Raw genomic sequence first — 72,089 nt, forward strand, 5'->3', positions numbered from 1 at the left:
CTGGTTTTTGCCTTGGTGTACCAGAAGAATCAGATCCCATGTGGGCTTCGAGAATGAATGCAAAGTTTTATTGAGTGGAAGTAGTTCTCAGCAGATGGCAGAGCCAGAAGGGAGATGCTTTTCCCCCTGGAGTTGGGTCACATGGTGGCCCCAGCTTTCCTCCGACCCTTGGGCAAACTCTGCCTTATCCTGCTGGTCAGTGACCTGATGGTGTGCTGGCATCTGCCGGTGTGCTCTTCCGCCAGTGTGCTCCCCTCGACATCCTCTCAACATTCAGCCACTTGTGTCTTCTTCCACTGATCTGCTCCTCTCAATGTCTAGCTACCTGTGTGTCAGCCTGCTAGGGTCTCAGGTTCTTACAGTCATAGGATCGGCCAGGGTGATCTTGGAAAATGCAACATTTGGGTGCAAAAGCGGAAGTGTCTGTCCTCACCTAGGTCTGTGGGGGTGCAGCCCTAGCCAGGAACCCCCTTTTCTCTACCCAGCACTTCCCTGTCCCCATTTCTGTATGACTGAAAGGGACCCACACTCTTCCCTTCCCAGCACTCTCATATCAGTTTCACTTATGTACAAATATGGTAAAATACTGGGCCAGGAATAAACATGGATTAAGTAGAATAGGGTTAAGTTTTTTTGTCTTTCATTTTTAAGGGTCTTCTCTTCCACAGGATGGGTAAGACACCTCTGAAACATCCTAGTAACGATAAAAATTATTTTACTAAACCTCTGCAACAAGTCTCTGAGACAGAAACATTTTTAACTCTAATTTATCGAATGTTTAGTGAGGCCTAGAGAAAATAATTACAACTTTCCCAAGAACACTGCATTAGTCCATTTACACACTGCTATAAAGGACTGCCTGAGACTGGGTAATTTATAAAAGAAAGAGGTGTAATTGACTTACAGTTCAGCATGGCTGAGGAGGCCTCAGGAAACTTACATTCATGGCAGAAGGCAAAGGGAGAGCAAGGAACCTTCTACAAAAAGCAGCAGGAAGGAGAATGAATGTAGAAGGAACTACCAAATACTTATAAAATGATCAGATCTTGTGAGAACTCACTCATTATGACAAGAACAGCATGAGGAAAACCACCCCCATGATTCAGTTACCTCCACCTAATCTCTCCCTTGACAGTTGGGGATTACAGGGATTATAATTCAAGATGAGATTTGAGTGGGGATGTGAAGCCTGACCATATTAAACACAAAATTAGGAAATGTATACCTGAGGGCCTAGCCTGGGTCTGAGGCCCCCATGGTGGCCAAGTCCTCCCCTCTGTCCTGTCCATCCTCCTCCTAATGGGCAGGCTATGATGCAAACACACACAGGTTTCAGTGAGGAAAAACATGCTGAGTTCCATGGTGATTGCTGGACCCAAAGCTCTTCGCTTAGGAAATGCATAGTTGGGAGATTCATGGTCCCTCCTGCAGACTAATCATCTCACAGATAAAATGCACAGGTGCATTGGTGCTGGCTCATGTCTGCATTGATTTCCCAGAGGGGCTCATGCTCAAAAGTTGAGTAGAAAACGAGGACTTTAAGAGAGCTTAAAATTTAAAGTACCCAAAGAAGCATTTCTGAAGCACATTAAGCTAAACAGCTCATTAGTTAGGACTCTGTCCTCTCAAAACACTGCAGAGATCCACACAGTGTTACCTTGGACAGCAACTGCTTCCTGGAATCTTTATACTCTCACCACAACTCCTAAGCAGGAGGAAGAGACTTTTGGAATATTAGGGTAGAAAATGCAAGTGGAGATAATTAGTCAATTATTGTCCTGTGATGTGGTTTGGCTGCGTCCCTACCCAAATCTCATCTTGAATTGTAGCTCCTGTAATTCCCACATGTTAAGGCAGGGACCCAGTGGGAGGTAATTGAATCATGGGGGTGGGTCTTTCCTAGGCTGTTCTCACAATAGTAAATAAGTCTCACGAGATCTGATGGTTTTATAAAGGGCAGTTGCCCTGCACACGCTCTCTTGCCTGCCACCGTGTAAGATGTGCCTTTGCTCTTCCTTTGCCTTCTGCCGGGATTGTGAGGCCTCCCCAGCCATGTGAAACTGTGAGTCCATTAAACCTCTTCCTTTATACATTACTCAACCTTGGGTATGTCTTTATTAGCAGCATGAGAACAGATTAATAATCCCATTTTTAAAATTTCATTATAAAAATAAGCTAACTGACTGTTTAAGACCTGAGAATTACAAGGCTGACTCAGTTTGGCCACACAGCCAGTTAGTGCAGGGCCAAGAACACAGAGGACCCTTGAACCCCTGCCCAGCTCTTTTTTGCCATCAGAATGCTTCCTTGTCATTTTACTGATGGACTTACCATTCCCCACATTAAACACTAGATTTCTCTTTTTCTGTGCAAAGTGTTCTCCGTTTGTCAGCTACATGCTAGTAAGTACCATGTTCCCTGTGTTTTTCCTCACCACCAGGAAGGGCCCCAGGAAGTTGTCCACCTTGAGCCCACATAACCTTGTGAGTAACTTAGACACACTCCACGTCAAGCTGCCTCAAGGGCACTTGGAGAGCTCTGGGAAGGCTGCGATGTGCACACCACGGGGAAGCTCTCAGAGGATATTGGCAGCAATTCAGTTGCCAACCAGCTGCAAAAAGCTTTAAAGGACAGTGTTGCATAAAAAATGAAAAATGTTGATTGAGGACATATTGCCCTTGATTGAATGCTGAAGGAAACCTGCTGGCAGAAAAATAGATGAGAATGGGAGAGGGGAAGGGAAAAGGGGGGCAGGGAAAAATAGGTCTGCCCACTTTAGCAGCTGTGGAGAAAGCTGTTTGTCCACCCACAGTGCGCATCACATGGAGTGAGATGTCGTGCTGTCTACCAGAAATCCAGGCCCCCAAATTGCTAGGGATCTTACCATAGTTTGCCTTGGAACTTTCCAATGCTAAGAACTGTTCAAACCTTTGCTTTCCTAACTGGTTCCCATTCTATCCCATCGTTTCCAACTTTGCCAGAAGGCCTGAAGGGTAAGGCCTATTTACAGCCTTTGAATGCAGACTTGGGGCTTTATAATCCAGTGACCATCGAAGATGTAACTTGGGTATCTTCTCGGAGATACTAGCAGCGATTCGATTTTATCATTTATTCCTGTGGGAGATCTGGCTGCCTACCAGCCAAGGATGGAGCTTTCTCTTACTTCCCAGGGTTGTAGAGCCAGTGGTTTTAAATGTGACTGTTCTGAGGATTCCTCTTTGCAGAGTTCAGTTACTCACCAATCATCACTGCCCAGGGAGGATGCGTTTCTGAGAAATATTCTAGATGTCTTGATTGAAAGAGGCTCCACTGTGATCTGAGCCAGATATAATGTTTCCCCTAAGAGGACTCATGCTAATCATCCAGCACAATGGTGTCCTCTAACTAGAATTAGCATCTGCTGGATCACTGACTGCATTTCCATAGAACACAGAACACAGCGGTCAAGATCCATGAAACATTGTCCACCTTCTAACTCCAAGCAGACACCAAGAAGGAGGCAACAGCAGGAATCCTGAGAAACAAAGGGAGTCCAAGGAGCTATGGGGGGAATTTTCCGTCTTTGGGGATGAGGATGTAAAGCATCAATTTATGTGAAACCTACTGCTTGATTGAAGACTAGATTTTTGAAAGGCATCCTGTAAATCACCCTGCCACACACATTGTTGGAAGGTAAGAGAGTTAGACACAATGCTGACACTGCAAACAATTGAGTATTTCAGAGTCTTCATCTCATAATTAGTATGGTAGTAATCAATATGACTGATATAAAAAGAATTAGATATAGGTCTGTTTTTCTGACGTCTTGTGGAGTTTCTGTAAGGCAATATTAATTAGAAATGTGTAAGGTATTGATATTGTACGATCCTTTGTTGGTAAATGTGAGAAATTCCATAGATAACGCTTGATGATCGAGCCCCCTCATTGTACACTATAGGAACATAGAACCAAATAATACTACAGATAAATGTTCGTTGTATTAATAACTTCACAAAAGGATACAACTTTTCTGGAGGGATATCAACAGGGCAAAGGCCTGTAATCTATCAATTCTACTTTTAGGAATATATCATAAGGTAAATGTGTGGTTGGTTATTCAATTTAAGTAAAATTATGCTCAACAAACCTTCTTTTACCAAAAAAAATTTGTTTCTTTTTTGTTGTTGTTTTTTGTTTTTTGAGATAGGTTCTTGCTCTGTTGCCAGGCCGGAGTGCAGGGGCTCTATCTCAGCTCACTGCAACCTCTACCTCCCAGGTTCAAGCAATTCTCCTGCCTCATCCTCCCAAGTTGCTGGGACTATAGGCATGTGCCACCATGCCAAGCTAATTTTTGTATTTTTAGTAGGGGCAGGATTTCAGCATACTGGCCAGAATGGTTTTGATCTCTTGACCTCATGATCCACCCGCCTCAGCCTCCCAAAGTGCTAAAATAAGAGAAAACTTTAAACAACCCAGAATGTTTAGTAACAGAGGTCTAGTTCAATAAAACTGATCAACCATGTAGTACAACACCATGTGGACTTCAAAATGATATTGTAGAAGAACGTTTATCCACATGAAAATACATTTTTAAAAGTTTGGTGAAAAAAGTAAGACAAATATCTAAATGGCATGTTCAGCATAGAATATTTTTGATAATTGAAACTTAAGCATACACAAATATTCTGCAAGTATATTAATATTTTTTAAATGTTAACATCAGTTTTTTGAATAAAGCAAGAGATGTTTTTAAAATATTTATTTGTATTTAAATTTTGCACTTATTCTAAAATGAATGCTCACTACTCATGTAATAAGAAAGTAATGACAAAAATAGTAAAAAAAAAAAAAAAAAAAAAAGGCCTCCATAAATTACATGTAATTTAATAATGAAAACCTAGTTAGCTACTACCTACCAGGCCCTATATGGGCAGGCAGAGTGGAAGGTTCAAAGGAGAATTGATCAGTTCTGCTCTCCAAGCACTCATGATTCTGAGAACTAGAACAAAACAAGGAAGCAAAGGATGAGAAACCAAATTTTCTAAGAGCATCAGTTTCTTAAAGTCGATATCATGGGGATATCTTTGAGCCCGTGTTCCATTTCCTTATGTCTAATACTTTCAGATTGGAGAAAAGCCTGGCCAACATGGTGAAACCTTGTCTTTATGAAAAATACAAAAATTACTGGGCATGGTGGCAGGTGCCTGTAATCCCAGATGCTTGGGAGGCTGAGGCAGAAGAATCACTTGAACCCAGGAGGTGGAGGTTGCAGGGAGCCAAGATTGTGCAACTGCACTCCAGCCTAAGAGACATAGTGAGACTCTGTCTCAAAAGAAAAAAAAAGTTTCAGAATATATCTAGGCAAAGATTCACCAGCTGTCACCTATATAGTGACCAGGACAGCATTAGATGTCCCAGTTTACCTGTAATGAACTGAGGTTCTTCCAGGCAATTATTTCAGAGCCTTAAGATTCCTGTATCATTCTTCCCGGCCTACCCTTTCTCCTCTAAATATTCCACAGCTTACTCCCATGCCTTCCCGTAGGTCTCTGATCAAATATCAATTATCGGAGAGGCCCTCTCTGACCTCTCTCTAAAATAGCTTCAACTCACCCCAGCCACACCACACCCCATCATCTGATGTATGTGTGAGTGTGTGTGTGTGTGTGTGTGTGTGTGTAAAGGCTTTGTCTGTTTTGTTTATTGCTTTAGCTCAGGCATCCGGAATGTGGCAGGCACTCACATCAATTTTTGGTAAATTAATGAATAATTCCAATGCTCCTAAGCTAAAGTGAAATACATATTCTAACACCAAGATTAGTTTTAAGTTCATATCTCTAGTGTTCAGAAGGGGTATGGAGAGGAAAAAAAAAACCCTGAAGAACTCTAACCCTATTCCTAATAAACATGACATCTTTTTTTTTTTTTTTTTTTTTTTACTTTAAACAGTGTGATTCTCTAGGTAGTTTGGAGCACTGTGTTCCCTGGGCTAGTGGCATTAGTATAATTCCCATTTGGGACAGTTGCATTCAACTTAAGGCTGGTGTCAATCGATGATGGGTGCCGCAGCTCCAGAACCTCTACAAACGGTGCGTGGAAGCCCAGAGGGGACTATCGCCATCATCATCTAAGTGAATGCACCTCCAATCCCTTAGATCAGCATTGGGGATGTTTATCACTCGGTCCAGTGGTAAATATAAACACATGGGAGAGTTTGAATGGCAAAAAAAAAAAAAAAGAAAGAAAAAAAAAGTAGCACTTTGGGAGGCCGAGGCAGGCAGATCACCTGAGGTCAGGAGTTCGAGACCAACCTGACCAACATGGTGAAACCCCGTCTCTACAAAAAATACAAAATTAGCAAGGTGTGGTGACACATACCTGTAATCCCAGCTACTCGGGAGGCTGAGGCAGGAGAATCGCTTTAACCCGGGAGACAGAGGTTACAGTGAGTCGTGATTGCGCCATTGCACTCCAGCCTGGGTAACAAGAATGAAACGCTGTCTAAAAAAATAAGAGAGGGAGAGAGAGAAAAGTCACCCATACAACAACCAAGTCGTTTAAATTCATGGTTTTTCTTGGATCAGAGTTATCATCTTCACACACGGGGAGACAGGCCTGTATAAGACAATTGGTTTCAGCTCTCCAGCACCCTTGGAGTTGATGGAGCTCTCTCCAATCCTAAGACATCCATCTTACCAATGTACCCTATCATTGTGGAAACCTTCCAGATTATGGGGGTCTTCTCTATGTTGAAGCTGAGGCACTCACTTTGCAACAAGTAATCCTCAAGTGACTCCCCAAAGATGCAATGGTATTATTGGTTTGCTATAAAGTCACTCTGGTGACTTTAAGTGGTATGACTGCTTAGAGCATTTACAGAATTTACAGTCAGGGTTATTTCCCCTGGAAGAACAATATAAGGTGAGATGTTTGAGAGCAGAGACTGTTTTGTTAATGTCTGTGTCACCTGTAAGCAGCAAAATACTTGCCGCGTAGAATTCTTCTCAATGATACTGGTGTGTTTGCTAAAAAAAACTGAATCGCTGATTGAAGGTTCCAGTCATGAAGTTTGCATTTTAAATCTGCAGTGCTGTGATGTTGTCCAGCCTCCTACATGGAGCGGCACTTCTCATTTAATGATTCTGTAAATTCTTTATTTAATGACTCTTAAATTCTTTACTGTTGTAACCTACAATAAGTAACATGGAATGAGCCCCTAGAATACAGCCTGGCACATAGGCTCCTGATTTGAGGATGCCCAGTGCTGCCCAGGTCCTGTGGGCTGGACAAGGGAAGGGGATGTGAGGGCTGCACTCTCAGCCCCTCCAGTCTGGCGGGAGAAATAGTGAAACTGTGCTGCCATGTCACTGCTATCCATACTCTAAGACAACTTCAAGTACTTCAGCTGAGATGAGGTAAAGGGTGAAGGTTGAGGTCAAAATACAGCTAAGTAACAACGCAGAACAGAAATACAAAGGCAGGGAGACAAAAGCATGGATTGATCCAGTTGGCTGCTCAGTTCCATGCCAAGGGATGAACAGGTGTCTATCTAGAAGCAAACTCTTAAATAAGAAAAGACCTACCTTAGAAACATAGTCACATCTCCTCCACTTGCTAAATGATGTGGACTGTGGCATGTCACTGAGCCTCCATTTCTGACTATATCATTAGGGCTATGAATATCAAATGAATTAATACATATGAATGGATTTTGTTGGCAGTAAAACAATATTCAAATCTATTATGCCCTCAATATGTGGAAGGAGGACCACTTTCACCTACATAACAAAAACTGGTGTTACCAATTTGTGACATATGAAGCATGCAGGAATAAAATCAGAGGTGTGTCAAAGTCAGCTCCTACCAGTTCCGGAGAGCTGACTGTATCCATCTACTCCCAAATCAGCCTTCAGTGATCTAATGAGGGTAGTTTGCCCTTGGCCACAGTGAGAGTGTTTACACCATAAAATTTGGAAAATGCTACAAATCAGGACCTCTTTATTCTCCTCTGAGAGAGGCTGTTAAACCTTTACCAACACAAGACTGGACAAAATGTCTGTTTTTTCCAGTTAATCTTTCTCGTATCTGATAAGGATAAGATTTTTTTCTATTTGTTTCACACTGGCCCTTTCAGACACCAGCATTTCCCTGGATTAGCAAAACAATCAGCATTCACAAGAGGAGAGAGACTGAGGGGAAAAAAAAAAAAGGTTCTAAATCTGAAGCCTCTGTCCATCTTTCTTAGAGGAATTTAAATTCCAAGGCCTATATATTCTTCAATTCCATATGGTACCACGAGGTCTCAGTAAATATCACTCAATGGCTCCGATTTAGTAACACTGTCACACACACACACACACACACACACACACACACGAGTCATCTGCCATCTGCTGGACTTCATGTGAGAGTCGGTAGTTTCAGTCAATGGAATGGTGCTCATAGACACGAACCTCTAACCTGATTGAGATAGTTTGGGTCAATAACTTCTTCCTGATTGTTGAAAGATTAATAACACATTTATATTCTTAAAAGTGGCATCAACTATAAGCTGATGTTAAAAATCAAGTTTTCTGTGTGTTGGTTCCTCTCAAAGATGCATTCCATTGCGGAAGGGGTTTATGTACCCCCTAAGAGTACAGGGCGAGAGCAGGTGCAAGCCAAAGGGAAGTGTCAGAAATGTGTTCCCTACTCGTCGTGCCCTCAAACAGGGCCAGTGACAGTAACATACACTATCTGTTTCATGCACTTACTCCCATTTCTAGATCTGGTACCTGAAACCACAGTCCTGAAAGTAGTCAAGTACAGCTATGCCTGAAGCCAGGAAGTGTGGTTTTCCACAGTGAGGAAGATTTGCGTTGTGAAGCAGATGTCAGATAGAAAAAGGAAAACAGAAATAGGAAGACATTGTAAGAATTTTTGGGTGATTTCTGACCTGCTCACTTTCCATCAGGGCATCCCAGGGATTTTGCCTTCTCAATTTTGAACAGCATAGCATTTAAATGATCATTTTTGTTTCTCCCCGCTGCTCCCCAATCTAAACAACAAAAGAAGGAATTTAACCTCATATCCTCGCTCTGAAATTAGCTCTATTGTCAAAAGATGACAGCTGTATCCTGATTTCAAGAATTTCATGTTGGAATAAAACAGCATTTTTGAAACCATTGTGTTATTTCAAACAGATCTGTAATGGTCCCTCAGCAAACCATTTTCAGAAGACTTGGGTAAGTAAGATAAAAAGACACCATTTCTGAAGAGTTGCTTTTATGGGCTAGGTCAGAGTGCTCTCTTTCCATGTTGTTCATTCCCAGTTGAATTTCCTAATAGTCTATCTCCTCAGCTAACAGATGCCCAGCCTCATGTCGGAACCAGATCGCGCCACTGCTGAGATTCCATCCAGTTCCTTTCTTATTGAGCCGTTTCCCTAGCAGATGGTGCAATGCTGCAGGCATACTCCTTCCTGTTAATTACCAGCCTTCGCTACAGATGGAAATGTCAGTCAGCCTCACAGGTCCTGGTTCCTGCCATTGCCTCAGTCCCTAGCCCTCTACCTAGGCAAGATGCTGCCAACACACACCATGTGTTTTGTGACTGCTGACTAGGCAGGCAACAAAAAACAACTTACTTCATGAATATTCATGGCGGAATGTTTAAAGTTCTGTTCATCTGTGATGCTTATAGATCCGCTTAAAGGGGATGGCACCTTCCTAAGAACACTCTGCCCCTTGTTTTCCTAAACTGAGGATACACGAGTTACCAAGTGAGTTGCCATGGCAACGTAGAGAGGACCATTAAACGTCGGCCATTTGGAGCCTTCTGTAGACACATCAATTTCTGACTAACGTTCTTCTCTTACCTCTAAGTGTCACTTAATTTTTCTTGTCCTGCCATAACAGACCAATACTCACCAAGCTGAACTGATTAGCTAATAACTGTTGGTTTTCATTAAACCCTGATTATCTCATTAGTGAATATGTAACTAATATGAATTCCTTGATCTTTCTTGGTATTTAAATATACCGAATCAAGATAAATGAATTTCAGTAGCCATCCTCTATCCATTAAGTCGAATTATTTTGCTTCCTGTGGGAAACATTTTAGCAATCAAAACTGGGTATCTTTTTAGGTTTAGAGGAAAAAATTAGGGCTCAGGTTTTGAGAGTAGAGAAGAGGAAGTGAGACCTTGAGGAAGCCTTTGATTGAAGGTCATTCAGATAAGCTTTTTTTTTTTTTTTTTTAATTGGTCATCTTCTTTGGGATGCTGTGTTTATAGGTGAGATCACGTGATGATGGAGAAGGTCACCAGAGCTAGGCACCTTGTCCACACACAGGGTTTCCTTCCTCCATGACTTAACCCAGAGATGGAGACAGCGGGGTCAACATTAAATACCACAAACAGGCAAAAGAGTTTCAGACAGAAAGATGATCTTCCTGAAGACAAAATCATCATCATCCTTTGAGGGCAAAATGGGCAACCATATGGGTATGTAAAATTGAGAAGGAGCTTTCATGAGTCCTGATTTATTTATTTACAAAATCTACATTTATTTTCTTCCTTAGGTATCTTTGGTTTTGGAATGGGGCTCTACACGAGGGGACTTCTAGTGGAGAAGAGAGTTACCAGAGTCATCCCTGGAGGTATGGGAATTTCTAAGCTAGAGAACTACAGCAGGGAAAATTGAAATATGCTATTCTGGGGATCTCACTGATAGTTATGAAGCTTAAGTCTTTTGTCCTGATGTCTTTTTAAGAAGCATATGTTAGTTGTATGCTTTTTGATATTAAAAAAAAGATAAAGCATGTGTAGGTATTTTACAGGCAGAGCAGAGATGGGGATATTCTGAATGCCCTTACCCCCCAGAAAACAAAAGGTAAGCGACATATATTTTATAAGGTATTAAGAGAGGATACATCTCTAGGAAGAGTTGGGAGATAATGCCCATAATGTAGCCAGAGCTCTACATTCTCTTGTTCAAAATCAACTATGATTGAATTTTACAATGAAGAACACATACAGTGATTTGCAGGTAAATGTTTAACAACAAGCTCACCAAAAAAAAATTGTTAGAATATATATACATATATATAATGTCATTATAAACTTTATTCATATAAAGGATGTATATCACACACTTTACAAATAATAAAATACACAATAATCTTTATTGCAAATTTTACATAAGCAATTAATTCTTACAGAATGCTTTCATTGATTTTTGCCAAGCTGCAGTATCTGTAGCCAACCTATAGTTACGATTCAGTTATGATTTGATGATTGAAACTGAATCCCTTTCTGCTAACTCTTTCCTCACTAAATTTGTTATCATTAAGTCCGATATGTGATCTATTGTTAAACTAGTTCTCATTCTCATACAAACTATTATACATTTAGTAAATCAAAGCCTGTTTCTGCTTCGTCGCTACGTAGGTCAGAATTTCACTCTTTGTTCAATGATGTGAGGAACTTTTTTTTTGTCTAATCAGATAATGGTATTCAAATACAGGAAGAATGTTTCTTCAATATCTTTTGCTATACACAATGTAGTAGCTACCTGCACAGCACACCATTAGGTTTAATCTACATTACTGACATTTTCTGCAATACTTTCTTAAGTCTAGTCAGTCAACAGAGCATTAAATCAAGTTTTGTTTTATAGTGTTTGCCAATTTCTGTTTTATAAATATTTATACCATGCCCAATTTCAAGCTATCAACATGATGTCACTGAAGGCAAAGTTGGGCAGAGAAGTTATAATAGTACACTTGATTTTTAATAATGACTGTGTTTAACAACCAAATTACAAAATTGCTGAAAATTTGACCATAGGCTTTTGCAGGCTGGTACAAGTCAGCTCTAACACACCACTTGGGCACCCAGTCTCCCCATTTCCTTCACTTTTTGGAACAAGTATATCATATGTGTATGTTTACCAGTATGTAAAAATTACATAATTTTACAAAGTCTTACTTAAGTGAAGCTTAATAAAGCGTTCAATAAATTGAATTGAATGGATGCACACTTAATGAAGCTAGTTGAAAAAATAAAATATACACACATGGAAAGTTTAAAAATGTTTGGAGTGATTTTTGCTTTGTGCCGAGGGAGATTTAACAGGACAACATGGCTTCTAAGGCGGGTGAGGACTTTCTGTATAGCCTAGTGTGGGTGGGCAAGGGGCTTAGCCTGAGCCTTGAAAAGTGGTTAAGATTTGGGTAGATGAAGAGGGAAAAAAAGAATAGTTCAGGCATTAACGCAAAGAATATGTATTGATTGATTACTAGTAACCATAAATATTAAATTTTATATCATTAATTATCTTTAAAAGGATACACAGTTTCTCCAAAGAATGTTTTAATCTTCCAAGCAACTGGAGGGATACAAATTTCAAAAATCAGTTATTTAAGGAGTTTTAAATGTCTAAATTTTAAAAATTAACCACTGTGTGTAAAAGCAAACACAAATTGTTTTCCTTATATACTGTATCTTTAAAAATTCCATGGAAAATAACAGCAACAGAAACTTAGGAGGAAACCAAAAATTGCTTGTAAGATTTAGGAGATATACAAAAACCAAGTGTTTTGTTTTGTTTTGCTTTTTTTAATTTGGTCTTCAAAGGAGGGAGAAGAAGGACACATGTAATTAAAGGTCAAAATGATAATAACTTGGCTAGAATTCATTTTCATTTGCAGACTGGCACTTGTAGGAATTCCCTATTAGCCCAAAGACTACCCTGAATGAAGTTACTTAAGCATTATTTTCCAGAGTAAGAGTTAGCTTTCGTTTCTAAAACCAGGAAGAATTATAGATCCATATAAAACAACTATAGATTTGTTTGCCATAAAATGAGGTCTGTAATTCTGAAAAAAGAAATATCTAACCTCTAACAGAGAAAATATAAAAAATTTACTTTTTATTGAAAAGTAAATATGGAAATAAATACTAAAAATGACCAAATTGAAAGTTGTTCAATCTAGTTAGTAATGTAATTAAAGTAATAGGATGTCAATTTCTCTTAAAAACCAAGGCCATAGAAGTTACTACATTATGGTCTCTTCTGATATGAAATAGATATACTCATATACTGCTATGAATTGCTACTAATTTATTTCTAGAAGTCAGTTTGACATATGTAACTAGAACCACAATAGAGAAATGGTTAAAGATACTATGGGCCATCTGTCTGTCTGTCTGTCTCATCCGTCTAATTAGTTATCTAGAAAAACTAGTACAGAAGAAAAAAAATAAGAAAATGTTAATGAATTAAAAGTGATTTGAGGTCTCTGTTTACATTTTTATGTATTTTTCCTTTTTTTTTTTACATTAGCAACTTTTGCTTTTATAATCAGAAAAAAGAAATCAAAGTTAATTTAGAAAGAAATTACACTGCTTTTGAGGAGCACAAGCTTTGAATACAGAAAGACCTTGAATTACAGCCTGCTTTGAGTCTCTATGATCTGTGTAGCACTGGCTAAACATTTCTTAGACCTTGAATTACAGCCTGCTTTGAATCCCTATGATCTGTATAGTACCGGCTAAACATTTCTTAGACTGGGGTCTTCAGTTTCACATCTTTAAAAAGGGACAATAGCAGAATGCTTACAGGGTTACCTGGAGAATAGCTGAGCCTACCTTACAGAGTGCTGGATGTGTGGTATGTGTTTAGTACAGGCCAGCTTCACTCCCCAGTTCAACACATTCTGAGTGGTATCCACTGACACTGAAAGACCAAAATCAGATCTTTTTCAGTCTCATCAATTCTATCAAAAAAACCCTCTGCCATGTGCTCTCAACCTAGGAGGGTCAAGCCGGTGGAATGGTAATCATCTCGTGTGAGTTATCAGTGCTCTCCTAAGCATCTGGTATGCAGGATCACGCTCCTAAGTTTGCCAAAAATTATATCTTTGATAATGTCTGCTGGAGGTACTTAGGCAAAACTCGAAATAGAAAGATAATACTTTGGAAGACAATTCCCCACAAGTGTAACCCCAAAGAATGTTGGTTTGGGGACATGGAACTGCTGGAAAAGTAAGACCACATCGTTCAAAAGCACGACAGCACCTCTGCAAATGAGATGGGAGCTAAATATGTGTCCCGGAGATAGGAAGCTAAATCAGAACACAGCAAGAAGACAGCACACATTTGAGAGAGGAAAAAGCGTGAAATCTGCTTCTGGCCATCAGAGGAGCTGATGCAATCCAGGCTGACTCGGGGGACAGCCACGGTGCCAGCTACAGAGGCCACATGGCTTCTAATGAGGCCAGGCCCAGTTGTAGCTCCGAAGAGTGGGTGAGCCAGCCAAATTTCACCCAAGGACAGAAGCAGCCTTAACAGCTGGTGAGTGAATTAACTTCAGGCAAACCGGTTGGACCCAGGTGGAGGGACATTTTGAATCATTCCCTTATGGGTAGAAAAAGAACAAAACATCTTAGGACACAGAGCTACCAAAGCCTCTTTATTTAAGTTTAGTTTCTTCTGCCAGGTTTCTTTGGGGCAGGGAGAAGCTTGAGGGCTTGAGGGACTGTGGAGCAATGACACGTCAGTGTGAGGCTGCGTGAAAGGAGGATGGGGAAGTCAGGGCCCAGGGTGCGTTTGCATTGCAGGGCTGGGAAGCAGGCTGCACTTTATCAAGGCAGTATTCCACCTGAGTTAAAGGAAAACATTTTCGGTGATGTGAGCTCTTAAAAAGAGATTTCCTCTTAAGAGAACCTCTTCAGCATCTTTGATATCTGCAGCTCTTATGAAACGGTGGGTCCCTGGCATTTGCACAGGAAATACTGTTGACCTGCTCCAGAGTGTCTCTACTCCCAAGATTTACCTGTTTATGGAGTGGGCTGTCCTCATGAGGTCTTGTCCCTGGAAGCGCCCTGCGGAGAGCAGGCTGATCTTGAATGGACGGAAGAAGGGCTTCTTGTATGGACTGGAAAGCTGAATCCCGAAGAATTCAGGAAAAGCCCGCACCCTGCAGTTTGAGCACCATCCTGCCACCTGGTGGCTGCATCCCTAAATTGCAAGGGCAGGTCTTTTGTTTTAACAAGCCTCTAAATAAGTGAATTTGCAAAATAAAGTCATGAGGTGAAGCCATTTTGACAAATGTTAAAGAGAGATGCGAGCATCTTAGAAGGATGGGTAGAATAAAAAAAATATGTTGTGAGAGAATATAGCTTTTCCGGTGAGAAAGAGGTCAAATCAAATGTGAGTGGGCAGACAGGAAACAGAGGAGGCTAACGCAGCACCCGGGCGTGGGTAGGATACCACACACCGCCCTGACATGCAGGTTATTACAGGAAGATCTCTCTCTCTGTGAAGGCTGAGGTTACCACTGTTCCTACACAGCCCAGGGAGGAGAGGGGTCTGGTAACATTGTGTGCCTCTCCTTTTTTGACATTCTAATATTCCACCCATGTTTAAGTGTGCAAAAACCTTCTCAAGGTAGCACAACATCGTTTGATTCTTTAACATCAGCACTGAGTTTACCGTTTTTTCCTTTGGTCATTTTGTCTTCTTCCTTTCCCATTCTCTTCTTTAGTTGACAAGCACTGGCTACCATCTATGTGTCAACAGTTGTGTCATGAGTTTGGGATGGGCCGACAGCACATGGAATTCAAAGGTGACTAAGGGAGAAAGGAAAGTAAATCAACAATCAGAGTCCAGAGAGCTACATGCAGTGCAACCCATGGTTTTTTTTTTTTTTTTTTTTTTTTTTTTGAGACGGAGTCTCGCTCTGTCGCCCAGGCTGGAGTGCAGTGGCCGGGCAACCCATGGTTTTATGGGAGAACCGAAAGGGGCACTTCACTCTGGAAGGAACAATGCCAGGAGAGGCTTCTAGGTGCCAATAATGTCCAGGTGATGTGCACATGTGTAGGAGCTAGCAAGACAGAAAAGCAGCTATTAATGGAGAAGTGATGTGGGTGACATTTCAAAGAGAAGGAATAGCAGGCAAAAGAAGACTAAAAAGATATGTTTAAAGAAATGTTGGAATGACTATTTCACATGGCCGTGCTGCCAGAGATAAGTTTAGAAGACATGCACAGGATCAGACCAGGAAAGGTGAGCCAGTGGCTCTGCATTTCACCCTGGCAACTCTGAAGTCCTGCTGGAGAATTTTAAGCAGGGGAGGAATGGCCACCTGACAGATATAGAGAAACATCCTGGAAAGATCACTCCCGCTGCGGTAAGAAAGGAGCAATGCTGGAGGCTGGGGTTGCACAGGCCGAGGAGGCCTTCTGAAAAAGTCCATCCGGATGAAAGTGAATTCAAGAGCAGTTTAGCTGGCAGAACTGACAGACTGTGGTGCTCTTAGTGATCACGTGGATGATGGGAAGGGTCGCGAGGAAATGCACAGAGGGTGTGAAAAGTTCCAGGTTGAAATCCTAGGTGCAGTCTATGCAATGGCCATTTTAGCATTTATGAATGGAAAATCCAGGGTGCACAATGCTTTGAGGAGAGAGTCACTTTGGATTTGCCTCTGGAGTCTACAGGCGCAGTGTCCTTGGGTGCCCGGCCATGCAAGTCTGGGATCTGCGCTGGTGGTCAGATCTCAGCCTCCTTCAGTTCCCTTTTTCCTCTTTTTATTTTGTTGTGTGTGTGTGTTTGTTCTTTTCCCTCTTCCACATCTCGGTTCTAACCTTTCTGCCTCAATATGCTCTTCTTCATCTGTTCTTTAAAGAGCAACTTGTTTGGAATCGATTCTGAAAAGAAAGTATCGGAGGGCAGCATTTGAACTGGCATTTAAAGTGTCAATTGGGGAAATCTTGGTGCTGACCAGTAAAAGGGGAAAATCCCAAACAGAAGCTCCATCACCAGGGACAGGGCCAGACTCCTGACTAGAAACTCAGGGGATGTGCTGAATCATTCGGATACTTTCCAGAAAATTATTTTACCTACACAGAAGGCTGGGCATCAGCCAAAACAGGCTGGAAAACCACAAGGAAAGACATTTCCATGAAGTAACTAGAGTTTCTGGCTTCTACTCTAGAGGAATATAAGAGGAACTTTCTTTAAAGAGTGTGCAGGTGGTTCCTTTTAAGCTCACCTAGATTTAGAAACTGTCTGGTTTTTCAAACAGATCAAGGGGTGATGGCAGGGAAATGTCTCCCCTGGGAATCTCACCCCTACATTTGTTAAAGAGGAGAAGGAGCTTCAATCCCTTGACAGTATGATGAAGAAGCAATCATAAGCTGCTGTGACAAAGTCTCATGCCAGCAGTCCTACCTGTGGTCCACCCTTCTCATGGCCAACAATGACTTTTCTTAAAAAAATAAAAATCAAGATTTGTAACTCTCTTGCTGTAAGCTCTTCAGTGGCTCATGGATGAATGAACAGGATCACCGTTGGCACACAAGTCCCCCCACAGGTCACCTACTCATCTTTCCACCCCAGCTTTTGCCATTCTCTCCCCATCCCACAAACTCATGACCATCCAAAGATAAGAAAGATCTCAGGTAGGGCTTCCCGGTTGCAGCAGAGAGTGGACTGTCTTTACATTCTTCCACAAAGAAGTCTTCTCGCCCATGAGAAGGGATTGGAGGACTTCTCCTAGGTACTATGTGAGGAGATGGTTGAGAAATGAGCTAGCCCTTGAGTCTTTGCAGCAAGGAAGAGTTCTTCCTTTTAAGAGTCCCATCATGAGAGCAGGTGGCATAGGAAATGCACTGGTTTGGAATAGGGAGAAACAAGTTTCAGGCCTGACTCAGATACAGATACTTGCCATCATCAGTGTGCCCTTGAATGAGTTATAAAGTGTCTCTGAACCTCTGTCGTCTCCTTTGCGGTCCTGAGCCAAGATTATATACCACCCAGGGATTGAGGAAGAGGAATTAAGGCAGTGTACGTGGAAGTGGCTGGCTCATAGTCATCACTGGCTAAACACTACTTGAATTCTATTCTAAAACTCCACATAGAAAGGCAATTACTCTGACCAAATTTGATCAACCCTTCACCCCAATTCTCACCCCATGAACTTTTCTTCCATTTTTCACCCTTGGATTTAGTAGCTTGGCACACACAGTCCTTCTCCCTCTCTCGCTTCTTTCTTTCTCTCTTTTTTCCTTCTTCCATTACACCTAAGAAATTCTGATGCTGAAGAGGGTTTTCTTAAGGTGATTCTCCTGGAAAAGATGACTCTTTAAGTAAAAATTCAGACTTTCTCTAGAGTGACCGAGACACATAGGTGACAGTAGCAATACAGGCTGACCATCCAGCACGGCCCTGGGAACCACACATCAGCTCTGCTGCAGATGCCCAGGCAGCGTGTCTCTTCCTGAAAGAAATCGACTTCCACACAGCTCTTCTGAAGGCTAAGATGGCCACATCTATCTAATGAACCCATCCTGCCACCTTCATTTGGGTCTTGGAAAAGGACTGAGCTCTTTTGTGGTTCCCTGTACATTTCAGCATGCATCTTCAGCTATGAGAGGTCATTTGCTGCCAGTTCTGTTGGCTTTAATGAGTCTCCTGCTTTGGACTTGGAGAGGGAAGTGGGAAAATGTGATTCTCATGCCCAGGCCTGGCCTCCCTGCACTCACTTTTCCCATTAAGCTTTGACACTGGACCATGCCTTTGTTGGCAGAGGAGGTTTTTATGGATCTTATGGGGAATGCACAATGGAAACTGGAATTAAACTTGTGTTTCTCTTTTCTCTCTCTCTTTTCCTTGATTGGGTTTTGACTGAAATCATTTGACTATTTCCTTTTTACACGGACAGAACCGAATATGTTCTTTCAACGTTATCCAAACCATCATGCTCAAATAGAAAGGAAAGTTCTGCGAGGTTATGAAAAATGGCAGAGACATGGTGTCTACAGTAGGAACAAAGCTGCTTAGATCCTTCCAGCCACTGTAAATTCCCCTAACATAAAAGACAAGAGTACAGACTCTGAGGTCAGAGGGACTCATGCCCAAATCCCATCTCCCCCTCTCTCAAGTTACTTACTCTCTTTGAGTCCTGATTTTCTCACTGGTCAAATGGGAATAAAAATCCCCACCTGGGCCGGGCACGGCGGCTCACGCCTGTAATCACAGCATTTTGGGAGGCTGAGGTGGGTGGATCACAAGGTCAGGAGTTCAAGACCAGCCTTACCAAAATGGTGAAACCCTGTCTCTACCAAAAAGACAAAAAATTAACCAGGTATGGTGGTGTACACCTGTAATCCCAGCTACTCAGGAGGCTGAGGCAGGAGAATTGCTTGAACCCAGAAGATGGAGGTTGCAGTGAGCTGATATTACACCACTGCACTCCAGCCTGGGCAACAGAGCAAAACTCTGTCTCAAAAAAAAAAAAAAAAAAAAAAAAAATCCCACCGCATAGGATTTCTGTGAGGGGGCGAGGTGAGGGGGTAAGAACTTGGAGAATCACCTGCTAGGAATCCTCCCCTCCCTCTCTTGCTCCTGCTATGTGGCTCTCTGTTCTCAATGTGTCATGTCCTAATTTTTCTAACCCTAGGACTTCCATATACGTTGTAACCTTTGCCTGGCATGTTCTCAGGTCTCTACCCTCCCATAGGATCTCTGAACCTTTTCCAGGTGTCAAACACTATAACCTCTTAGAAGTCTTCTTTGCCTTTTCAGAATGAGAAGTGACCTTCAGCCATCCAACCACACGGTTCTCCCAGCCTCACGCTCTGCTACAGGATAAACCCAAAGGCCTTGGTATGGCCACAAGGCCCTTGAAGGGATTTCCCCTGACTCTTACTGGCTCATCTCTCATCACTCCTAGTTCCACAAATAGTGAATGTCCTTCAGAGGATGACTCAGCACACACTGATCCCTAAATGTCACCCTTCCCTCGGGACTCACTTCAGCTGTCCTTTTCACTGAGATGTCACCACTCCCCTGCTGTGGTCATCCACAGCCTCTGTGTGCATTTCCTTCCACTGGAGGGCTTGCTGAGGAATCATCAGCTCCTCACACTCCCATCTCACCCAGCTGTGAGCTCCCGGAGGGCAGAGATATGTCTTGTTCATCTCCATAGTATTATTTGGTATTGCAATGTTTAATACACAACAGTGTTGATGTTGAAATCAACAAATACGGAATACTCAACTAGATTGACTCATGGCTTTACAATCTCCCTTGTTTATTCTTTTTGTTTGTTTTTTGTTTTTTCTGAGAGGGTGTCTGGCTCTGTCACCCAGGCTGGAGTGCAGTGGCACAATCTGAACTCACTGCAACCTCCTCGTCCCAGGTTAAAGCAATTCTCCTACCTCAGCCTCCTGAGTAGCTGGGACTACAAGCATGCGCCACCATGCCTGGCTAATTTTTGTATTTTTAGTAGAGATGGGGGGGTTTCATCATTTTGGTCAAGCTGGTCTCGAACTCCTGACCTCATGATCTGCCCATCTTGGCCTTCCAAAGGGCTGAGATTACAGGCATGAGCCACCGGGCCCGGCCACAATCTCCCTTGTTAATCTTCTTCTGTGGCGACTGATTATTGCCTTTATACCTTGACACTGCCTCACTTTCTCCATCTCAGTTTGGAGGCTACATTTCTTTTATTTGTTGCATCAGCCTCTGCACTTGAGGGAAATTCAAACCAAGGAAAGTTTTATTAAAAGAGGAAACACCTGGTTTAGTTAGATTAGCCACAAAGAGGAATTTTGGATTGCCTGTTTCTGACGGGCTTGTTAAGATGGTATTTTGATTTTTAAATAACTATATAACTTTAATGTCGTCATAATTAAATATTGAATCCACTTTCTTGTGCTTTTTGGATCCATTTTTCTTGCTATGCAGTGTGATTTTTCTTTTTCTTAAGGTATAAATGCATTGTTTAACATGTATTTCCAATATGTTATGAGACTACTGTGTAATAGACTCTTTCCCCAACAAGACAGCATTTAAGTTGAGTTAATCACCTACATAATGGTCATGTTAAGTTATTGTGAAAGTGCAGATTCCTAGGCCCATGTCCAAACCTAGAGCATCCCAGCTCTGGACGTGTCATCATTTGCACTCCCTTCAGAATTCCTACCAATCTTCACTTCCACCGGTGAGCAGAATGCACTGGACAGATACACTGAAAATGCAAATTATCTGACCTTTCTGGGGTGGTCTGAGAATCAATAGATGGTCTTTTGCAAGCAAGACATGCAAATTGCTTTAATGTGTGTTGATGAGATTTCAAGGGGGCCCAGTGAAAAGAGCATAGATTTTGGAGTTAGATATACTTATCTTTGAATCCTGGCTCTGGGACCAACTGGTCATGTGACTTCGGACAAAGTACTCCACCTCTCTGAGCCTACGTTTTTGTTAATAAAATATCAAATTTAGAGCATTTATGAGAGTTCACTGAAACTATATATATATTTATATGCATACACATGTGTACCTGTATTCCTTGAATCTTAGGCAAATAACTCAGAAACTTACACATCAACACAAAAGTCAAGAAAATTTATGTCACTGGCCAAGTAGGGTTAGACTAGAGAAGTTCACTCTTCCCTCCCCTAACAGTCAGTGGTATGGAGGAAAAACACATGCAGGTTTATAATTCAAACTTGGAGACAACTTCTAAAGAATAAATGTTGAATGTTAGTATTTGCCATGTGACCTTCCTAGAACTACTCTGACTTCCTCAATGATTTGTACACATGCTTCTAAGCTTATTTAGTATCAATATCTGAATGAAGAGCAGAGGATATGAAATGCAACTCAATAAATTCAAAAAGATGTAGATAAAATAGTAGAGCTATTGAACGTGGACCCAGAGACTGTAATCCCTTTTTCTGATCATCACTCATGCTTTGTCACCATTTTTGAGGCATCTTCACATGGTCTTCTCCCTTTAGCTTACCACATCTCACCTCATAAAACATTCTTATATTAGCTTTCTTAATTCTATGAAGTGTAGTGGGATTCACAGCCCAAAGAAAGAAAAGACGGAAAGAAGGAAAAAAATAAAGCAAGAAATTCCTTGTTGTCTCTTGTGATCGCTGTTTCTAAATTCAATTCAAAAACTCTAAAGTTTAGGAGTTTTTAACGTTTCATTTTAGATATTTTTTCGACAGAAATACTGGTCCACTTCTATTCTCAAATCATCACTCTCATCCACTTATTAATTCATTCACTCGCTCATTCATTCAACAAATATCTATTGAATGCCAACCAAATGCCAGGCACTGTCTTGGATTCTGGGTACAAAACAGTGAACGAAAACAAGACCCTACCTTTGTGGAACTTACTTTTCAGACAAGGGGAGACAGACAATAAACTTAATAAAAAGTAATTAAAATGACCTTCCATGGTTTGACAAAATGGGTCACTCAGGGAAAGGTCTAGGCAGAGTGAATAGCAAAACACAGTGAGGTGAGTGCACATTTGGCATGTCCCAGGGCAGGCAGGGAGACAGAAATGACTGGAGTTGAGGAAGCATCGGGGAGGTTAGCAAGAAAGAAAGTCAACTATGCAACGCCATGGACCATTGAAAGAATGTTGGGTTTTACTCTGAATAAGCTGGGAAGCTATTGGAGTGACTTAAATAGCAGATGATATCACTTGAATTAGCATATTTAAAAAGGATCAAGGCTGGGAGTGGTGGCTCACACCTGTAATCCCAGCACTTTGGCAGGCCGAGGTTAGTGGATCACCTGAGGTCAGGAGTTCGAGGCCAGCCTGGCCAACATGACAAAATACCATCTCTACTAAACAAAAATAATAAAATAAATACAAAAATTAGCCAGGTGTGGTGGTGCACGTTTGTAATCCCAGCTACTTGGGAGGCTGAGGCAGGAGAATGGCTTGAACCTGGGAGATGGAGGTTGCAGTGAGCCGAGATTATGCCACTGCACTCCAGCCTGGGTGACAGAGCAAGACTCCATCTCACAACAAAAACAAACAAACAAACAAAGTAAATAAATAAATAAAAATATAAAGGATCATTCTGGCTGCTGGTGAGCATAGATGGTAGGAAATCAGAAATGTACAGAGGGAAACTGTGTAAGATGCTATTTCAATAATCAGGTTAGTGATGACAGTGACTCAAACCATAGGAGTATCAGGGGAGCAGAGACAAACGATCCAAGATTGGACTTTTTTTGAGACAGAATCTGACTCCATCATGCAGGCTGGAGTGCGTGGTGCGATCTCGGCCCACTGCAGTCTCCGCCTCCAGGGTTCAAGTGATTCTCGTCCCTCAGCCTCTGGAGTAGCTGATATTACAGGCACGTGCCACCACGCACAGCTAGCTTTTTTGTATTTTTAGGAGAGACAGGGTTTCCCCATGTTGGCCAGGCTGATCTCAAACTCCTGACTTCAAATGATCTGCCTGCCTCGGCCTCCCAAAGTGTTGGGATTACAGGCGTGAGCCACTGCACCCAGACTTGGATGTGTTTTGAAAGCCAAATCCACTAGATTTGCTAGGGAGTGAACGTGGGGCATTAGAGAGAGCAGAGTAAACCATGCTGCCAGATACTAAACGAATGGTAGGATGAGGCTGCCATTGACTGAGATAACTGAACAGTGAGACACACAAGTTTGGAGAGTGGGGCCAAGGAGGAGTTCACTTCAGACATGCAGGGTTTGATATGCTTGAGGTGCCTATTACACATCAGAGAGGTGATGTCAAGAAGTAGCTGAATATATGAGCCTGTGGTTCAGAAGGAAAGGGGTCTTGTTAGAGATAGACATTTAGGACTGTCAGTGCTGAGGTGTGTTTAAAGGAGGAAGGCTGGATGATGTCTCCTGGGGCATGAGTAAGGAGGACAGGAGTAGTCTGGGTGCTAAGACCAGGGATGCCACAGTGTTCAGAAGGCAGGGAAAAGAGGAGGATCCAGCAAAGGACACTTAGCAGGAAGGCCAGTGAGAAGGAAGAAAGCAAACGACGTGGATTATCTTGAACCCAAGTAGAAAAAATATTTTAAAAATGAAGAAATATTAAATATAGTAAATATTGTTGCAAAGTCAAGTAGGACGAGGAGTGACAATTGAACACTGGATGTCACCATGTTTACCACCTTGTAAGGGTTGGTCTGGTGTAGTGCACGGCCAATCTTTCGAGACAAAATTGTAGGAGAAGTGGAAACAGTGGATGGGCATGAGACTTCCGAGGAATTTGGTATTCAAGGAGAGTAGAGGTATAAAGTTGTAGTTAGGGGGTCAGTAACTTTCTAAAATAGCTACAGACTGTACCTAGGAGAAAGACTCACAGAAAGGTAGCAAATTATGATATGGGTACAATAGGAGGAAATTACCTAGGAAAGATTTGAGGAGGCATGAGAGGATAGAGTTGAGCACACCCACGATGGCTCAAAGTCACCAGCTTTGATACAGATGGGTATTAATTCAGACAACATATATTTGTGGTTCTGGCTCTGTTCAGGTAGTCCTTTTGTAGAGGGCTTATGAGATGTGGCTGATGACGTAGGCTATGTTTAAAGCAGAGTGGGTTAAATGCCTGGACGGGGAGATTAGGCCTAACCCAGGGAGTGAGAGAAGTCATCAAGGATTAAGAAGAGGGAGTGGAATGAGGAGAGAACTGTGCATTAAATAATACTGCTGCTGATGTTTAGAATAGCTGATATGTGTGCTCTTTCAAGACAGTGTTACCCATGTTGCAGGAAACTATTGAATTCACTTGGGTGTGGTTCTTGCTACTATGAGAGTATTAAGGAAAAAATAAAATTTCTTGTCACCCTAAGAATATTGCCAGGCCTTCGTGTTCTGAATCTGGCATAAATGTCTTCAGATGTGTTTCAAAGTGGAAAATGAAAGTCTGAGGCACCCTGAGAAGAACCATTCACAGCAGCATCTTGTGGGATGAGGCTACAACAATCTCTGTGAAGTAAGTCTTTTTCTTTTCTTTTCTTTTCTTTCTTTCTTTCTTTCTTTCTTTCTTTCTTTCTTTCTTTCTTTCTTTCTTTCTTTCTTTCTTTCTTTCTTTCTTTCTTTCTTTCTTTCTTTCTCGCTTGCTTGCTTGCTTGCTTTTTTCTTCCTTTTTGTCCCACTCTGCCCCCTGGCTTGTGTGCAGTAGCACAGTTGGCTCACTGCAAGCTCCAACCCCTGGGCTTAAGGGATCCTCCCAACTTAGCCTCCCACAGACACACACCACCACGCCATGCCTGGCTAAGTTTTTGTATTTTTGGTAGAGATGGGGTTTTGCCATGTTGCCCAGGCTGGTCTCAAATTCCTGAGCTCAAGCAATCTGCCCACCTTGGCCTTCTAAAGTGCTGGGATTACAGGTGTGAGTCACTGTGCCCAGCCTGCTCCTTATTTTCTGAGCACCACTGAAGTCCTGGATTCTTAGCTCACATCAGAAAGAAGGAGCAACAATCAATCAAAACCTATAGGAGATTTTCCTCATCTCCCAGGTGAAAACAGGCTCAGAGACAGGTGACACTGCATTAAAAAGCAAAACAAATTCATAACTGATATAAAGGCACCACATATGTATATAATATAATGTGTGTACCTATAGTATTATATATAATATAGTGTGTATACAAATATTATATATGTATAGTATTATATATAACATAGTGTGTGTATGTACACCTATATATATATATATAATTTATATATATATAAATTCTTGTGCATAGCATTATTTCATTTTGCTAATGACAAGTCTAAGGCTCACAGAGGCAAGGTGACTCACCCAGAACTTTTATATGGCAGAACCAAGCATCCAAGAGAATTTGTCTCACCACACTCCGTGTTCTTGTTGGCACCAGTGTATTTTAAATGTTAAGTTTCTGCTAGACTTTATTTATACTATTCTTTATTTATTCTTCCTTTTAAATTAAACTTAAATTGACTCAATTTCTTGATTTTAGACCCATCCTAAGCAAAACTATCCATAGGTACTCAGGTTTTACGTGCTAATTATGTACGAATCTCTAACATATATTAACAATTATTAAAAGTAATCATCTCTAGAATTACCAATAAAGTACAGGATAGGTTGAAAGTGCAGAATTAGGAGTAGAGAAAAATTATTTGGAAGTTGTAATGAGAAGACTAAGGTTCACGACCTGAACCTGGTTATTGGCAGGTGAAATGCAAAAAAGACAATAAAAATACGAGAGATTTTGAAATTAAAGCAAAAAAAAAAAAAAAGAAACAAAAATCTAGGAGTTCAGATGACTTTTATGGTTTCAGGTGATCAGTGGTGCTATCAGGACAGGTGAGAAGTCCAGCAAAGTTAAAAGTTACTGGGCAAGGCTGCATGCAGCTCAGCTCTGCCAGCACAGCTGACATCTTATGCCACAACAGTGTGAGTGATTTTCTCTGTAGGATAAGGTGGTTAAATTAGCTGATCACACACATGCTGATTTCTGATTGTTCCTTCCTTCAATATAGGTACAAGTATATATAGACATAAATATACATACATACATGCATACATAGTTTTTTTTCTTCAATTGGGGGAGGGGTAGTGAAGGATAATTATAATTTTAGAGTCACAAAAACTATATCCAAAAATGATCAATCTTGTACATTCTATTGTGTAACAGATATCACAATAAAAGATTAATAGTTAAATTCTTGCTTTTTGTCTTGCTCTGTCACCCGGGCTGGAGTACAGTGGTGCGATCTTGGCTCACTGCAGTCTCCACTTCCCAGGTTCAAGTGATTCTCCTGCCTCAGCCTCCTGAGTAGCTGGGACTGCAGGTGTGTGCCACCATGCCAGGGTAATTTTTGTAGTTTTAGTAGAGACAGGGTTTTACCATGTTGACCAAGCTGATCTCGAACTTCTGACCTCAAGTGATCCGCCCTCCTTGGCCTCCTAAAGGGGCTGGGATTATAGGTGTGAGCCACTGCGCCTGGCTGAATTCTTCTTTTCCTTTCTGTAAGATCACATTAGTTACTAATTAACTCATATTCAAGTCATAGTCATCACAAAGAACACACGGCGGCAGCCAGCACTGAAAGGCCCCGCGTTACTTCTCAGCCTTTGGCTTCTCTGGCTTCCCTCTCTCATAATCTTTGAGTGTTTAGGCTGTTGCTGTGTGAAATCTCCCAGTTCAAATGGGTCCTCATTTTCTCTAGGAAAATTCTAGCATTGGATTTGCAGGCCAGAGACTGTATGAGATGACTACTTTGAAAAGTGCATTCAGCAGAAGAGAAAATCGGCTGCACTCGTAAGTGTTTTTAGAATGCTAAGGAAATCTCTAAGACCCCCTCATACTTCTTAAGACTCTCTCTCTCTGTTATAAACATTTGGGAGACTTAGAATATTCCTTTGCTATCTGGCATGATTATGAGAAAGTCAACATCTTTGGAAAAGAAGACAGAACTCAAGAAATTTCCTAATCTGTTCGTGGTTGGGGATGGCTACAATTTTTCCATACAATCCCAGGCAATGTGCATGTATATATCTTTATATTTCTATGCAAATGTGTGTGTGTTTGTGTGTGTGTGTGTGTGTGTGTGTGTTTTCTGAATTTCTCATCCCTTGGAAAATGAGTGTTAGTGAAAAAAACATTAAAAAAATTAGATTGGGTTTTAGGAATGTGGTCATTGTGGAGCAGCTTATCATCAGATAATAAACCTACATGTGGGTGGGTGGTGCGTGTGTGAGTGGTTGTGTGTATTTGAAGGCACTGCAAAGTGGCCAACAGCAGGCAGAAATGGGAGGCTCTCTGCCTTGAGAGCAGGGAAGCACTCACTGCAAGAGAACCAGGTGCAGGAAGCACAGAGTGTCCCCAGGGATGCTGTGTCCCCCTGGAACACTCAGTTTGTGCAGCACAGGAGTTGAGTCTCAGGAAGAAAGTTGCAGTCTATGTGGCTTGAGGTGTCTGGGCAATGGGGTCTGGTGCTGCCAGAGAGGTTAGGCTCAAATGTATGCTGTAAATGTGCACATTTCACTCTACGTAAATTCTACCCTAATCCAAAGAAAACAATCAAGATTGAAACCTGAATCTGTTTGATATTAAATGATGTTCACAAGTTTATGAAATTGCTCTGGGCCTTAGTTTCCTCATGTGAAGACATAATGGGCACTACTTACTGAAAACCTGCCTCGCGCAAGGCCCTCTCTTAGCAACTTTGCAGCTCTAAAACTCATGGTCATCCCCCAGGGAAAGTTGGATTATTTGTCTTGGCCAAGATCAGGAATGGGAGCCAGGTAGGTCTGGTTCCTTGGGTCTCATAGTTATGACTACAGTGGCTGCCTCCCTGTTGGGAAGATCAAGTTGAAAAGTGAGGTGTGTTATGAACTGGTAAGACGTTCTAGTATTTCATGTTGCTATTACAACTCAAAGGGACTTTTCTCTTTCCAAGTCATGAAGACAAAACATTTCGGCCCAGTGTTGAGACACTTAGAGCAGCAGCAAAAGCCAATTGCTTGGGTGGGGACTTCTCAGTTTCAAAGCTTCGTCTCTTGGTGAGTTCTCACCCGACCCACGTGTGGCTTCCATCCCTTGCGTTTGAAGGCGTGTAATCAGGTGACAACTCTTGGAACTTTCCACTTTTTAACCCTTGTTCCGAGGGTCTGACACTCTGACAAAAAGTGGAGCCAGCAGCTGGAGAGAAGTGAAGACACATTTGTAAGATGCTGTGTGTGGTGTTTTCTTTTCTTCCCTTTTCCCCTAAATGCAGAGAGAGTGCAGTGTGACTAATTACACCAGAGAGGAAAGCAGAAGCTCTCAAGTTAAAGTATTTTGGTAATCATGTTTACTGCGGGTAAAGTACGTCTGCATTAAATAAGTCAAAACACAGTGCGCAAAATTTGGAAGGATTCCTTGAGCACTGCAAGGACGGAGTTAGATGTAGAAATGATATAATGTCCAAGTCGAAGCACTATGAGAGAAGATAAACCATCTGCTTCAACTAACTCAGATCCACTTGAAAATGCTAATCGTATGGCAGGAGGATGATTAAACTACATTAAAAAAAACTTTTTCAGTAAGAGATGTACTGCATTGTTCAGCAAGACTGGGCTCTCCACAGATGGAAGGAATGTTATTGCCTCAGTTAGGTGACCATCAGAATCTTAGTTTGTCATAGGTTCTTAAAGACTTTATTGATCACTTGAGCTCTGTTCTGCCATCCATCTCTTTGCAGATGGTCCAGAAAAGGTAATTAACTTGTCGAAAGGCCTGCAAATATTTAATAGCAGATCCAGAACCGAAATGCTGATTTCCTCTCTCTAGTTTTAGTGCCCTTGCTGCTGCCTCTGTAAGTGGAGAACTGAGTAACTACATTGATAAGAAAATACTATGCAATCATTACTCAGTTATAGGAATGTTGCTGCTGGAACTGAAAGAAATCTTTACAAGATGCTAGACACAGACCCCAACTCCTAATTTTATGAGCAACAGAAGCAATTTTGGGTAAGAGGAGTAAGGAGTTGCTATTTATCCCACCACAAAATCATGAAATGGAAATATGCAATACACACACACATGCATATAGACATTCTGCTCTAAAATGGGAATAGATGAAGATCTTGGTATAGGCTTCAACACAGGGCATAACTTTCAATGTCCATGTCCATGAAGATGGCATTTCCTTTTCAATGTCAATGAAGATGTTGCCACCTCTAATGTGATAATATGACAATGATGACAGTGAATTTTTGAGAGCTCACTGTGTAACTCCTGGGCACTTTACATAACTTGTGTCATTTAATCTTTCAAAAACCCCTGAGGCTGCTGTGCACTAGTTTGCTAGGGCTGGCCTAAGAAGAACCACAAACTGGGTGGCTTAAACAATAGAAATGAACTGTCTCGCCATTCTAAAGAATAGAACCCCAACATCAAAGTGTGGGGGACATTGGTTCCTTCTGAGGGTAGTGAAGAAAAGATCTGTCCCAGGACTCTCTCCTTGGCTTGGAGATGGCTGTCTTCTCTCTGTGTCTTTGTATTTTCTTTTCTTTTTGCATGTCTTTTCCAAATTCCCCTTTCTCATCAAGACACCATCACGTTGGTCCATGGCCCACTCTAATAACCTCATTTTGACTTGATCGTCTCCAAATACGGTCACATTCTGAAACACTAGAGATTAGGGCTTCAGCAGATGAACTCTGTGGGGTACAGTTCAGCTCATAACAGGCTGGCATTGTTGTTGTCGTCATTCTTCCCATCCCATTCTTCCCATCCTGGAGATGAGGCAGCGGAGGCTCAGAGAAGGCGCGTACTGCGTTAATCGTCGCAAAGCTGGAGGGAAGCAGAACCCGCATGAAGCCTGGGGCCAGAGGGGCAGACTTGGCTTTTCTTCCTAAAAATATTATGTTTGCTTTTGTGTGAGGCCCAGGTAAGGCTGTTAGAAAAGGCCCCTGTCTCCAAACAGTTCCTGAAAAACATTCTCACCCAGATAACTCCACTAGAAATTGCTTTTCCCTAAAAATGATAGGAAGCTGTTTTTCAAAGTCTGCACCATGCCGGTCGGGACCCTTCTGCAAGAGCCACACCCCTGATTCTTGGGGTCCCAAGTGTGGCCTCATGTTCTGAATCTCAGCCATTACCCCTCACATCAGTGTCAGAACAAAGAGCTGGGTGCAGCCTGTGAAGGAGCCCAGAGAATATTCCATCTTCAACTGCGGGGAACTGATGACTGCAAAGCCACACCATTGACTCAGGCAAGGGATTTCAACAGACAGGGCACATTCCTCAAGGAGGGAAGTGACTACAGTTTGGGAGAGAGAAAGCTGGAGGTGGGAGGAGCAGGAGCCAGCAGAGACAGAGGGGCAAATACTTGAGAGTAATAAAATTGAAGAAACTCAAGGGCCAAGGTTGCTGGTTAGAAAGAAAACACAGAACTAAAAAGGTAAGCAGAGACATTAAAGCAAAATATGTCTGGTTACAACATCGTTTCCCCAAAATTTCGGTGCAGTTTTTACAGGGTGAAAATTACTGTGAATCATTTTGGTAGGAATTCCACTGGAGATTTAAGGCCAGATAAAGCAGGCAGATAAGCCAAGGTGTGTCTTATGAAAGGAGTGAGACATGATGGGTATAAAGCAGCCGAAGGTGGACAGGGTGGGTGTGCACCTGGCTCCTCAGGTATGTGTTCTCAGGCCCTGGGAGAGCAACATCTCTCTGCATGTCAGTCTCTATATTTCTCGTATATGTTATCATAATAGTGTCCTAGTAAGTCATGACGATTCAGTGAGATCACACATGTGAAAGTGCCTGCATAAGCTTGGCACTTGTAAAGTACTCAACAAGTGTTTTAGAATAATGACAGATAATTGGGCCGGTATAGTGACTTGTGCCTGCATTCTGGGAGGCCAAGATGGGACGAATACTTGAGCCCAGGAGTTTCAGACCAGCCTGGGCAACATAGTGAGGCCAACATCTCTACAAAAAATTTAAAAATTAGCCAGACATGATGACATGCACCTGTGGTCCCAGCAACTTGGGAGTCAAAGGTGGGAAGACTGCTTGAGTCCCTGAGTTCCAGGCTGCAGTGAGCTATGATGGTGTCACTACATTCCAGCATGGGCAACAAAGTGCGATCCCATCTCAAACAAAAGCAAACAAAAAAGAAATAATTGTATTATAAGGAAGTAACAACTGGACAGGAGGGCTTCTGTTTGTAATTCAATCTTCCTCCTTCTAGGCCACAAAGAAAGAAGTAAGTACTTATCATGGAAGATACCTAAAGCAGAGGCTGTGTCATGAGATAGAGAAATAAACACTTAAGTCATAACCTTGTAGGAAAATATCTTAAATACAAGGGTTCCAGTGACACTGGCAATTCATGTGGACAATTAACTATGAGGCAGAGTTGCCACTTAGCCTATGGAGCAACTGTGGGCTTCTGTTGGAAAGATACATATTGAATCCTGAGACCAATGATAAGAAAAATAGGGTGAGAAATCCTTGTTAAGTGTGACTTTTATTCACTCCTAAAGTGGGGTGTCCAGGCATTGAGCTGCCGGGGTTGTCCTGGCCAGCCACCATTTCCTCCTGCAATTGTTTTTTCTGATTCGTATCATTTAGAAATGCCTGTGATAGCTGCAAAATTTTTGTTTTTCATCCGTCTCTCTCTCTTCAACCATAAGGCCCTGTTGGTCAGCTTGGCATAGGGTAGAGGGCTGGGTAAAGGGGTGATATTTATTGTGCTGAAATTGTCAACTCTTTCTGTCCATTGCACATTTAATTCTCCCAGCATTCACATGAACAAATTACTCTTTCATTTTTCAAATGAGATGAGTCTCAGTAAGAGATAGGTAGTTAGTAGCAGAGTTAAGATTTAAACTTTGGTCAGTGTAAAGCCAAAGTCCATGTTATTTCTATCATACTAATATTAGTAAAACAACAAAAACTGAAACTTACATAGCATTGACTATAGATTGGGTATGGTTCTACATGCTTTAGATACCTTCACTCCATCTTCATGAAACCCCAAGAAATAGGTAGGTGTAGGTATCCTTATCACCAAGTACAGATGGTAAACCAGAGGGCTGGGTGGATGGAGTCAGGAACAGAGTTATTAAGGATGGAGCTGAGATGCCACGTGGAAACTCTGCCTTCCCAGTGTTCAACCACTGTATTAATTTGCTAGGGCATACGAAGTCCCACAAACCGGGTGGCTTAAAACAACAGAAATTTCTTGTCTCACGGTTCTGGAGGATTGAAGTTCAAGATCAAGGTGCCATCAGGTTGTATTTCATTCTGACGTCTCTCTCTGTCTCCTAGAGGGCCATCTCCTCCTCGGGACTTTACATGGTCCTCCCTCTGTGTGTGTCTGTGTCCTGATCTCCTTCTTATAAGGATACAAGTCATGTTGAATTACAGCCCATCCCAATCACCTCATTTTACCTTAGTTACCCCTTTAAAGACTCTCTTCTTAAATACAGTCACATCCTGTGGCACTGTTAGCCCTTCAACATGTGAATTTTCAGAGAACAGAATTCAGCCCACCACAACCACTGTGGGAGACAGCCTTCCTCTCCAGTTGTGCTATCTCCAGTCACAGTCCTGTTGTTTTGTTTTTATGTTTCTTTCTAGTGAAGTCTCGCCCCTACAATTATAATGGCTCACACTTGTGGCCTTTGAGACTAACAACATTGATCCATGGATATTGAAATACATCTGCCAGTGAGTCTTAATATGCTCCAGAAATTCTCGCCCTGTATTTTAGATAGTACTAGGCACCTACTGACTACTCTTGAAAGTCTTCGTTTCCCAAATATCACCATTCCTTATTCATAAACTTTTAAAAAATTCTGTTAACAGACAGAGACAGTTGGACAAGGGTAAAGGTAGAGAGGAAGTCAGATATGTTGTCTCTGGGTAAAATAAGACAGCTTGTTGTTCGCTCTGAAGTTGGAGTTATAAAAATCTACAGTTTCATATGGGAAAATATTTGTTTATAACATTAAGACCAAATAGTGAAATTAAAAGTATAAATATGACCATGCTCAAAAGTAGAGCTATAAATAAGAAAATAAAAGATGGGTAGGAAGTGAATCAAATTGTTGACTTTGGGTGTCTGTGAGCGTGGTTAGTGGGAGTGATTTTTCTTCTTTTTTACTTACTACACAAAGTGAATTTTTATGAGTAGTTAATACTTTAGAATTGAATAGGTCATAAAATATTTTAAGATTTCTTAAGCGTGGTTGTCTTATAATTAAACTTCCTTTTGGACTGACATGTCTATCTTAGAATGACACCTACTGTCTTACGACAAGCATGCGAAGCCTGGATCTTGTTTACAAGGCAAATTAATCATCTGTAAGAGGCAGAGAAGGCTTGAAATGTCTTATCAAAGCACTGTCACAAAAAGTGATCACTGGATCCTCAAAACTACCTTATTCAGTAAATTAAAACACGATGAATATCATCAATGGGCATAAGAAGATTAAGAACCAAAACAATCAGGGGAATGGCAGCCAGGGAGGGGAAACCCATCGATAGCCATGAAGTCTGTTTATTTCTAGTTTCCTCTGTGCTTTGGTATTAAGAATATGTTTCTAACGAGAAACATCTAACTAGCTCTTTAAAGTGTAGTTACTTTTAAATAGGACAGATTCTACAAATGATTGCTTTCAGCTGTGTAAATGGCATCTCAGAATTTTATGTTTAATATTCATATTTAACAATTTTAAAACGGTGCAGTTCTGCATCAAATTTTAACATACTGGACCAAGGTATTTATTTGTCTTACTAGCATACCTTATTTTAAAACAGATCTGAACATCTTTTTTGCATGTATTCCATGAATATATCTAAATTCATGCCAGATAAATGATTGAAGAAAAAGACTCTAGGTCTGCATTGACCTTCAGAAGATTCAAACTTCTGCAAGAATCCACGCTTACCTGAAATTGAAGTGTGTATTGGGCCCTATCACAGCTATGGGTCTTCTTTCATCAGTGCCAGGCAAGGCTCAGGCACCCGTGAATGACTCGTGCTCCTGTCCCAGTTTCATTATAATCTGTGCCATAAAAGAACATATGGGCTGGGCACAGTGGCTCATGCCTGTAATCCTAGCACTTTGGGAGGCCGAGGCGGGTGGATCACCTGAGGTCAGGAGTTCGAGACCAGCCTGGCCAACATGGTAAAACCCCATCTCTAATAAAAATACAAAAATTATCCAGGCATGGTGGTGGACGCCTGTAGTCCCAGCTACCTGGGAGGCTGAGGCTGGAACCCAGGAGGCAGAGGCTGCAGTGAGCTGAGATCACGCCACTACATTCCAGCCTGGGAGGCAGAGTGAGACTTCATCTCAAAAAAAAAAAAAAAAAACGAAAGAACATATGACATACCTCTATGTGATTGTGTCCTAATGCAGTTAATTTCAGGGCTTAAGTGATTTCTCTCTTTGTTTTGTTCGGTTTAGTTTAGTTGGTTTTGCTATTTGTCTAGCTTTTAGATTTATGTGTTGGCTATGAGAACAGGCACTATGGTTTGGCTACAAGAGAAGTTTCATATTGCTGATGATGTGTTTAATTTTTAAATGAAAATTTTATCATTTATATTTTAGGCTTTGGCAACAGATTTATACATTAAGTCTTGAGAATGCAAACTTAAAAAGAAATTGCAACTACCTATCTGTAATGAACCAGGATATTTTAATCTTGTACAGTCGCAGCAAAAATCCAGGATAAATCAAATGCTAACAATTAGACTGGGCTATCATCCATAACTCTGATTTCAATTAAGCCAAAAAACTGCCTCATGTTGTAATTACTTGATATTATAATAAGAAAAATGTTATAAATTTGAGCTTATAAAATATATTTGCATTACAAAATACTGATATCATCTTTCATCTGCTTTACATTTTACAGATACACCTAATAGCTCATTTGAAAATAGGATCCTCTTTTTTAAAAGTTTGAAAAATATTAAAGGAAACCAATATCAGACCAAGGGTAGTTATCATAATCCATGTGACTTTTCAATACCTAAAGCAGAAATTGCTGGTATGATAACAACATGTTCATAGCTTCCGGAAATTCATGTTCTAATTAATCATTATTTTAGCTTTTCTCATGTGCCATGAGTTATTTCCAGTTGAACCAGGATTGGGGATTTTCCCTGGGAAATAACCATTTATTCATTGCTTCTGTTGTTATATCGATGATCATAGCATGACAGAGACCACCAAGGCTTACCTGATTCAGGTCAATTTAAATGAAATTCTCATCTCCTACAAATCATTTTTTACGAGATTTTACCTTTTTTCTAACCTTCGCTTTCAAGATATCATATTCTAAAATCTGAAGATTATAGAAGTCTTACAATATAGAGAACAAGAAGTTGGATTTCCATTAGAGTCACTCTGAATTTCATATTCCCAATAGAGATCAAGGAAGACTGTATCCCCTCCTAGGAGAAATCATGAGTATTTGGGTCTATCTTTTTGTCACAACCTTTGGGGGTGGGATTTATTGGCATTTGTTTGGATGCCAGATGACCTCTAATTTATGGGACAATTATGTGCCACAACGACTTCTCTTTATGTGATGCAATTTTCAAATCACTCACCTGATATTCATGTGAGTGGAAAAGCTTTTAAAAATTATTTGAATCTAGAATTTAATTCTAGTTTACAAATACAAACACACAATTTTCTTTGCACAGCTTTAATACTTACTAATTTTCCAAGAACACAGCTACTTTTTAATTCAAAAGTAGAATATGCTTTGTGTTATTGGGGATTTTACCAAAAGCCAGAAAACTGAAAAATCACAGCCTCATTGAGACACTGCTGGTGACATTCGAGGGCCCTCTACAACTCCTGTATCATCTGCAATTGTACCTGTCAAATCCAAAAGAATTCTGAATTTGGGTCAGAGTATTATGTATCTCTATATACTTATTATTTTATATATTAATTTCCTTTTATGTCTCCTTAATATTATAGTTAGGTTAAATAGAGAGTTTTAGGGTCAGGTGCATTGGCTTATGCCTGTAATCTAAACACTTTGATAGGCCTAGGCAAGAGGATCATGTGATCCCAGGAGTTCAAGACCAGCCTGAGCAACATAGTGAGATTCTGTCTCTTAAAATCAATCAATAAAACAATAATAAAGGCCGGGCGCGGTGGCTCAAGCCTGTAATCCCAGCACTTTGGGAGGCCGAGACGGGTGGATCACGAGGTCAGGAGATCGAGACCATCCTGGCTAACACGGTGAAACCCCGTCTCTACTAAGAAATACAAAAAACTAGCCGGGCGAGGTGGCGGGCGCCTGTAGTCCCAGCTACTCGGGAGGCTGAGGCCGGAGAATGGCGTGAACCTGGGAGGCGGAGCTTGCAGTGAGCTGAGATCCGGCCACTGCACTCCAGCCTGGGCTACAGAGCGAGACTCCATCTCAAAAAAAAAAAAAAACAAAAAAACAAAAAAACAAAAAAACAATAATAAAAATAAATTTTAAAAGACAAAAACCAACAAAAAAGTAAAGAGCTTTACACAATTATATATTGATTTTTAACCTCAAACACAGAAATGCAAAGGATGGAGTTAAACACACACACTCTTCAGTTTACTGTACATTATTATCACTGGTCATGCAAGATTCTCTTGTTTGATTATTTATTCACTTAGATCTTCATAATACATTTCTACCCCCCGTTATCAACAATTTTGATATTATATCATGGTGGTCTTTCTTTTTTTAATGGGTATTTTTGAAAGAATTGTAACTGTGTCAGACTTCTCCCTGTTCTTCTTACATTTTCATTAAGTACCACATTTTTAAGATCCCTCATGAGATTATAGGACACCAAAGCACCCACATTGTGCCCCAAACTGCTGCTCACTCCTCCACAATGTCTGACTGCAAATGAACCACCCACCTCCTCCCAGGAAGTCGCAGCTGGCTGGCATCACTAACTGTGTTCAATAAACATCCTTGTGCAAGTCTTCTCATGGATATGTGGAAGGATTTCTGAGGGTTATGTATGTGGGGAAAGAATTTCTGGACTCGTAAGACACATCTATACTTAAGTTGATTGATTACTATCAGGTTGGTTTTCAAAACGGCTGCACCAACCTGTATCCTCCCTAGAACATATTCCTATATTGCACATCTCTGTCAACCTTTGATATGATCATCTTTTACACTCTTTGTGGTTTTCTCACCAGCCTAATAGGCTTGGAGTCATAACTTTTTGTATGTCTTATTTATCTAACTATTAATTACTAAAATGTTTCTTCATGTACTTGTTAGGAATTCCTTTTAAAATTCAGATATTAATCTCTTGCCAGTTTTAGACATTTAAATTATTTTCCCTCTTCTCATTTTGAATAGAAAACCTTAATTTTGAGGTAATTAGATTAACCAATCTTTGCCTCATATTTAGTGCTCTGGAAATTGTTGAAAGTTCTCCCCTTCCCTTAATCACACAAACATTCCCTTCCATTTTTAAATTAATGTTGTGGTTTTGTCATCAGCATGTGCAACACAGTTGTGAGCCACAGTCCTGTTGCTCCCACCCCTTCATAGTTTTGATTCCTTTGGCTGGTCTCTCGATCCCTGCATCAACCCAACCCTGCCAGCATTGCAACAGCTTTGTGAGATGTCTGGATGGCTGGCCAATGACAGTGTGTCAATGAGAGCCCATAGAGTTGACCCAAGTACAGATGAGGCAGCCTCAAGTCCTGAAGAGCTGAGTGCATGTGAGTTGTAAAGATGGACCTGGGTGTTCCTGTCTCCATGGAGTCTTATCTAAGCTCTGTAGCTACGTGGCCCAGGCTCAGACAGCTTGAGCCCCAGGTGACCTCCTGGCCTATCGCCAAGGGCACTAGACAGTAGCTTTGGAGAGCAGCCCCTGTGGCTCAGTGCATGTCCTCTGTCTTTGAGCTGCAGCAGCTCTGGTGATATGAAATGCAAAAGAGAAATGGACATTAGTGTCCTCAACTCCCTACAGTCACCTCCAAGGAACTAAATAAGACTCACCGTAAATTTTTGTGTCAGACTTCTCCTGTGATTCTTCTCACCCTCTCTCTCTGTCCATGTGTTAAATTCCCTCATTGCTGCTGAAACCGCGCTTAGCATATTTTGCTACTTAGTTGCACACTTTGCCACTTCTTGCTTTCTGCCCTAGGGCTTCTCTGTCACTGCCGAGTGGGAGTCGTAAGGCAACTCCCCAGTCTTCCTGATGCCTGGACTAATCTAGAAGTCTGAGAAAGTTTATACCCCAGGGGGCAACCTTTAAACATAGGAGGATGGAAAATAGTTCATAAATATACCCTCGTCCAACCCTTGCACTGTGGGGGATCCCCCGGGTATCCCCAGTCACCACTGGGAGTAATCAGCTTGGTAGAACACCCCGAGTTTACCTCTACATCCTTTCTTATTTTACTCTTTTCTGATTCTACTTTCCAAAATAAGTGACCTGCATCCATACCCTGCCGGAAGCTCTGCTTTTTGGGCTCTACTGGCTAAGATAGAGGCCTCTGGATACTGACCTTCATATTTATGTGCAGACTTGGCCCCTGGCTTATCTGCAGATACATCCCATGATTGAGTCACATACATCAAATCTAACGAACAATTCCCACTATGTAGCCTAAGTTAGACCTGTGTTAGATACTGATGATCTACCAGTGCCAATGAAGCATCCTCATCTCCAAGAAACTCTCACTTTAGTGTGGAAGACAGACAGGCAAATGGGCAGTTACAATGGGGAGGAATCCTTCATGCTACGGTTCAGTAAAGATCATGTTCTTTCATCCTGAGCAACGGTAATTTCCACTCGCCTCTGTGTGCAGAGAAAGCCTCAGATGAGGCTATTTGCCAATTAGTCAGTTAAAACGGAGAAACAGAACATCTGACCAGTCTGCCCTTAGACAGTACCCGTCCATAAGGATATGCAGTGTCCCCATCCTGGACTCACACAGGCACGGTACTCTTGTCCGCCAAGGCTCCAGGGACTCAGCCAGCACCCTTCTCATCAGAGTGAACAAGAAACTACTATCAACTCTCACGTTTCACATTCACGATAAAACCTATTTTCCTGGTAAAAACTTGTCATTATATAGGTGGGAAGACAGGCCCAGAAAGGAGGAGGGACTTCCCCAAAGTAAACTCGCAGATTAATCGCGGAGTTTAGACAACCCTTGGCTACTGACACAACCTTCTTTCTTTGTTTGTTTGTTCGTTTCTTCATTCATTCATTCATGCAATGCTCTTTCTCTATTCATTTTATCCCTACTAACGCATAGGCAAAATCTCATAGCAACTGAGACAAAGCTCTTTCTCCACTGGTTGGTTGATTGACTCAATCATTCATATCTTTAGCAAGAAAAAAGCTTCCTCAGACAATGAGATCAGAAGTCACACTTCAGTCCAACATAAACGTCACAGACTCACAAATGCATGACTGTTATTTCTATGAAACTGTGAGCTTCTTGCATGCAGGAACCATTTCTGACTGGCTGCTGTATCTGCACAGCTACAGTGGCCGCACCACTGCTGCTGTCTTGCCCTTTCCCCTCTTGAGTCCACAGGAGGCCCTAAGGAGCTCCGAAAAAACCCTGTGGTACTGAGGAGAAGAGCTTGCAAAGCCCTAGACAACAGGACACTTGTATCAATCAAGTTTCAAATAAGAAAGAAAGTCACTCTGTTTCAAAGAGAGGAGATCAGTATAGGAAATGGTTTACACAGGCAATGGGAGAGCTGAAAATCCAAACATGGAATGATGAGGTAACCAGGCAATCAGGCACAGGAAGCCACTCCCTAGCCTAGGATGCGGGAGAGAAAGAAAGGTCTGCAGTTGTGGGACCACAGAGGTCAGTGTCACCAGGTGAAAATTTGGTTCATGGAGGGCATGTCTGGTAGGAGATGCAGTCACTATGGGGGCTCCCATCTTAGGAGAAAGAGAGAATGAGCTTGGCTTCTCCCTTCCTCCCACCTTCCAATGTCCCACTAGAGCTTCTCATTGTCCAAACTGAGCTCACCTGGGAGCCTGGGAAACGTAGCCCAGAAGGCTGAGCCCACCTGAGACTCCCAGCAGAGCTGGGGAAGAGTGAAGGATGACATGCAGGAAAATAACCCAGCACCCACAGGCCACTCCTGGCCCCTTCCAGTTCAGACATCTCGGAAGTGTCTAATCAGACCTAGCTCAGAGCAAGGATCCAGAGTTCATGGCTTCAGTAAGAGAAGTGCCTTTCATCTTGGAAGAGATGCCAGGAATATACGATTCCAGGCTCTTATGTTTTATAAGTGTGCTAAACAGATGAAAATATGCTATTGTAGACAGTGCTATAATATCCGAGGCACGTGCCTACACAATGGAGGAAAATAAATATTTGTATAAAGTAACAGATTTGGGTTTATAATCTTAAAAGGAAATTTTCTCATCAAGTAAAAATATAAGCTAACATATGTTATTAGGAAACAATGTACCTTTATTAAGTTCAGTGTCCTCCAAACAAAGTCTGATTTCTCATGCATACAACCATTTTAAATCTACAGTTTCAAGACAGTGTGACAAAGCGGGGTGGAATTGCAGAAAGAAGAAGAAATTTCAGACAGGGATGCAGAGTAAGAGTAGAAGGTGGAGGAAATGATATCCCTTGATTGGAAAGAGGCAGAGTTGAGATGCCACGGGCAGGTTATGCCTTCCGTGATGTCAAGTCATTAAACAACAGTCACACCAGTGGACACACAATTTCAGTGGAGAAAAAGACAAAGCTATATTGGAATGGTAGGAACGAGAACTGAATAAAAGTGGGACAGAGAAGCGCATGCACATGGACACATACACAACACTCTCTCGATATATATTTTTAATTGGTCATATACATGCATATATGAAAACTAGCATTTATTAATTGCCTACTGTGTAACGGATTCTACATTAGATGAATTTTCTTTTCACAAATATGCGACGTACTTTCCTGATAGAGACATTGTAAATAAGGACACTGGGAAGATAAACTAATGGCTTGTACAAGGTCAAGCTGTCAGCAATTCAAACCCGTTTTATGTGACTCCAAATTCTACCCTTATCACTCTACATCACCACTTGATAGGCATCTGTTAATATTAATTGAAATAAGGTTTCAGATTTGCTCAGTCTCTTGGCATTAAACTATGGCTTAAGCTAATTGTGTACTCTAAAGTAGATATGCGATCACATCCATTTTAATATTAATTGCTGTGGTGCTAATCTGTCAAAAATAAGAAAACTGAAAACCCACTTCAGTTGGAAATTGCAAAGCATTCTATCTAATATTCTAGATTTCACGTGCGTCCCTGTGAAGAGACCACCAAGCAGGCTTTGTGTGAGCAACAAGGCTGTTTATTTCACCTGGGTGCAGGTGGGCTGAGTCTGAAAAGGGAGTCAGCAAAGGGAGACAGGGGTGGGGCTGTTTTATAGGATTTGGGTGGGTAGTGGAAAATTACAGCCAAAGGGGGTTGCTCTCTGGCTGGCAGGGGTGGGGGTCACAAGGTGCTCAGTGGGGGAGCTTTTGAGCCAGGATGAACCAGGAGAAGGAATTTCACAAGGTAATGTCATCAGTTAAGGCAGGAACCTGCCATTTTCACTTCCTTTGTTATTCTTCTCTTGCTTCAGCCCAGCTGGATGAATACGTGCAGGCTTGGGCTCAGAGGCCTGACACTAGAGTTTTAAACTTCAACATTTATTGAGACTACATATGAAGCTCTGTGTGAAATGCTCTCGCACACATTATTTGATTTAGTTCTCCCAACAACCCTTAAAAGGATGTACTAGCACCTTATTTTATCTTTTTACAAATAGGGAAAACTGAGATTATTTCAAGCTCTCTCAAGGACCAAGAGCAAGTAGCTGACAGAGCTGGAATTTGGACCAGCCACTTGACACATCCAGTGGTCTCTCCACCATCCTCTGCTGCCAGATTTCCGAGTCAGTGCCCCCTTCGCCGGTTTGCTCAGACAGCCTGCAATGCCGAGGAATCTGCTAGAGGCTGCTCCCAGAGGCCAGCCCAGGTGTTCAACTCCTGGCCTTGCCTGCTGCAGATTATGCTTACTAGAGGCTTTTTTTTTTTTTAAAGGCGATCTCACAAAATAACCCTATTATTAGTGTTATAATCATTATTATCATAATCCTTTCTCTGAAATAATTTCCGTAAAATATATTTACTAAAGGAGAGGAGCACTTGAAAAAAAAAATGCTAATCCATCCCCTACCACACAAACCCCAGATGGCCTTGTTTTAAGTGGAGGAAGACACCACAATAATAGCCACGATTACCATCAATTCCACGCAGTGGCAGATGTGAAAGAGATAAAGATGCTGGGATGCTCCTATAGAAGTTCAGAAAATCTTTCTGTTTTCCACACAATACAAAAGCATGAATCCGTGTTAAAGAATAGGTTCCATGCAGTCAGATTTTAATCTTTCTTGCATATCTATGCCCCAGATGGCCCCATGTTTAATGGGAGGAGAATAATAGTCACTTTGTGAGCAATTCAGGGGAAATTACAGAAGTATGGTAACTGCCCTGTGTACCTTTATTCAATTTTCTCTCATTTCACTAGCAGCATGAATAAAAAGGGTGGTGCATCTTTTCAGCTGAGGGCGCCATTTTGACTTCGAAGGAGAGGAGATTCAAACTGAATTTTGCTAAGACCCTTCTATCCCAGTTGGCCCACAACACGGAAGAATAAAGTGAGCCTGTTCCTTGGCCGATGCTTCCCCGCCTATTCTCACACACAAGGTACAAAAGTGAGGCGATGGTGTTTCCTGAGAAATGTAAGTTGGAGAAATTGCCTCATTTCAAATGGTCATTCTCCGGTATTATGTTACTTTGATGCTATTAAACTACCACACTAGCAAGACAGTAAAAGATAAAATGGTACGAATGTGTCTTCAAATCTCAGATTCCTCATGGCAAGTGCAGCAAACATCAAAGGGTATTTTGCAGATTTGTTTCCCTCTGTCTTTTTAAATTGAAAAGCTTGATTTCCGTGAATACTGCTCAAGTAGACCATATCAGATTTTAGGAAAGATATTTTGGTCCCTAACCTTAAAATGCCTTATTATCTAGGAAAAAAAAAAATATATATATATATATAACGTTGAGCCTCCTTGCCCAGGCAGGAGGTAGGGATAGAGGAATTGCTAATTGAGCATCTCCATGCTAGTACTCAATGGGCTGGTAGGAGTTGCACTGTTTAATATTACAACAACTCTGGAAAAGCATTACATTCCCTTACATTGCAGATATGATAGCAGAGTAGGGCCCTCACATAACTTACTGAAGACCACATCAGATCTAGAAAGTTGTATTAGCATCTGAGCCTTTTGTTTCTCATGTCTCTGAAGTGTCAGCAATAATGGATGCAAAGATCAATGAAGACCTTGAGTCTTGAACACTACAGTCCCTATGTCAAAGATACTGATTATTTAGCTTAGTCGTAAAATAATGTTCTCATAATCTTGGAGTTGAATAAAAGGCCTTAGAGATCCTTATTTTCCCAATGAGTAAACCAGGAGTAGAAAAAATTGAGACTCTTTGCTAAGGCTGCACACCTAATTAGGGGTGTGTCCAGCTGAACGTCCACTCTCCCTGATTCACAAACAAGTGCTCCTTCCAGCCATAATGGAATGGGGTACAGATGGCATAAACTCGATTCTGTCAGCAGAAACCCTAGAGCTTTCATCCTGAAAACTCACCCTTGGGAGGCAGGCTTCCTGTCCGGACCCTGTCGTGCTCCATGGAGTTAGACAATTCTAGCAAAAGGCAGGCAATGATTGCTTGGGTTACACATTGGTGTCTGCTGTTTCTTTAAAGAGAGTCCTCTCTGTGAGTTTTCATCTTGCCAAAGGGAATGATTACAAAATACCCAACCATTGCACAATCAGTTTTCTTCAGGGCAGCAAAAACTCCACCATTAGTTGTTCAGCTGAATGAGGACAATAAAGGTCTTTTTGAAACATAAGCATATTAGTTGGAAGTTCTTTCCTTCCTCTCCATGTTAAAATTCTACCCATTCTTAATAATGCACATTATATGTCATCTCCCTCTGCCATTACATTTGTGCTATGCAATATGGTATCCACCAGTCACACGTGGTTGCTATACCTAAATGTCAATTAATTAAAATTGATAGAATTCAAAATTGGATTTCCTCAGTTGCTCTAGCCACATTTCTTTTTTCTTTTCTTTTTTTTTTCTTTTTTTTCAGCTTTTACTTACTTTAACTTTTATTGTAGGTTCAGAAGTACATGTGCAGTTTTGTTATGTAGGTAAATTGCATGTCACAGGGGTTTGGTATACAGATTATTTTATTACCCAGATAATAAGAATAATACTCAATAGGTAGTTTCTCAAACCTTTCCCTCCTCCCAACCTCCAACCTTAAGTAATCCCTAGTATCTCTTGTTCCCTTCTTTGTGTCCATGTATGCCCAATGTTTAGCTCCCACTTATAAGTGTGAGTATGCAATATTGGGTTTTCTGTCCCTGCATTAGTTTGCTTAGGATAATGGCCTCCAGCTCCGTCCAAGTTGTTGCAAAGGACATAATCATTTTTATGGTTGTGTAACATTCCACAGTGTATATGTACCACATTTTCTTTATCTAGTTTACTGTAGATGGGCATTTAGGTTGATTCCATGTCTTTGTTAGTGTGAATAGTGCACAATGAATATACGTGTGCACTTGTCTTTATCGTGGAATGATTTATATTTGATAATGGGATTGCTGGGTCAAATGGTAGTTCTGTTTTAAGGTCTTTGAAATATCTCAAAACTGCTTTCCACAATGGCTGAACTAACTTACATTCCTACCAGTGGTGGATAAGTGTTCCCTTTTCTCTGCAATCTCATCAGCATCTGTAATTTTTTGACTTTTTAATAGAGCCATTCTGACTGGTGTGAGATGGTATCTCATTGCAGTTTTGATTTGCATTTCTCTTATTATTAGATGTTGAGCATTTTTTCGTGTGCTTGTTGGCCACATATATGTCTCCTTTTGAAAAGTGGCTGTTAAAGTCCTTTGCCCACTTTCTAATGGCGTTGTTTATTTTTTGCTTGTTAATTTGTTTCAGTTCTTTATATATTTTGGACATTAGATCTTTGTTGGATGCATAGTTTACAGATATATTCTCCATTCTGTAGGTTATCCGTTTACTCTGTTGATAGTTTCTTTTGCTGTACAGAAGTTATTTAGTTTAATTGGGTCCCATTTGTCAATTTTTGTTTTTGTTGCAATTCCTACTGGCATTTTTGTCATGAAATCTTTGCCAGGGCCTATGTCCAGAATGGTATTTCCTAGGTTACCTTCCAGGGCTTTTATAGTTTTATGTTTTTGCATTTAAGTCTTTCATCCATCTAGAGTTGATTTTTGTGCATAGTTTAAGGAAGGGGTCCAATTTCACTTTTCTGCATATAGTGAGCCAGTTATCCCAGCAACATTTATTGAATAGGGAGTCCTTTTCCCGTTGCTTGTTTTCATCAACTTTGTCAAAGATCAGATGGTTGTAGTTGTGTGGCTTTATTTCTTGGCTCTCTAGTCTGTTCCACTGGTCCATGTGTCTGTTTTTGTATCAGAACCATGCTGTTTTGATTACTGTAGCCTTATAGTATAGTTTGAGGTGAGGTAATGTGATGCTTTGGCTTTGTTATTTTTGCTTAGGATTGTTTTGGCCACTAGCCACATTTCAATACTCTATAAACACCTGCAGCCAGAGGCTGCTGTACTGAATAGCACAGACACAGAAATTTTCCATTATCATAGAAAATTCTATTGAACAGTGCTGCTCCAAATGCTTAGGTCACCTTAAAAATCACTGTGTTGACACTTCGAATTATAAAGTTTTAAAACGTAAAAGGCCTTGGAAAGCATGGAGTCTAATACTTCATTTTATGTAAGAGAAAAAAGAAAAAGTTTGCTAATAGGTGAGGCTGCCACCGAAAGATGCTATGGAAAAACCATCATGCCATGCTGTGCATTCGTGTCCTGTAAGTAGAGCATGTTTCATCCCAGCTTAGGTTTCCAAAGTCCTTAGGACAAAGGAACTGTTATTCATTTGTGCATCCTGAAGATCAAACACCCTGCTGAGCACACGGTGGAGATCCAGGGAATGTTCATTGATTGGTTTGAAAATGTTATCAAGTAGAGCATTGTGACCTTATTTATAACTCATTTATCACCATAATAGCATTTAGAGAAAATGAGACACCATCAAAGTAAAGTATTTTAGCAAACAATCTGTTACTTATTCAGTCATTGCCAGGCTAGACCTAGTTTCCAGAGAGATACGGATGGACTCTGAACAGGTACCCTATATCTTCTCTGTGGTACCTGACTATGAATAGATTCCCATGTCGGCTCCCAACAGGTACCAGGTGTGTCCATTTAAGCCAAAAATAAAATTATAAGCTCCTCACTGACTGAACAGACCCTTTCTTGGTAAAGGGAACCCCATAAAAACCTTAAAAAAATGAATTCCCAGCCATGATGGGAAAGGAAGTCAGATGTGCCTTGTTATATCCCTACTACCTTTTGGAGTTTGGGTGCACTGGCCAGCATCAATGTTAAAATAGAGACTCTACAACTGACAACACAGATTCTTTGTGCAATAAAACACCAAATTATAAAGAAGACCTAAGGCTGTTTCAGACAAGGATTAAGTTGCGTCTGCAGGCCATCAGTCCTGCTACACAACATCCTTAGGTTAACTTAAAGCATTCCTTTCTGCTGACTCTGTTTTAGATAGAGCCTGACTTCTTTAACCAACTGCAAATTAAAGAATCTCTGAATCCACATATAACATGGAAGCACTTTGACTCTGCAAGATAGTCTGCCATTTTGGCCAAACCCATGTATACCTTCCAGGCACTGATTTATGTCCCGGCCTGTAGCTCTTGCCTCCCTGAAATGTGTAAAACCACATTGCAATCTGACTGCCTTGGGACCACTTACTCAAAACTTCTCGGGTTTGTGTTTTCCCTGAGCTGCAGTCACTCGTATTGGCTCAGAATAATGCTCTTTAAAATGTTTTACAGAGTTTGGTTTTTCCGTTACATTCACCTTGGCAAGTGTTAGGGTGGCTTTCCCAGCCAAGGAGGAGTTCATTCGAATGGACGGGACACACGTTGAAAGGCATTAGCTAGAGCAGTGGAATTCCAGTCCAGGAGCTGGCAGTGCAGTTCCAAGGAATCTATCAAAGCAAACTACATGGGAAGGTCACACTTAGACGTTGAGGTCAGCAGAGGTGTCTCTCCCTTTCCCTCAGAAAGCTGAGAGTTTTCGGGAACAGAATTCCAGTCTCTAGATCAAGAACTTCCCAGAGGGAGGCAGGACCATAACCCAGGTGGAAACTACGATCTAGCAAAAAAAATAAAATAAAATAAAATAAGAAGAAAGCCCATTTTCAAAACTGTTTTAGCAGATCATTATTCATTTTGAAGAACTAGCTTGACTTAATAAATATGAATTTGCAGCTGCTTCGTCTCTATCCCCGCCTCCCTGCCTCAGCTCAGGGCAGGGCAGGGCAGAGCACAGGGGAGGCCGGGAGACAGGACTGGCAGAGAACAAGGGATGGTGAGAGGGTTGGGGCCTCACTGCAGGGTGCTCCGGCCAGTGCCAAGCTGGGGATCTAGGTGTGGGGCCCCCCTCGACTCCCCAGTGGGTGCCAGGCTTTGTAGAGAACTTTAGATTTTTCCCCTGAAGTTTTCATAATTTGAGTCTATAAAACAAACTGATAAGAGACTAACAGAAAAAAGCAAATATAAAATATAAATATATTTATAAAATATAACAAATATAAAATATAAATAGATTTAAATATAATATATAAGTATATTTAAATATAATAATATAGCAAACATAAAATATAAATAGATTTAAATATAATAATATAGCAAATATAAAATATAAATAGATTTAAATGTAAAATATAAATATATTATATAAATATATTTTACATTTAAATATAATAAAATATAAAATTTAAATATAAATAAAAATACAAACATATTATGTGCACATATGAACACTGGAGTTACAAAAAAAAATGAAACTCAAAGAAAGGTCAGAATGGTTGAAGCTTTACACCATCCTGAGGTTACAGAAAGACTAGTGTCTTAGAATGAACAAGGCCAGTCATGGCAGGATCAGAAGAGGAAACACCTGGGGCAAAGGTGGGCTTGTGATGCAAATGAAACCTCCTCGCAGGTAGCTGCTCTCAGAACCAGAGGTAGCAGCCTGTGGTTGAGTTAATTTTTCATAGGTCCGGACCAAGGGAGAAAGCCTGGCTGTTCATTACACCCAGGCAGATCAGACGCAAATCTCCTCCACAAAAGGCGGCTTTGCAGGGCTGTTCTTGTCTGCGGGCCTACTGAATAGTCATCTCAAAATGTGTCAAAGAAGTGTATTTGGGGTGAAATATTTTTGGTTTCCTTTACCTCATGTGTTTATGGCATAAGCAAGTAAGACCACCAGAAAAGAAAGAAATTATACAAAATTGTATTTTAAAAAGACATTGAAGTAGTCAGCAGAGAAAAAAAGCAGGGATGTGTGAGTTCCTGTCATTGCTGTTAATGATTCTATTTTGAGGAGGGTCACCTTACCACTGTCAGTACTCAGCCCTGGTGGCACGTGATCTGTTTTTGGGTGGATGGAGGCCATGCTGTAGCAGCCGGGAGGATGGCGAGCACAGAACCAAACCAACTACCTCTACCTTCTGGTCACAAAGGAATCAGGATAGAGCTCTGACTATGCAGAACCCAGGGCTGGGTTCTGCTGCGCTGCACGTGGGATACCCCGATCAGGCGTTCCTAAAGAACAGCAGCCATTCCAGGAATTACATCCCTCTCTGGCCTCCTGGCCCCTCTCTATGTAAAGCAAGCAGCAGCTAAATGTTTAAATTGAGCTTTAAAGCCATTTCCTCAAAGAGTTAATATAATATGAACCATCATAAAAGGAAAAAAAGGACCCATTTATACTCAAATTACACAGGAGTCGCTTGTCTCCATCTAGGCTCAAGAGTATTTGCTCTTAAAAGCTATTTTTTCCCCAGAAACAATAGTGCAGGTGCATCGCGCTTCAGTGTGCAACATATTCATCCTGGGAGGCAGGAAGGTGATTTCACACCTGTTTCCTCTTTTTATTTGCTCCTGGCCTGGCTAATTTGCCCAGTGTCAAGATTGGTATGGCCAAGTCTGTCGAGGAGAATTACTGCTTTGCAGCACGATGTCCTCACTCTGGGCATTTGGACTGTGATTTGCCGCGTGTCTATTCTGAGTACATCTTTCTGTTTTTCATCGTCTATAAATGGAGCTGATTGGTAATAACAATCTAGAAGAGATTCTGTGTGTATTGAAATATCAGAAAGAGAGAGAGAAGGAGAAAAGACAGTTTTAACTGGCGTACGGTATGCATTGCTAACGGGGAAAGGAAAGAAGAGCGACATTACTCTGTGCTTTGATTGGCTGAAGGTGAGTTACTGCAGAAGACGTCTGACCTTCACTTCTTATGCCTCAAAAATAGACTGCTAACCGTTCGAATATGCCTGCAGAAGAAAGGAGAAAGAAGACGAAAATAAAATTACAAGTACCTAAATGCCTGTACTTCACTGGGCCTCCTGAATCAGGGAGGGAGGACTTTTCCCGTCTTTGCATATTAGAAGTTGTGCAACAAGCACAGGGTCATTTATATAACAAGACAGTATGCTGAGTACATTTCCTAAAAGTACAAATTTGTTTTGTGTGATGGTGACTGCTCTATAAGCTTTCCATTTATTTCAACTCCATATATTCCTCTCATGTTTATCTCCTAATTTGCTCTGGAATAGAATGGCCACATAAATTACATTTAAAAATTGCTTAATTTGAGATAAATGTTAAAATAATAAAATTACCAGATTTATGTGAATTTTAAGAAATCATATTTCTCTATCCATTACCAGTGGTTAACATTATTCTAACATTTATATTTTTGAAGTATGATTTTATAATTCTAACAGAAAATGGATATCCTATAATCTCATCAATTTCTAAGTCAGCTCTTTGAAGGCTCACAAATTCCCTAATCAAACAAAAGGCTTTTAAGAAACATTTGATATTTTTGAGTAATGTGCAGGAAATTAATGAATATAAACTTATTTTCATATTTTATGCTGCTTATTTAAATATTTAGAATATGGTTTTAATTACCATGAAACTTTACTAAACATCCACCTGTCAGTAAAGAAACTGATTATTTTGTGTAGATTTGCATTCTCCTGAAAAAGAAACAGGTGTGAAAACCTGCAGGTATTTATCCACCAACAAAAAATAAAGGATATCTGTGAAATGTGGAGGAAGAAGTAAACATGAATATAATCTTAAAATTGCAAAATCTCAGTATGTGATTCCAAACTCCAAGAATGCAAAGATTCCATGGAAGAAGGGAAATGCCTTCTTATCCTTGTAGAACCCTCTCAAATATCAGGAATCTCCTTCAGTTGTATCTATCTATCTATCTATCTATCTATCTATCTATCTATCTAGTTATGTTTTTTGATCCCTAAAACAATCTTCCATGATTATTTAAGGTAATATATTCCAATTTTATTGATGTAAGAGTTACAGTTAAGTTAAGAACCCAGGGTGGAAGTTTCCTTTGAGCCTAAAAGTTCAAGATCAGCCTGGGAAATACAGTAAGACTTCCACTCTTAAAAAAAAAAAAATTAAAAGATTAACTTTTTAATTAATTTAGTTTTTTATTTACAGATTGCATGTGCCTGTAGTCTCTGCTACTTGGGGGCTGAGGCAAGAAGATGGCTTGACCTCAGGAGGTCAAAGCTACAGTGAGCCATGATGACACCACTGCACTTCAGCCTGGGTGATGGCGTGAAGAACTAAGGTTAAGCAATTTTCCCAATATCTCAATGATCATAAATGGAATTTCCTTATTTGCTGTTAAATGTCTGTGAAGTCTGCTGCCGTCGTCTCTACTACTCCTCATATTGGTCAATTTATATTTTTCTTCCTTTTTTCTTAGTCATTCTTGCTAGAGGTTTATCAATTCCATTGGCCTTTTCAAACCACAAGTTTTGGGTGTTATTGATTTTTCTCTACTGGGTTTCTGTTACTGTTATTTTTAATTTCATTGATTGCCGCTCTTTTTCATTTCCTCCCTTTGGTCTGCTTTGTGTTTATATTGCTCTTTTATTTCTGGTTTCTTTGATTGACTTGAGCCCTTGCTTTTATTTCCCTCTAAATTGCATTCAGTGGGAGAGAGAAGAAGGTGTGAGCCTGCTCCATCTTGTACAGGACCAGAGCCCTAGAGGGTGGGTTAAGTGAAGCATTAAGCAGCATGGAATAATCCTGAGCTTTGGAATCAGATTGGCTTGGGTTCCGTTCACTATCTACCTGACCAACTGTGTGTCTTTGGAAAAGCTCTTAGAAGTCTAATTTTCTTGATTACAGTTGTTATAAAATGAGACAAAAATTATTATTTCTGGTGTTTCCATGAAAATGCATATAAGAGAATGTAGAAAAGCTATACATAACTGCTTGTTAGGTCTTTCTTATTGTTCTTTCCCTTATAGTCTTGATTCTTTCCATGGTTCAGATCACAGAAGGTTGACTGTCCGTACACATCACCATGACTCACAAGAAATCTCGGCTTCTTCACCCCTTGCATCTTGACTTCTGCTACTTGCCTACTTATTTAATATTCAAATGTGCTCAGCAATTATTAATCATCGATTTCATGCCGGATATTGTGCTAAATTTTTCCTCATATGTTAGTGTTTAGTGTCAAATACATTCTTGTGAAAGAAGTTGTTATCATCCAGCTTTTCTTTAGAGATTAAAAAAAAGACAAGTCCTTGCCAAGGTTACACAATGTGTACGGTATGAAACTAAGATTCAAACCCATGGCAGCTTGGCTCTAATTCTGTGCTTTTCTTAATACACTGCAGCTGCTCCTCATTTTCACCCTTTACCTGTTTGGCTTTCTCAGCCTCGGTCTATTGACATCCTCTAAGGGTTTAAAGGCCTCAGACCCAGGATTGCTGACTCTAGCTTGGGCATCAGTCTCCCTTTACCACTTCAGCTGTGGCCCTGGTGCTCCACCACCCACTATCCAGACATCAAAGTGTCAAACTCCAGAAGCATGGCAGGCCCGGTGAATTCAAGGTAGTGTCTAACTTATTAAACATGCACCCACTACTTAGGAAAATATATACTTTTTTAATTCCAAAAAGCAAACCTTTTCAACGTATTAAAATTAGAGATTTATATTCATAGCTCAGTGGAGAATTGCTTCTTACTATCACCATTTCCATTTCCAGTCAAGGACAAATCTGCTTTTCCTAAAACATAATGTCAATTCCTATTATTCCTGTGTGCATTGTGGGTCTATCACAGATGTATATCCTTCATCATAACGCTTTTCTAAGTAATGAGTCTATAAGCCCCTCGACTCTCCTTCTCCTCAAAGTCTCCCTGAGCCAGGACAGACTTAAGAATGAATCATGCTCTACTTATCCCACTGGCATTTTAGTTCCACTCCGCCCACCTCTGCAGGCTCTTTACCTTCATTAAAGTCAAGATGTCTTAACTAACAAGAAACGAGTAGAGCCAGGGCAAAGGATGAGTAGAGCCAAAGCTATTTCCACATGAATCAGAAACAAGTGTAGATAGGGAGGATCTAGAGATGGGGGTGGGGTTGGGTAGGAGCAGTACTAGAGGCAGAAGGAAGAGATGGGAAGGGAGGTAGACTGAGGGAGGCATCACAGACAGAAGAGAAGACTCTCAGCTGAACTCTGGGGTCCCTATTCTTCAGTCAGCAGCTTGGCTTAGGGCAAGTCACTCATCCTGTCCGTGACCCCTTTCCTCCTTTTTAATTAAGGGTTTGGGATTAGATGACCAGAGGGTTACATATGGTCCTTACATCCCAGGCTGTTCTGAAAATAGCACAGCTTTATACATTTGCAAGTGTAATAAGAAGTCCCTCTTTCTTTCCACACTGACTATTGTACAAAAATTAAATTGAAATTTGGTTACTGAGAGCCTAAGCCACATTTTCTTTTAGTCACGTCGACATTCTACATAATGCTTAGGTCCTCAGTCAGTTAACTAAACCCTAATGAACCCATGATGGACTTAAACTGTACTAGAATGACATCCAGGTCCCAGGAGAAGGAAGGGACAGAGGGTGAGAATGAGTTTCCTGAAATATTGCTGAGAATGGAGTATCCTCCTATCTACCTTACTAGCCCTTTCTTCATGGCCCCATGGCCCATTAATTGTGATTTCAGTCAGCCCCATTTCTCAAGAAGTCATGGGCTATGATATCAGCATCCAATTAATTCCCTCATCAAAATTTCTGGGTGGGTGCGGTGGCTCACGCCTGTAAGCCCAGCACTTTGGAAAGCTGAGGTGGGTGGATCACCTGAGGTCAGGAGTTCGAGACCAACCTGGCCAACATGGCAAAACTCCGTCTCTACTAAAAATACAAAATTTAGCCGGGCATGATGGCACTTGCCTGTAGTCCCAGCTACTTGGGAGGCCGAGGCAGGAGAATTGCTTTAACCTGGGAGGCAGAGGTTGCAGTGAGCCAAGATCACACCACGGCACTCCAGCCTGGGCAACAGAGTGACAGTTTGTCTCAAAAAAAGAAGAAAACAAGTTTCCTAGGAACCTCCCCTTAGTCCCACTTTCTTATGCTAAACATCAGGAGGAAAATGAGTAGTGCGCTAGTAAGGTAAGTGACTGATAGACCTTAATCTTCCTTCCTTGCTGTTTAATTTTAATAAAGATTAATACCGAGCTAACATTTAATGGGATATCGGTTTTATATATACAATAAACAGATTTGGCTGCGGAGAGAAGAGGTGTTGGAGGCATGTAATTATGTTTGTCAGAAAAACAGATTCACCTGAGAAAAGCTCCAGCTCAGTATCTGAGAGTTGTTTACTCCCTGCTTCAACCCCATACCACAAGGTTATTAAAAGTTCTAAATATTCACCTTCTTGCAGCAAAATACTGGAGTTCCAGAAACAGTGATAGCTGAAAGAGTCACTCTCAAGTAGGTTTGAAATATTATGTATCTTGAAAGAATCATCATAAATCATGGGCCACACAGCACTGCCCTCCATTCAATGTACAGGCATTTTAGGCCAAGCCAACCTGGCCTTTCTCTCCCAGGCTCATTTTCTCCATCATAATCACAGTAAGAGGACACACATGAAGGTGCAATGTTATGGACTGAATATCTGGGCCCTTCCAAAATGTATATGTTGAAGCTCTAACACTCAGTGTAATGGTGTTTAGAAGTGGTACCTTTGGCAGGTACTTAGGGTTAGATGACATCAGGAGGGTGGGGCTCTCATGATGGGATTTTTATCCTTATAAGAAAAGGAAGAGAGACCAGAGCACTCTTTGTCTCTCTCTCTCTCTCTCTCTCTCTCTTTCTCTCTCTCTCTGCTGTGTGAGAACAGTCAGAAGGCAGCCACCTGCAAACCAGGAAAAGAGAGCCCTCACCAGGAACAGAATCTGCCAGCATCTTGTTCTTGGACTTCCAGCTTCCAGAACCATGAAAAATAAATGTCTGTTATTTAAGTTGCCCAGTCTACAGTATTTTCTTATAGCAGCCTGAGCAGACTAAGACATGCGGAATTCAGCAGGAGGCTAAAGTTCATGCTCCCACAGAGCCAACAATAGCATCATCTTCAAGTAGAAACATCCCCAAAGTTCACAGTATCCCCATAGTAGAGACAGCTTTCTTTGTGGCCTGACTCAACTGCTTGGGGTGAGTCACTCAGCTCAGCTAGTAGGGATAGAAGCATCTTTGTAGGTGAGGTGGGTAGCGGTGGAAGAGCTGTGAGTTCCGCTCACTGGAATCCAGTTGCACACCCACATATCTCAGCCTCGAAAGGCCTGCAGCTCCCATGGCTCCAGCATGGAAAACAGCTGCTTCCTCTTCCTCCTCCTCCTTGACGTTTCTCTGTCTCCTTGTCTTGCTTCATAGCATCTGTGCTGCAAGCTTCTCTCTCCAAATGACCTAGGTACAAAACACAACCTCTGCGACTTTCCCAAAAGATCTCATATGGGGCCACAGCCCCTTGGTTCTCTAAAGGGTCACTTAAAAAATCACTGATGTGAGGCAGATTGATGAACAGGAGAAAAGTCATACACATTTATTCTACGTGTATACACAGGAGCCTTCAGAATGAAGACCCAGAAGCTTATACACCACCTTAGGGTTACAAAAAGAATCGGGGCTTGGATCCTGGTCAAACAGGCTAAGGGAGGTGGGAGAAGAAGAATAGAATTATATTGAAGGGCAATACACATTACTAAGGAGAATGATTAGATCCTAGAAACAGAGATTAACTTGTCAATAGTTGTTGTGTTTTGTTTTGTTTTTTGAGATGGAGTTGGAGTGCAATGGTGCTATCTCAGCTCGCTGCAACCTCTTCCTCCTGGGTTCAAGCTATTCTCCTGCCTCAGCTTCCCAAGTAGCTGGGATTACAGGCACCCACCACCACACCTGGCTAATTTTTTTTTTTTTTTTCTGTATTTTTAGTAGAGACAGGGTTTCACTATACTGGCCAGGTTGGTCTCAAACTCCTGATCTCAAGTGGTCCACCTGCCTCGCCCTCCCAAAGTGCTAGGATTACAGGTGTGAGCCACCACATCTGGCCAATTTATAAATAGTTATTTTTGTAATATGAGTGATCCTTGGAGACAGTGATTATGCTTATAAAAGAGTCTTCTCAGGTGTGCTTACATCTTGGTCTTCTTTGCAATAGATAATGAGATAACAGGGAGGGGAAGAAAAAACAGTCCTTCCCCTTGGTGGGTCTGGAGCCTAGGCAGATAAAGGAATGTCAACTTCTTCCAGAGAGACAGTTGGGTGGGGGTGGGGTCAGAGAGACCTTGAGGCTTCTTCAGTTGAACATGTCAAAATGCCGTATTTTGGGGTATTAGTTTCTGGGCTGCAGCACTGGGCTGTCTGTCTCCCAGTACTGAGAATAAACAGAGCAGATCACATGGTTGCTAACCCTTGCTCTCAGGCCACCCTTTTCCTCCCAGCTGTGTATCCACACCCTATGCTGCACTCCCACAGCACTTGGGAGGTGAACTGAGTTTCAGAATGATGATGGGCAGGGTGAGCTGTTATGGTCTGATGTTTGTATTTCCCCAAAATTCCTACGTTGAACTCCCAACTCCCATTGAGATGATATTAGGAGATGGGGACTTTGGGAGGTGATTAGATCAGGAAGATAGAGCCCTTGTGATGGGATTAGTGCCCTTACAAGGAGAGACAACACAAAGCTTGCTTCTCCCTCTCTGCCATCTCCACCCTCCACCTGCAAACCAGGAAACAGGTCCTCCCCAGACTCTGAATCTGGCATCACCTTGATCTTGGACTTCCCAGCCTCCAGAACTGTGAGAAACTAACGTTTGTTGTTTAAGCCACCCAGTCTGTGGTATTCTGTTACCACAGTCTGAGTTAACTAAGAAATAAGCTAAAGGGAGAAAAGCAAAGTCTCCCAGTTCTTTAACAGCAATGGACAGGAAGGATGGCTACCAAGCACCCACCATCTACTGAGCACTTGATGTGCATGGGATCTCTTGGGATCCATGTGGATTTCCTTGAGGAAGCTGCCGTCATGCCCACTGCAGAGAAGAGAGCACTGAGACTTGGAGAGATCTGCGTATGTATGGGAAGCATCATTTGAACTGAGGTCTGTGGGTCTTGACAGCCCATGCATTTCCTATCACAGGATGCACCTGACACAGTCAGACATACTGACACTGTCGGAGGACATGATGTGTACTGTGAAGTGTTATTTATCTTCATTTGGAAGGGTCTGCTGAGTCTCTCTCCTTCAGCCCCACTATACACTGCCTTTCTTCATCTCTGACCAATTCAGCATAACAGGATGGTCTTGTCTTCTGCAGCCAAAATTCAGGCCCCCGTGATGTTCTTGATTTGTTGTAAGAGACTCCAGAACCCAGGGCACTCAGCCTGGTTGATTCTGTCGCAGTTCATGAATTCACATCAAAATGTACCTTTCCCCCTATAATTAAGTGAAGGCCTGACCTTCTAGACTCATCTGTGGCCTCTAGAGCCCTGTTTACAGCCTATAAACCCTTGAATTTCTAGGTGTTCTGGGCACCTATTAATTTTTTTCTTTTTTTAGTGTCTTTTTCTGTCACCTAAGGCATGTCATGGTGCAATAATGGCTCACGCTTAAGTGATCCTCCCACTTTGGCCTTCCAAAATGTTGGGATTGCAGGCATAAGCCACAATGCTTGACCCTATTAAACTTTTTAACTTCATGATGGCTCAGCAATAGAAGCTGGATCCAGTCCCCCATCCTGAGCTAGAGGTGAGGGCATGCAGAGCCTGTGAGCAGGAAGGGAGCACAGAGTGGGGAAAGAGCGGGACACAGGGACACAGGAAAGCACCGAGGGCACAGGTGTGACTCCACTCATCCTCTGCTCTTCCCTGAATTCATTCCCTTTCTTCTTCCTTGAATCACTCGTTCATCTGAATGTGGCAGGAGCACACCACTGTGCCTCTCCTCTTCCCTCTAGAAGGCTCTGCCATGGAAGGCACACAACTGGAATGGGAGTCGAAAAAAGTGTGCTTGAATCCTGGTTCTGCCAATATCTCCCTACCCAACCTCAGGCATGTGGCTTGCCCTCTCTGTCTGCTGAGACCACTGTGAATGCCAGTGAAATCCTCCATATGGCCTCTTCGCTTGCTGCTAATCCCTCTGTCAGCAAGGCTGTCACCATTCTCCGGTCATCCCTGCCTCTGAGCCCTCCTCCCCTGGCAAATTGTCTCCATCATCTTGATTTAGCAAGCCATTCCATCCACCATGGCCAGGCACCACACGGGATAGCAGATTTCCATCTTGCCACCCGGACTTCCAGTACTTCCAGGGAAGACTCTGTGTCAGGGTCTCTCCTTGAACCCCAGCACCCTTGCTTTTAACTAGCAGGGACCCATGACTGCCCTCTACTAATTAAGTTTAACCTAAAGTTGCCTCCTTATATATTTTATGTTCAGCCTAAATTTTTAAGTTCTCCATACCTAGTAAACAGCAACCTAGCTGGATGAATAAACAGACTTTAACCTACTCCTGTGTTAATCACTGAGTTTTAGCCAATCAGCGGTGGCCAACTGTTAAAACCAGTTGAAGTAAGACAAACACCAAGCTGTAAACAATCCAATTGTTCCGATCTCACTTCCATTTTCTGTACATCACTTTCTTTTTCGTCCATAGATCTTCGTCCACCACTTGGCTACGCTGGAGTCTCTCTGAGTCTACCCTGAGCCTACTCTAGCTTGGGAGGCTGCCTGATTCATGAATTGTTCTTTGCTCAGTTAAACTCTGTTAAATGTAATTTGTCTAAATTATTTCTTTTTAACACCTCTAAGCACATGAAGAGATAAATGAATGATTGAAGAACGAGAAAATAGTACCTGGGTGCATGCCCTGCCAGAATCTCCATTCCCTTATGTTACATCTCTTGCTTTCAAGTCAAGTGTGGATGCTTCCAAGATGTAGAGAACCCTCTCGCTTAAAAGGAAATAGACTCGGGATCCCTGGGAATAAACAAGTCTGTGAAAATGTCCTGTTACCTTGACGGTATCCTTAATATCTGCTCCTCCTCCCCCACCCTCAACCCGAGGTATCTTTCCACACTCTGCTCTGTCATCACCCACTTGAGAAGTCCTCCTGTAGCTTGGGTCTGCTCCTCCCCTGTCCTGCCCAGCAGCCTTCTCACCTACTCCTTTGTGCCTTTGTGATTTGTTTTCATCTGCTTTCCTCACTCCAATCTGAGCTAGGGGTAGTCATCATTTCTCCATGAAACCTTAATCACACAGCTCGGTGTGGATCTGCCCTTCACTACAATGCATTCATAGCATCCTGCACTCATTCTATTCTAGTGTTGCTAAAAAATTGCAATAGACATTCACCCAGTTACCTGTCCTTCCACCCCACTGCAATCTCCACATGCCTGTCCTCTTGCCTGTTGTCTTTCCAGACCTCAGCAAAGTACTAGACACATACACCTCACTTAACACATACATGTTTCTAAATGAACGCATTCACAGGGATTTCAGAAGTCTTCCTGAGATTCCTTGTGCTTACTTCTAGCTAGCAAGAATCCTTCTAACGATGGTTTTTCCTGTCTCTTTTCCAGTAAATCATAAAATACATGTCTTTCAGCAGATCAAGTTCCTGATACATGCAAGGCTCTCTTTAAATGCCAAAGCAGTACATGAATGAAGGGAAAGTCTCAGTTCTGCCACAAAGCAAAATCTGTTTCTGGTCCTTCTGGAAAGTAGCTGGATGGTGTCTCAACTCAATGTAATCACGTTAGGCTGAGCATCACTGAGATGCCAAGGCATTCCAGGAAGAGTGTGGGGTTTACACAACCTCAGGCTGAAAAATTTATCCTGCCTCAAACCTCATGTCCACCTGAAAGGGTGATGTGTTGTTTCTTGTTGACCCTACATATAGATAACGATAAATCTGGAATTTTTGCCATGATACCAATTTGAGGGTCTATATTTTATGTTTACTTGATAACTACTTAATTCAACAAATATCTACTAAAAATATCAAATAAAATAGGAACACCAGAGAAATTACCAGCTAAAAATATCTGATCGAGAGGGGATAGAGTGGCCAATAAAGAGAGACATTACCTCCCCATGTAGCACGTTCAATCTTCCAGGTAGCAGTCATTCAACAAGTAGGTATCAGCCAATGACCCAACTTTTAAAATAATAGTAAATAAAATTCTGTATTTAGTTGAATGGAAACTTATGATATTGATGACAATCTTTTAGAAAACTGAAATTATAGCTGAAGGTTTTTTGTGTGATTTTCTTCAATAAGGTGATCATATAGTTTTTATACTGAACATCTTAATTATTAAGAACACCAGATAAAGCTAGGGAGGCTGAGGCGGGTGGATCATGAGGTCAAGAAATCGAGACCATCCTGGCCAATGTGGTGAAACCCCATTTCTACTAAAAAGTACAAAAATTAGCTGGGCATGGAGGCATGTACCTGTATTCCCAGCTCCTTGGGAGGCTGAGGCAGGAGAATCCTTTGAACCCGGGAAGTGGAGGTTGCAGTGAGCCGAGATTGTGCCATTACACTCCAGCCTTGGTGACAGGGCGATACTTCATCTCAAAAAAAAAGAAAAAAAACGTTTTACTCTGGTAAGATACAAACACATAAAATAATTCCATTAATAGTTAAAAAGATGGTGACTTGTTGATATTCATTTTGACTGCTCAAACTGCAAACAAACAGCTAAGGAGTAACTAGGACAGTTACCGTAATAATTGAGTCCTGTTCAAGATAAGCCTATGGCTTCATTTTCATAAGCAGTACCTAGAATTTTGAGAACATGCTTGAAATCCAAAATGATGATTTATTAGATATTTCAACACAGTTTTCTGTCATTATTTGATATGTCATGACAGAAAATATGCTTAAAGAGTTAGGTTGATAAAATGGATTAGATTTTGCAAGAATTTGTACAATATCTTTTATTTTTCCTTGATATTTAGGAAGAAGCTATTCAAAATAGACTCTTTTCTAAAGGAAATATGTTGTTAAACTACATTTTCTTTTAAATGTTACTTAAATTGAACTGATATTGTATTTAAATATTATGGAAAAGATAGTATAAAGCATGCAAATATATTTTTAAAAGGGGAGAAGACCACAATCCCAGCATTACAATAAAATCACATTCATTTTGGCATCTTTTCTCCAGTCTTTTATATGAAGAAACAATTTTAGATTGTGGTATTTATAGCAGCATGCTACTATTTAGGTTTTTATCTGAATAATTATGACACATTTTTAAATAATTTGAAATATCTATTAGAATCGTACAGAGAAATCTATTCCCTTCTCCCAGCTTCCTCAAATGGAAGCATCTTACACGACAGGAGCACCATATCAATACCAGGAAATTGACCTTCATGCAATCTACTGATTACATTGCCTTATTCGAATTTCAACAGACTTTATAGGCACCTGCGTATGTGTCTATATATGTATGCCTGTGGGTATCACAGACACATACATGAGTGCCTATATATGTGCGTATTTTTTCTTTCTATATGACAGGTTTTTTTTTGGGGGGGGGGGATGGAGTCGTCCTCTGTCCCCAGGCTGGAGTGCAGTGGAGCGATTTCTGCTCAATGCAACTTCCGCCTGTATATGCATGTATTTTCTTTATATATGATAGTGTTTGTTTGTTTGTTTGTTTTTGTGAGACAGAGTCTTGCTCTGTCCCCAGGCTGGAGTGCAGAGGCCTCGGAGCTCAACAAACAGTTCAGCTTGGCCTGACTTATACTCCAGTCTGTTGAGAATTTCTTCTGCACAAACATCACATGGCCTAGGGTGAGTCCAAAGGACTGATGGGCAGCAGAGGAAGCAATAGCCAGGCCTTCTAGAAATCAAGTCACTGCTATTGACAGAATTTTGAGGCACTTGATTGGGATAATACAATTGTCCCATTTTAACGTTTCCACTGTTGTGCCAAATTAAAGAGCTAACTCTTGCAAAGGAGTGAAAATCAGGTGGGATGGCTCAAGTTTCCTCTGTCCTTCCCTGTGTCATACCTCCCAGACAGAACTGGGGTCTTCAAAAGCTGAATCTCTGTAAGTTGTGGGTTCCTCCAGTGCTTTGCTCTTTTTTTATTTTGTTTTGTTTCAGACGGAGTCTTGCTCTGTTGCCAGGCTAGAGTACAGCGGCACGATCTTGGCTCACTGCAACCTCTGCCTCCCGGCTTCAAATGATTCTCCTGCCTCAGCATCCCAAGTAACTGGGATTACAGGGATGTGCCACCATACCTAGCTAATTTTTGTATTTTTAGTAGAGACGGGGTTTCACCGTGTTGGCCAGGATGGCCTTGAACTCCTGACATTGTGATCTGCCCCCTCTGCCTTGCAAAGTGCTGGGATTACAGGCATGAGCCACCACGCCTGGCCAACTTTTTTCTTTTATATATTTATTAAATATGTATCAGCATTATTTAAGCAGTAAAAATCTATTGTCAACAGTATCATTAGACTTTCTACATACAAAGTGATCTATTTGTTTTTGCATTTTAAATTCATATTAGGAACATTTACTCCTAACTATTCTACTATACCATTTGAAATGTATATTATTAATCCAACTGAATGCTAGTATCGGGTCAATTTACTTTTCATAAAAAAAAAAAAAAAACAACTGTTTCTATCATGAGCAGACCCAAGTTTGGACATAGTGTGTGCTGTGTGCTTTTCCAGAGCGAATGTGGAGCTGGGATAAAGGGATCCAGCACATTGCCTTATTTTACCTATCTAAACTCTCCACAGCCTAGTGATCTAGTAAAACAGTAAATAGATTGATGCATTGGGGCATGTTTTGTCAATTTTAATTTCTGTGTTCCCCAAACTTTCATTTACTTCCCATTTCCTTCAGAACTAAAGAATACGTTACAATAATAATAATAACAATGGTAAATACTTGCACAGTATTTACTAATTCCAGGCACTGTTCTAAATGCTTTGCACAGTTTCACTCATCTTAACCTTACAACAGCCCCAGGAGGTGGGTGATAATTTAACACCATTTTATAGGTGAGAAAAGTGAGTTGACAAATTTGTCCCAGGTTTACACAACTAGTAAATAAGTCCGTTTGGATTCTCTATCACAATTTAGCTCTAAAATTTATGCTTTTATTAACTAAACTATACTACATCCAAAAAAGATATTCTTAGCTTTATATTCAAGTACATTTTCCAGTTGTCCTTATATGACTTCCCAATCTCATCTCCCAGGACTGTGCTTCCCCAGCCCAGTGGAAACCACCCTCTTTAGACCTGATTTTTCTTCTGCAGCTGCCTGAGCTCCTTCATGATGCAGGCACGTCTCTTCCCATCCTGTTAACTTCTAATGGGAAGCGATTGGGAGAGATAAAATGAGACTCCTCAGAGATGTACTTTTGTGGTTTAAATCGAGTGTGATCAAGGACATGCCATCATAAAATTTCAAGAAGGAATGCCCCAGCAATTAATCGAGTGCAAATGAAGTAGTCTTCAATCAGAAGGTGAAGGAAGAGCACAGCTGGGAAGATTTCCTAAAAGAAGTGCCATTTGGCCAACAATTTTAAGATAGAAAAGGAATTCACCAGAAAGCAGTGGGGAAGATTTGTGCGTATGGGAAAAGTTATTGTAGACATATAGAGCAGCCTTTTGTTTTGTTTTATTTTTATTTTTTTGTAGAGACAGGGTTCTCACTATGTTGCCCAGGCTGGTCTCAAACTCCTGACCTCAAGTGATCTTCTCACCACGACCTCCAAAAATGCTGGGATTACAGGTGTGAGGCACTGAGCCCAGCTGAGTAATCTTTGTTAGCTTGTGAAAACACAAGCAAACCTGTGAGTAACCGTGTGTAACCTGGATTCATTAAATGTATATGTGTATTTATATATTTATACAAATGTGTGTATGGCCTAGTGAGGCAGGAGAACAGGACCTGGAGGCAGGGAACCTAAGGACTTTCAAGAACTAAATCAAGTGGAAACACTTCAGCTATGATAGGAAATATCCTCTGCATTTACATAGTGTGTACACCAAGTAAATGTCTTTGTAACTTGACTTCAGTATTCATTTATATCAAGTAACCAATGGAAACCTCTAGAGGGTATTTAAACACCAGAACATTCTGTAACAGGGCTCTTGAGCCCCTATGCTTACACCCACTCCCACCCTGTGAAGTGTACTTTTGTTTTCAACAAATCTCTGCTTTTGTTGCTTCCTTCTTTTATTTCTTTGTTTGTACAGTTTTTTCAATTCTTTCTTCAAGACACCAAGAACCTGAACATTCTCCACCGGTAACACTGGCATTGTGACTGCTACTGTGTATGTGTGTACAATTATAGATGTACACATGTGTACTTAGTGTTTCCTTAATAACAGTCAGCATCTTCCTATTTTTACTCCCCATGTCCCTTGGTCTAGCATGATGCTTCATATGCAAACAAGTGTATTAGTCCACTTTCAAACTGCTATAAAGTGCTGTCTGAAACTGGGTAATTTATGAAGAAAATAAATTCTTCATAAGGCTGGGGAGGCCTCAGGAAACTTACAATCATGATGGAAGGTGAAGGGAAAGCAAGGCATCTTCTTCACAGTCACAGTGTAAGAGATTCAGGCAAGTCTCATATGGCAGCAGGCAAGAGAGAGAGAAGGGGGAAGTCCCAGACATTTATCAAACAACCAGATCTTGTAAGAACTCCCTTGCTATCAGGAGAACAGCGTGGGGAAATCACCTCTATGATCCGATTGCCTCCAATCAGGTCCCTCCTTCAATACCTGGGGATTACAATTTGAGATGGGATTTGGTTGGGGACACAAAGCCAAACCATATCAACAAGGCTTTGAAACTTAGCATGTATTTTGGGAATAAGCTTTTATTCTCTTCATACAGTGTCCTTGAGTATACCTCTGAAATCTTTGAGTAAGAAAGCAGAATAATATGGGTTTTTTATATAAGTAAGATTCTGAGTCTCATGAGAAAATTGTATCTGAACTATCCACAAATATTCTGCTGTTTCAATAAAACGGCATGCCTTCACCACAGTCTACCTGCAAAGTACATTTCAAGGTAAATCCTGTAGGTTATAGGGATTTTTGAAGATTCTTTTAACTGATTATCCTATTATATGTTCCCTCTTGCTGTGGCAATCAGTGTGATACCTACCATCACAATTAAAAATTAACAAAAAAATTTACAAGAAATAAAATGATTTGGTGGATGCTTCCTCTGTATAGCAGTTTGCAAAATGTATTCTGCTGTGGGCTTCTGAAATAGATATTTTATGAACAGGTATAAAATTCACAGGCCTGTCATGTACAATTGCTACAACTGATTTGTTAAATGGCTGCCATTTTCCTTGGGAAAATATTTGTGTTGTTTTTTTCTGCTGATAGCAAAGCTCCATGCCAGGAAGGCATTTGCTCATTCCTTGGAGCTGGCCTCACAAAACAATTCACAGCAAAATTAAAGCAACTTAAGAAGAAACTTGAAAATCAGAACAACCATGTGCTTAAGCAGGAGAAGACCCACTAATCTAAAACGGAGACAAAAAGCCTTAATTAAATGCCAAATCAAACCAACTCTTTTTTCCTTTTTCTTTCTTTCTTTCTTTCTTTCTTTTTTTTTTTGGAGAGATTTTTAGCCTTTTAGTAATTCTCTTATTCTTAGAAACAAAAGAGAGGGAGTTGCAGAGCACGGAGCTCTGCAGATAAAATGTCCCAACTTCCACCTTCTATTCAGCAAAGGGGACTAGAAAAAGAGGATTTTACTCAACTTATACATAGGGATTGTTGTTTTAAACTACTGACAACTGTGCAGGAGAAAACCCACGCAGAACGCCTCCTTTTGACTTTCTCATTGGGAGCCTTCTCCTGCCAGTCAGATTCTGGCCCAGAAGTCCCCCCAGGCAGCTGTCACCCTACAGATTTGCAGGCATGAACTCTTACCGGGCCTCCAGTGGAAGTGAGAAGGAAGTTGATTTCTGCAGAGGAAGACAAGGAGATGACAGGTTTCTTTGATAGATGTTTGAATTTTGTTTTTCTAGGGCAAGGCAACTCATTTGGTGGACATAACAGGCAATCTGGCCTCCACACAGACAATCCAGATGGTTGTTTTGAGTTGAGAGGAGTTGGCCATCGGGAGGCTCGGGCCAGCTCTTTTATTACAGGCAATCTTCTCCCCACAGCCTGCAGGCTGCATGGTTTCCTCCGAAGGACTGAGTGTTTAAAAATTCAAACATCCATACGAATCTTTATTTTTAAAAATTAAGTGCTATATAGAAGTATGCTAAATGCAAGACCGTGAAATACCATCCAGTTTGGCCATCTTCCTAAGGCAAAATGCTCATGAGTTTGAAGCATGGGACACATTAACATAGGGCGAATCCTGGCTCTGACCTTAGCTCACTGTATGGCCTCAGACCACTCAAGTCTCTTCTCTGGATTTTATCCACCTCTAAACATAAATAGTCTTGGGTCCCTATTGGTTTTGACAGAAAATGATAGGTTTAATTCAGTAAGTCTGTCTCAATTTGAATCACTGGGTTTTTATTAGTACAGTAGTCTCTCCTTAATTGCAAGGGATACATTCCAAGACACCCTGTAGGTGGCTGAAACCACGGGCAGTACCGAACCCTATTGCCATCAAGTGGAACATGTTTCAGTTCATGTCTTCTATCCACAAACGTAGAGCCTTTTTCATCTTAACTAAGCACTTAACACGCACTGCAGCTGTAACTTTTGCAACTTGAGGTGTGACAGCAAAACTAGCATGAATTTCTTTTTTTCTTCACAATTTCATGAGTAGAAGACTGAATCTTAGCAGCCTCAGCATACATTTTTTTTTTCTTTCCTGAAGCCGAGAACTTCCCTCTTTTCACTTAAAGACAGCATTCTACGGCTTCTTTTCGGTACATCGACATTGCCAGCATTACTACTCTTGCGCTCTGGGACGGTTATGCAGTAAAGTCAGGGTGATTTGAACACAAAGCTTGGTGGCATCACCATAGTTGATCTGATCTCTGAGGTTGCTGCTCAGTGAGTCATGAGTGGGGAGCATGGATAGCGTGGATCCACTGGACAGAGACTGATTCACTTTCCAGGCGAGATTTCATCACATGACACAGAACAGCAAGCAAAGTAAATTTCCGAATTGTTTATTTCTGAAATTTTCCATGGACTATTTTAGACCACAGTTAACCAAGGGTAACTGAAACCTTGGAAAGAGACCCCTCAAAGCGAGGACCATAGCGTGCACTGGATGCCGGAAACTGACGGGTACACGCTCTCAGGGAACTCAAAAAATGCACTACTATCATCAATATTTTAACCTTGATACTGAGTGTAATTATTAAGAGTGTAAAGTCAAAAAAGAGGACTTGAAAAGTCATAGACATTCTGAAGCACTGACTAATTAGAGGACTCAATCGACACTTCCAGAAATACCTGGAACCCAATACAATGCGAAACAATCCAAGCACTAAGCTAGGCTAAGCCAGCTTGGCAAGAGGTGAAGGTGAAATGGGTGAAGAACCTGGGAATGCAGAAGGAGTTAGAGAAGCTCTATTTGAAAATGCAGGAGTTGAATCTAACTACACCTTCCTTTACAGGAATGAAAGTGGAAGTGTATCCAACTGGAAGAATAAGTCCAAACCAAGGAGATTTTGAGAGTCAAACTTAGGGAAAACCAAGAAGAAACTAAAAGTCCAGAGATTGAACCACCAAATGTAAGAACTAATCTCCTATTAATAGGAGGAATCAACATGTTCTTTCCAACAGACCTGTAGTCTCTGATGGCACACAGTGTCACTGAGGTCAGCTGGGTGGTCAGGTGTTTGAGCCACCTTGAAACACCAGGGGCAGAGGAAAAGAGCTCCTGCTGCACCTGCTGGGGGCTGTGGAGTTGGGGTTTCCCACTTCCCGAAGCCCTGGAAATGGGCACCCAGACATTTTCCAGAATCCTTGAGATGGACAGCCTGGAGTTTTCCAGGCCATTCCACAGGTTAATCCTGCTGGCTGATTCCGCCACACAGGAGAGTTTGCCTGGGAAGGGACCCCCAGTGGCTGCTACTTTGACTGACAAAGCAAGCCCAGGAAGATGGTTGAGAATGGTTTGTGCATTCCGATTATCTCTGACATTTTCCCAACTCATAGTTGGAGCAGAGCTATGACAAAGGCATGCATGTTGCTAATGGAGACATCCTCTTGGCTGTTAAGGGCTGAATTCTGTACCTCCACATTCATATGTTGAATCCCTAACATCCAATATCTCAAAATGCGACTGTGTTTGGAGACAGGGCCTTCAAAGAGGTTGCTGAATTAAAATTCGGTCATATGGGTGGGCCTAATCGAATCTCACTTGTGTGTTTATAAAAGGAGATTAGAACACAGACATGCCAGGGGAAGACCATGTAGGGAAAAAGGGTGAAGGAACTCCCTGCAAGCAAAAGAGAGGCCACAGAGGGAATTAACTCTGCAGACATTTCGATCTCAGGCTTCCAGCCTCCAGAACTATGAGACAATAAATTTCTACTATTTAGCCACCCATTCTTCATACTTAATTACAGGACCCCTAGCCACCTAATAGACCAGCATAGGGTCAAAAAGCTATCATGACCAAGTGCCCACACTGGGTCAGCAGTCCCAGAAGCGGTATCAGAATCACCTGTGCAGATAAAACTCGGAAGTCCAAGAAAGAGCCATTGGCACACAAACAGGACCAGAACAAATCAGGGAACCAAGTGATGGCCTATACTGTCAGAGATGCCTGTATACCGTACAGTCAGCTGACCAGAGGGTTCTCAATCGTGGCCACATAGTTGAGTCACTTGGAGAGCTGCTAAAACCCATGACACTAGGTCACAACCCAGACAAATAAAATCGAAATCCCTGGAGGGTGAGACCCAGGCATCAAGAAGGATTTAAGATCTCTGCAAGATTCAAATAGGCAGCCAAAGTTGCGAGCAGCTGGCTTAAAGGGATTATAAGGCTTTGTTACAGTATCTCAGCATGGATTACATTTCAATTTAGCTCTTTGCTATTATTCTTATCCTCTGAAATGTTTATGCCACACAATGGCCTATTCCTGGCTCTGAATTTTATATCATATATCACATAATAGATTCCTCACTTAAGTTGTAGACATAGACAAAACTTTTCTTGTTTTCGATGTAAGATAAAGGGAGAGAATGACTGGATCAAAACAAAAATAAGATAATAATACAAAATAAGTCATGGGATGGCATCGCATTTTAAGAGTCTTCATTTCTGACAAAAGCACAAACTTACTTGTTGGTGGCATGACTTTTGCCATTTTTCCTACCTTAACTGTTTAAGCTTACAGCAATTTTATAGCTCACTGTACAGGCTAAGGCTGTTTGATGCCTTTCTTTTTCAAGCTGTGTCAAAATACCTTCAAGCAAAAAAGATGATTTGAAAGGTATAAACTTAACTAAAGTAATAGCACAGATACAGTTTTTGTGTTTGGGCAGATTTTAAGACATTTCTATGTATTTTTCTGACACGATGGATCCTACGGACTGCCATAGACATAGATTAGTCTGATTTTAGGCCATCGCTTTGTAGCATTATGCAGCTTTTATCTGAAAGACATTTCAAGAGGGGGAGCTAGTTAGCTAATTAATTAGAGATTGTGACTTCAATATTGCAGACAAGAGATACTTTCCGAGTTTAAGGAAAACCCTAAGAAAGCTGCGTTTCCATATGTGTGCCATGGGAAGTCTCCTGTCCTGTTTCCACTCTGCCTTCTCCATAAAGCAGGCTGATTATCGGGGCTCTCACACCAGCCCAGCGTGGTAGCTGATTAAGGTTGAAAAACAAAAAGCAAATAGGATTTCTAATCATGTATCTCATAGAAATGGAGCTACAAAAACCCAAAGAATTGCCATTACACCCTAAGTCACGCAATTTAGAGCAACTCAGGAAATAGGTGCACACAAGCAAGCCATGTGGTTAAAGTCTTTGGACCTGGTTTGGAGCAAAGCTGTAGGTGATTTGTCAAAATCATCTGCAAAACCAGATTTCTAGCACCTCCCTGCTGTGTATCTCATTTCTGCTGATGTGTGGTGCTTCCTAAGATGGGGACGTTAAGCATGCAGCAACTACAGTCATTTGTTCTCAGAGGTGAGTGTTGCAGTTCTTTTTATTACTTTTTCTCTTCTTTACTCTATTCCTCGCCTCTCTCCAGACATTCCTTAAACCACCTATCAACTCTCCCCTCACAGTCTCCCTTTTCTGTCTGCATTTTTTTGGAACCCAAATCTAACTTAGCTGCTTTTGTGGTTTTTCTATTCACTTTGTCATTTTCTCCCTTGGTTAGAAAATAAATTCCTGCTCACACTCACACCTATGCAAGGGCTGCCCTGACATAGCAGGAGGCCAACTTCAGCCTCAGCCTCTTGAACAAACATTCCCAAGAGGGAAGAGCAACATGGGTGTGTGTGTGTGTGTGTGTGTGTGTGTATTGTATTTATTTGTGTGAAATGTCAATAGGGCATACTAATAGCTTGTGAACAAGTATCTATATCAAGATAGACACTCCCAATAAATTCAACATGTGTTGAATATTTAACATGAATCACACATTGCTTGTGAATTGTGAGGGATATAGTTGTACTCGTGTGTATAGATATGTGTACATTTATACACATACTCTCTATAGGGTAGCTTATAGCTTACAAAGTGATTTCAAATACATTTTCTCACTTGACCTAGAAGAGAGAATAAAGTAGAATGTGCACATCTCACTCCACAGGGAACCCCTCTGGTAGGAAGGTCTCAGAGCTAAGGTGGTAAATGGGGCTGGGCACAGTGGCTCATGCTTGTAATCCTAGTACTTTGGGAGGCCAAGGCAGGTGGATCACCCGAGGTCAGGAGTTTGAGACCAGCCTGACCAACATGGTGAAACCCCGTCTCCACTAAAAATACAAGTTAGTCGGCATGGTGGAGGCAGAGGTTACGGTGAGCCAAGATCACACCACTGCACTCCAGCCTGGGGGACAGAGTGAAACTCCATCTCAAAAAAAAAAAAATGGTAGATGAAGTGTGGCAGTTTGTGTTGGAATTTTGGCTTGGCAGAATTAAAGCCTAAAGTGCAGGGCCCAAAAGAGCCAGATTTGCAACCTAGCTTCACCACTCCCTAACCAAATTGCCCTTGGGCACGTTCCTTAATCTCTCTATGTCTCTGAAACAAGAGGAAAAATCTGTCTCTTAGAGTTATTTGTGCAGATTGAGCTACTATGTGTAAAATGATAACCATTATTGCATTATGTGAGCATGTACTATTAAATATAAGCAATCATTTGTGAAGCACTTCTAGATGCACATTGTCTAGCATCCCTGAGCCACCTTGGCTGTCCCTTAGCAGTCCCCAAGAGCCCTTTTCTAACATGGGTATGCCAGGGGAATTTGGTTAGTTCAGGTGGGGTGAGCACAGTGGGGCAGGAACTGTGTCCAGTGGTTACTGGGCAGCTTTGCACCTGGAGCTATCACAGTTAGTTTTGTTGCACAAATATGTGCTGAGCACTTTTCATTGGTCAAAAGCTAAAGAATAGTGTGCTTGTAGGCAAGCAATGAGAACTAAGATGGGAATGGCAAGTCACGCTCCAAACTTGGGTGGCTTTCAAAGTTGGGAGAAAGCCTGATGTTTCTGAGGACAGGGCTAGAAATGGGGAGTATCCAAGCCTGGGCAGTGGATGGGAGTTGCTCATCATTGTATCACTGCCTTGATGTGTTTGCACCCAGACTGGAGTTTCTGCAGCTCTAGACAGAATATAAAGGAGATGATATAGAGTTTCTGTTGTTGCTGCTTAATTTCTTGAGCCCCAGCTTCTTCAACTTTAAAATGGCAATAAGCCATATTATGCTTTATAAGGGTGAGTGAAAATTAAATTGAATTGAGGTTATAAACCACCTATCATGGTGCCAGGTATAATTTGATGCTTAATAAATATTCATTCTTTTCTTACCTTCCATTCTTCCTCTTACCTTTTGATATGGTTTGAGTATGTCCCCACTGAAATCTCAACTTGTGTTGTATCTCCCAGAATTCCCACGTGTTGTGGGAGGGACCCAGGGGGAAGTAATTGAATCATGGGGGTCAGTCTTTCCCGTTCTATTCTCGTGATAGTGAATAAGTCTCACGAGATCTGATGGGTTTATCAGGGGTTTACGCTTTTGCTTCTCTCTCA

At 41.3% G+C, this 72,089-nt stretch overlaps 3 long non-coding RNA genes across 3 annotated transcripts; 1 reads left to right on the forward strand and 2 right to left on the reverse strand.

The window, feature by feature from the left end:
• Positions 1-2,087: 2,087 nt before the first annotated feature.
• On the reverse strand, positions 2,088-6,406 carry LOC103876708. The gene is made up of 3 exons (XR_002516494.2): positions 6,358-6,406; positions 4,896-4,978; positions 2,088-3,816 (listed from the first exon to the last, which is right to left on the reverse strand). It is a non-coding gene; the product is annotated as an uncharacterized LOC103876708 (long non-coding RNA).
• Positions 6,407-14,407: 8,001 nt separating this feature from the next.
• LOC116270239 lies at positions 14,408-15,679 on the reverse strand. The gene is made up of 2 exons (XR_004178174.1): positions 14,796-15,679; positions 14,408-14,621 (listed from the first exon to the last, which is right to left on the reverse strand). It is a non-coding gene; the product is annotated as an uncharacterized LOC116270239 (long non-coding RNA).
• Positions 15,680-23,239: 7,560 nt separating this feature from the next.
• Positions 23,240-51,055, forward strand: LOC110741010. The gene is made up of 4 exons (XR_002516495.2): positions 23,240-24,755; positions 26,963-27,054; positions 42,874-43,053; positions 51,021-51,055. It is a non-coding gene; the product is annotated as an uncharacterized LOC110741010 (long non-coding RNA).
• Positions 51,056-72,089: the final 21,034 nt, after the last annotated feature.

The sequence above is a fragment of the Papio anubis genome, chromosome 14 (genome assembly GCF_008728515.1).
Source record: "Papio anubis isolate 15944 chromosome 14, Panubis1.0, whole genome shotgun sequence".
Taxonomy (NCBI): domain Eukaryota; kingdom Metazoa; phylum Chordata; class Mammalia; order Primates; family Cercopithecidae; genus Papio; species Papio anubis.